Below are 72,089 nucleotides of genomic sequence, written 5' to 3'. Positions count from 1 at the left end.
TCCTGGAAAACGATACAATATAATGACAAGCAACTACGCTGAAAGCTTCAACAACAAGACCAAGGATGCAAGAACCTTTCCAGTTACAATTTTTTTAGAATTCATTCGGTTCACACTACAGTCTTGGTTTTCTGAACGACGTAGTGTGACAGAGAAGACTACCACCAAATTATCCACCCTGATGGAGGCAGATGTATCAAACAATGCTGACAAAGGAAGGTTCATGAATGTATATGCCCTTGGTCAATTCGAGTTTCATGTAACTGGTGCAGACAGCGTTGCTGAGGTGAATTTGATGACGAAATCATGCTCATGTGGGGTATTCCAGCTCATAGGCACACCTTGTCCACATGCAGCTGCAACAGCTATAGAGCGTGGAGTGAACCTTTACTCTTTGTGTTCACCGTTTTACACCATTGAGTCATGGAGGAATTCGTACAAAGAAACCATTTACCCAACTGGGAACGAGGATGACTGGATACTTCCAGATGACATTAAGAATATGGTAGTTGGTGTACCCATAGAGAAACAACAAGTTGGTCGCCCAGAAAAGCCAAAGCTAGGAAGACCAAGGACAAACCGTTGGCCATCTGGTGGGGAAAAACCAGTTACAATGCGTAAGTGCAGTAGATGTGGTGGTCGTGGCCACAACAAATCCTCACGCAAAGCTCGACTTTGAGTTTATTTTTTGTTGTATTTTATTTAAACTTGAAGTTGAAGGTTATTTTTCGTTTTCTTTTTTTTATTGTCGTTAATGAATTTTGGTCGTTAATTGTCGTTAATAAAAAGATACTCGACTCAAAAAAATTTCTTAAAAATCTACATTTTAAGAAAATAAATATAACAAGAGAATGTTCAATGTCTAACATTCTGATACCATAAGTCAACTGTCCATTTGTTTCTGAACAACTCCATGTTGTCATCACAAATCGTGTCAAGTGGTAGCCTACCCAAAAAGTGTTCGATGTGCTTGATGGCATACACACCACAATCTCCACTGTAACCAAAACATAAATTGCATTAGTAACAAAATCAACATAGAATTTAATTTAAAAAACTTGAATAAAAACTAGACTTTTGTTTACCTGACTTTGGTTTGGGGTACTGAATCAACTGGCATGCAGTGCACATTGAACTCTTTGCATCTTTTAGCTCCAGGTGGAATCGTCAACCGAGGATCGTCCTTGAAAAGTTGTGACTGCAATAACAACGATGGGAACAAAGTAGACCATGACTTCATAAAAGATTGCAGTTGTTTATCACTCATCACGGTCATGTCCGAATCATAAACATTCAGAGTCCAAGTAGAAATGGAGGCTTTAACTGCAAACCAATGCGCTTGAAGGTAGTTCTGGCACCAATATACATCGAACCCCCATCGAGCATGCATCTAATTTCTTAGGTTTAAACCTGGAACCCATAATGGGCCTACCCCATCGAACCAACATCGAACCCCTAAGGCCTACCCTATCGAACCAACATCGACAAGCATCGAACCCAACAAATACCAAACCCATCGAGCATGCATCGAACCCCCATCGAGCATCAAACCTAAACTTGGAACCCTTAACGACTTAACCTATCGAACCCCATCGAGCATGAATCAAACCTAAACTTGGAACCCTTAACGGCTTAACCTATCGAACCCCCATCGAGCATGCATCAAACCCCCCCATCGAGCATCGAACCTAAACTTGGAACCCTTAACGGCTTAACCTATCGAACCCCCATCGAGCATGCATCGAACCCCCCCATCGAGCATGCATCAAACCCCCATTGAGCATCGAACCTAAACTTGGAACCCTTAACGGCTTAACCTATCGAACCCCCATCGAGCATGCATCGAACCTCCCATCGAGCAACCTTACAGACCCACAAAAATCCCAGGCTTCACTAAAACATACCCACACTATTCCATACCCAAAACAAACCAGATTAATCCATACACACAAACAATCCCACACTAATCCATACACAAACAATTCCACACTAATCCATACACATACACACAAACACAAACAATAAGCTTACCTTTGTTTTGGGTATGGAGAAACTTGAACTGTGGGTTTTGGATGACAGACGGCGAGAGGCGACAGGCAACACGGACGGACGGCGAGAGGCAAGACGGAGGCGCGGGGTTTCGACGGGGGCTGCGACGCGGGGCAGCGCGGCTTCGACGGGGGCAAGCGCGACTTCGACGGGGGCTGCGATGAGGACTCGAACCGAGAGTTTGAGAGAGAAAGCTTGAACGGAGGGGGGAGATCTGGGTAGTTCAATGGTCGGGGGGGGGGGGGGTGGGAGTTTGTGATCGAGAGTTTGAGAGAGAGAGGGAGAATCAAAATTGGGATTGGGGGGAATTGTGACAGGGGCATTTTGGGTACTAGCAAAAATTTTGACATTATTTTATAATGTTAAAAATGCCTAGCATTATTTTGTATTACACCACACTATTAAGCATAAAAAGTAGAAACAAAAAAAGAATGAAGTAAGTGAAAATGAAAACAATCACTTATCATAAGTGTCAAAAAATATAAATAATAAATTTATTTTGGAAAAATATAAATATTAATTATATAATATAATATGGTTGCCGAAAAAAATCAAATAAAAATTATATCTCAGTATGTGAATAATATAGCAAAATAACTATTGAGATTTTTACAATTAAGATGAAAAGTAATCCAAATACTGGAAGACTATGAGTATGAATCTATTTTTTTTTTAGGAAAAATTACATATAGTATTCTAAATTAAAAAAAAAGTTGAAAAAATACATAATTTTACAAAAATTATAAAAATACGGGTAACAGTTTATAGCAATTATGTAATCGTCTGTTACAATTTTTTATTTAGTTTGTAAATGTTGTTTAGAAAATTGTAACATATAATTACAAACTTATAAACTTTAGTTATAAAAAAAAACTGTATTCTTATAAATTTGTAAATTTTGTTTAAAAAAAAAAACTTCGTATTTACGATTATGCTCTTCCGTATTTATATAATATTTTTTAAATTCCATATTTTTATTATTTTTTTAAATTTTAGGTATTTGAGTAAATTTTATTTTTTTATTATTAATTTTTATATGTTTTTGTTTTGAATACTGTTATAAGGTACCTTAGGACATAATATATTACTATTTTGGTAACACATTTCAATTTAAATTAAAATGTGTGAGATTCAATATTTATTAAGATAAGGATGAAGTACACCTTAACATTCCTTTTAGCATTTCACTTTTGATTTTAGTAACATGGTGAAAACCAATTTACTGGCAAACGTAAACGATTTTCGTTGGTTTCGAGTTGCGACAAAGAAATTGATAATCACTGTTAAGAATGAGGTCCATTTGATTCATAATATCATAATAAGAAAGGAAGCATGATACTATGCTTTGCTCAAAAGTAGTTTGGCCGAGTGGTGTTCATTCAACGTCTTGCTCGTTGAACAGTGTCTGCGTAAAAATAAACCAAGATGACACTAGAATGCAGAAAATAAAAGGCTCTATAGAGATATTATAAGCTTAAGACACTACTCAATATTTTGTTTGCAACATAATGATTTTGAATTACAAACGAGATTGACTTCACTGTAGCCAACAACATTTAATGTTCGACAAATTTTGGTATACTATTACTTACCAACATACTCTCAGATATAGGACTTGAAAGGAAATTAGTGAGTTCTAGCTCTTTGATACTTTGTCAATCTCTAATAAATAAGATTGACTCGTGAACTACGTTAATTTTTTAGCCAAACCACCTAAAATTGAGTTTCTAATTTATTTTATAAGTTTATTTTTTGCTGATTATTTTTTATTTCATAAGTTACTTGTCATTTTATTAAATGTCATTTTGGGTAAATAATTTTATTATTGTTAGAAAATCTTACATGAAAAGTGTGTGAGATCATCATAACATTTATAAGAGCATAAATTACTCAATTCATCACCCAATTGAATTTTTAGATGGACTCTATACTATTTGCCATGCACCTCATTCAACTTTCTAAACCACATTCTAACACAAATAACATGTGGATGAAGGAGTAGGTATAAAAGAAATAATGTAACAATAATCAACGTGATGTCTAGATAAGCTAGTAAATGTACTTTTTGTCATGGATAAGTGCATTATTACTGTAAGCCCTACTAATCCAGGACCGTTACACCGTGTGTTTAAAATAGTGCTTAACTTGTTAAGTGAGTCATATGGACTTAAACGTGTATTTAAAGTTAACCAATGACTTAGGTATTAAAAATTTTTGTCAAGGAAGTAATACTTTTCATTAAAAAGTTTGAGTACATAAACGGGATCCTAAAAAGAGTTTATAAGTTAAATACATATGTGAACAAAATACAAAAGTGGTCATCCGAAGTGGCAAAACAGGGCATGTCCCTAGTTCCTCAAGAGAAATCCTGGTCGTGGCGGTCAAGGAAGCTGCATATGTACACACCACCCCTAGAGCTCTCCAACTCGTGTCTGGTTCAGCTTCTCATTGCCCTTAACTGCACAACATAGCGTCTGTGAGCCTAGGCCCAGCAAGAAAACCCAATTAACAGAACTAGATAATCAACAGAATATAAATCGCCAATAGCATGCTTCACAGTTATAATCAAACTCAAGCAAGCATATAATTCATTTATATGGCCTCTATGCTGAACGAGCGCATATCACACTCCTAGAATGGCCCCTCCATACGGCCAACATTACACATGCTTATTGTCGATTACAGTTTTATAGTCGAACAGTCCAGACAAATACAAACATATATGAACCACAAATACAACACAATCACACATATTCAAAGGACGTTCATATTTAAACAAATATACAAAGCATGGTTATAACCATGTTTGTTAATCGAGGCCAATGCCCTAATCTTGGGGCAAGTGTCAGTTTTCTTACCTCGGGTCCTGTGAGGAAGGTAAAACGACCCTGAGTGTGATTCCTGTCCCAAGCCTCGTGGAAACCCTAGTCACAACGCAAGTATAAACTTATAAGGAACCAAATCTAGATTTCGAGTTCCAATTCAAACCCTAACTCTTGGAACCACTATTCCCAATTAAGGGGGCACTAGAAACATCCCCTGAGCCCCCAAGAGGGCCCCCAAAATATATTCACGAGACTCCAAGCCTTAATCCCAAAATTTAGAAAACTAACATTTCAGGGCACCTGGCGCAGTCCCGCCCACATAAATTTTGGGGTTTTTGGAGCACTGACGTACTCACACCCTGCCCAACGCGTTCAGCACGCTATTACTGTCCTGGACTTATAAGTCGAGCTTTTCATATTGGCCATGCCATTTCGCCATGCGTTCTGCACGCTAATGCTGTAACGTCTTGCGTTTTCGAGTACTTTTAAACAACTCGGGTCGGGATTTTTTCCCCGAGTGAAGAATATTATTTTAAATAATATTATATTTGTTTGGAAATTATTCCATGAGTTATTGCTAGCCAAATTATGAATTTTTTGATTTAAAAGTCAAGAGAAGTGATCTAAATTTTATGTACGCAAGTATACGTAGTCGTGTCAAGTAGTAAATTCCGTAAGAACAGATATCGTCCCACCGAGACTATCTCCCAAGTACCACTAATTGATTTTCGAATACTATTTGGTTAATTATAATTTAAGTGAACAATTAAAAATAAAAGAAATCCTATAAACTATGAACCAAAATTAAAGAACTGGAAACAAAACAATGAATCACTACTTAAGAATCAATAATAAAAAAAACCTATGAATTAATTTCATCAACTGTTCATTCTATTAATTTTAAAAATCAATTCTAAATCTCTTCTTTCTATTCTAATAGTAGGTTAATATAATCAATTCCCATTCTTTTTCAAGATATAAGATCTCAATCTATATGCAGGTTTTCTACATTTCTGTGATAAACTTGAACATATAAAAGGCATTAAACACGGAAACCTAATTACTACACAAGTCATATAGGTACTTTCGTCCAATATGCACCCTATGTCTATACAATGATAGCATATTCAATTCTCATCTTTCAAATTTTGAATCAAAACCATTAAATCAATCAAATAGTGAACAAGTATTTACTAGCATTAAACAAACATCAAATAAATTAGAATAGAGAAGAAGTATCAATAGAATATCATAATAAAATTAAATAGAATCTCAGTGATTACATTAATTCATAGATAAAAGAAATTAGTTCATAAATGCCATGATGAAAATAAACTGCAAATAATTATCCATAAGATTAACCTCAGAATTCAGATGAAAACAAAATAGAGAAAATAATTACAGCAACCTCTTTTTATCTAGGGATTATAAAACTTCCAGTCCTCCTACATTCGCAGCATCATGTTCCTTAAATATCCCTCCAAAGTTCTCGAGTGAATTGACCAGATTACCCTTCAAAAAGTAGTCTAAAATCTGAAAAACGCATCACCAACGCTGTATTCGTAGCGCTATTGTCAGTGACAAAATTCCTCAAAATTTAGTGTACTAGCGTTGTAGCGCTCTTATTGTAGCGGTAAAGTCAGAACCGAAACACCTGGAAATTTTGCTTGCTAGCGGTGTAGCGCTTTTGTTGTAGCGCTGCTTAATTGTTCATGATAGCGTTGTGGCGCTGCATTTATAGCGTTGTGGCGCTAAAGTCAGAAGCATTCGTGCATCGAAGTCCTTTGTAGCGCTACAACGCTCCCTTGATAGCGCTATAGTGCTGTTAACAACACCCAAAATTGTACATATCAATCCCGAAAAACCTGATTTTGTTCCACTTTCCCTCCTTTTCACTCTTTTTACCAATTTAGCATGGAAAACCTGAAACATGAACAAACGAACATAATTCCAAAATAAAATAATCGTAAACTAACGAAAAACACCCTAAAAACTAGACCATAAAAGAGCCTAAAACTCGTTTATCAAACTCCCCCAAACTAACCCTTTACTCGCCCTCGAGTAAATAATCTAACTAGACTCAAACCTAACAAACCATATTCACATAACCAACCAATTCAACACTCAAGACTGTTATGCATATATAATTCGCAGGACAAACCATCATGTTATTTAAACATTAATCTAGATTTTCAGTCTCAATCACTTCACCATTTCACTGCAATTTATCAACACCAAAACTCATTTACTCATAACTCGCAAATAAGATAATTGAACCACTTTATGCACATCAAATTCTCACCAACTAACCACAAACTCAAATAGTCCATATGCCTGCATTACTTACTATTCTCCATTAATATAAACAAATGCACAAATAAGAATCAATAGGACTTTATAAGGGTTGTAATAAAAGGCTTAGGTATAGGTAGATGAAGAGACAATTTTAGGCTTAATCATACCACAAGCATTCCACTAAACAAGCTTTCCCAACAATTTCACACCACTCATCCCTTGTTATCCCTTTTCTGTGCAATGATTGAGAATATATATATATATATATATTTTCTTCAATAAACTCCCCAAAACTTTGATTTTTCAATAAATAATTATTTGGGAGCATAATCACTTTTCACTTTCTTTTCTTAATTTTTTTTTCTTCAATATCTTTCTCAATCAAAAGTAATTTCCTTAATAACACATAATACAAACATCCCTTTACACATTCACTCCCCTCATATAATAATTTTCATGCTCATGGTATGGGTCAAAAACAGTAAATGATATTTCATTTTACAGTTAGGCTCAAAAGAATGTATTAATCAAGAAAATAGTTATAAGGCTCAAAAGGGTTGACTAAGGGTAAAATTTAATAGGGTTAGCTTGAAAGGCACAACCAGTCCAAAAATTGCCTTTATCATTTTCCTAAATGTGCACTGTTTCAAATTTCATCTCAAATAGTAAGTAAGCAGGTTCTAGAATTTTTCAAACTTTTCAATCCACAATCCAAATTTGTCATGCATAAAATAACTCAAGTATAGCATTTACAATGTATGCGAAATAGATCTCTAATGTCAACAAATCACAGTGAAAAAAAAAACAAAGTAATCTAACCAAGCACACAGATTATTTTTAGAAACACATCAATTTTTCCTTTGGATTATACTACAAAACAGTCAATCATATTGAAATGGCAATTATTATCAACTTAATTTATACTCTAAAACATGACTCCAAACGAACAACTGATGAAAATTAAAAACAAACAAACCGTAAAACAAACAAAAACGCATAAGAAATAAATCTCTCCCCCAAACTTAAAACCGAACATTGTCCCCAATGTTAAGTATATAAAGAATGAGAATAGAGATTTACCTGACCAGCCACGTCAGTATGGCGGTGGTGGCGGCTGAGACGAAGGTCCCTCGAAAGGTTGAGACTGCGGAGGCTGTGGCGCTATAACCACCTAAACTTCAAAATTTTCACGGGTTACGAGTTACAACACAATTGTTCCAGAATAAAACTAAAAACAACTAAAACAAAATCTCTAAAAACATTGTTCCAATAAAAAAAACAAAAACAAAAACAAATATCATAAAATTTAAAATAAACATAGGAATGCCTCCTAAGAGTGTTGTCTTTAATGTCTTTTAGCCGGACTCTTGTTTTCATTCATATTCAATCTTGGATCAAGTCCTCCCCTCACGTCCTTGAGAGCCATAGTGTCATGAGTTGGCCCTCGTTTCTTGTGATTAGAAATTGGTACTTTCCCCCGCTCATATAACATTCGAATTCTTTCACCAAAGTACTTTTTTAATTGGTTTCGCCCCTTCCTCATTCTGGTTTTCACTATGGAGCTTGTCTTAGAGCCTTCCAACTTGTTCTCTCCTTGGTTCACCACTTCAACTCTACAACACGTTGGAATTTCTATTGCTGCAAAAACTTTAAATATAACTTCCTCTTTTTGCACTCGCAGCTTTAATTCACCTATTTGTACATCAATTAACGCCCTACCAGTCGTTAAGAATGGTCTTCCAAGTATTATTGGATTATTTTCATCTTCCTCCATATCTAAAATAATAAAGTCCGCAGGAAAGATGAATTTACCCACTTTTACCAATACATTCTCAATAACTCCATGAGGATGATTAACTGTCCTATTTGCCATCTACAAAGACACTGTAGTTGGCCGAGCTTCTCCCAAATTTAGCTTCTGAAAGATTGATAGAGGCATCAAATTCACACTAGCCCCTAAATCACATAATGCCTTTGTTTCTACTAAACTCGCTATAGAACATGGGATATTGAAACTACCAGGTTCTTTAAGCTTTGGAGGTAGTTTCTTCTGTAGTATTGCACTGCACTCTTCAGTTAATGCAACCGTCCCATAATCCTCTAGCTTCTTTTTCTTTGACAAAAATTCCTTCATGAACTTCACATAGATGGGCATTTGCTCTAATGCTTCTGTGAACGGTATATTAATATGTAGCTTCTTGAACACCTATAAAAGCTTTACAAACTGCTTATCCAAATTATGCTTGTGAAGCCTTTGTGGATACGGAATTCTAACATGGTGGTCAATGCTCATTGGTGGTACCACTTCTTTCTTGTTAAGGTCTTCAGTAACCTTTTCTTCATTAGACTTCTCTTTCTTTAGAAAATCTGCAGTAACCTCCTCTTGTGCTGGACTAGTGACATATCGATACTCTAACTTCTTGCCCTTGTTTTCTACTGTAGGCCCCTCATACTTAGTCCCACTCCTCAAGGATATTGCATTACACTGCTCTTTAGGATTAACTTATGTAGTGCTAGGCAAATTTCCTTGAGCTCTATTAGACATTAAAGTAGCCAATTGCCCTATTTGAGTCTCCAAACTCCTTATGGACGCCCTGGTTTCAGTCATGAATTGGTTGAGTACATCAGATTGAGGTTCAGCTGGTTTCATTGCATTTGTTGACGTGGTCTATTTTGTGCAAGTTGATAATAGCCAGGTGGAGGATTTTGTATGCATATTGCTGTGGATATGGTGGCCTGGGCAGGTTGATATTGTGGCTGAGGTGGAGGATAAGGTTGGAGAGTGTTTTGGTTGTTAGACCAGGAAAAATTAGGATGGTTCTTCCAAGCTGGGGTATAGGTCATGGAATTGGAGTTATTAGATTGTCTCGGAAAATTTCCTATAGCTTGTACTTCGCCCATGGGCATATTATTCATATCTATAGCAGGGCATTGGTTTGGTTGATGGTTTGTACTACACACTTCACAAAGGTTTTGAACTTGCATAGCTTGAGATGGGAGTGTAGTCTTTTGTAGTTGCTTTGTCAAGGCTGCAACTTGAGCTGTAAGCATGGATATAGCATCCAATTCCATCATTCCAACCATCTTCTTTGGTTGTCCCCTTTCAGTTGGCCATTGGTAATTATTCATCGCCATCTCCTCTAATAGCTCATATGCCTCATTAGCACTCTTACTCATAAAGGCACATCCCGCTGCAGCATCTATAACTGTTCTCGTTGTTCCATTCAACCCATTATAAAAATTATGCACCAACATCCACTTTTGATAAAAGTTATTAATCTCACCCCTTAACTTTGCAGCCTTTGTTGGAGGAAAGAATTTGGCAAGGAATTTCTAAGCTAACTCCTCCCATGTAGTGATAGAATTCTCCTGTAAAGATATCAGCCAACTCTTCGCCCTATCCCTTAGTGAAAAGGGGAATAACCTTAGTCTTATAGCATCATCACTCACCCCGTTCATTTTGAACGTTGCACATAACTCCAGAAAATTAGCTATGTGTAAATTGGGGTCCTCTGTTGGCATACCTCCAAACTAAACAGTTCTTTGGACCATTTGAAGGATGGCTGACTTAATCTCAAAATTGTTGGCAACAATGGTTGGAGGTCTAATGCATGAATGCACTCCTGTAACAGTAGGAAGTACATAATCTCTTAATGTTCTTGGTCCTTGCTCCCTTGGAATTTCTGCAGCCCCTTGACCATTATTAGCACCGTTTCCCAAATTGTCAGCAATGGTAAACTCCAATCTCCTCTTTATTTTCCGGTTCTGTCTGCACGTTCTTTCAATTTCCCGATCTATTGGTATAATCTCCTTTTGTCTATTGCTTCGCATATACCAACAAGTCCAGAAACACAATAGAACCTTGATCCAAATAAATGTTAACAGAATTTAAATAAAATAAAATAACCAAATTAGAACAAATAACAATAACTGTGATATTGGAATATAAGTCCCCGGCAACGACGCCAAAAACTTTATCTGAATTATCTGTACGCAAGTATACGTAGTCGTGTCAAGTAGTAAATTCCGTAAGAACGGATATCGTCTCACAGAGACTATCTCCCAAGTACCACTAATTGATTTTCGAATTCTATTTGGTTAATTAGAATTTAAGTGAACAATTAAAAATAAAAGAAATCCTATAAACTATGAACCAAAATTAAAGAATTGGAAACAAAACAATGAATCACTACTTAAGAATCAATAATAAAAAAAACCTAGGAATTAATTTCATCAACTGTTCATTCTATTAATTTTAAAAATCAATTCTAAATCTCTTCTTTCTATTCTAATAGCAGGTTAATATAATCGATTCCTATTATTTTTCAAGATATGAGATCTCAATCTATATGCAGATTTTCTACATTTCTGTGATAAACTTGAACTTATAAAAGACATTAAACACGGAAACCTAATTACTTCACAAGTCATATAGGTACTTTCGTCCAATATGCACCCTATGTGTATACAATGATAGCATATTCAATTCTCATCATTCAATTTTTGAATCAAAACCATTAAATCAAGCCAATAGTGAACAAGTATTTACTAGCATTAAACAAACATCAAATAAATTAGAATAGAGAAGAAGTATCAATAGAATATCATAATAAAATTAAATAGAATCTCAGTGATTACATTAATTCATAGATAAAAGAAATTAGTTCATAAATGCCATGATGAAAATAAACTGCAAATAATTATCCATAAGATTAACCTCAGAATTCAGATGAAAACAAAATAGAGAAAATAATTACAGCAACCTCTTTTTATCTAGGGTTTATAAAACTTCCAGTCCTCCTACATTCGCAGCATCATGTTCCTTAAATATCCCTCCAAAGTTCTCGAGTGAATTGACCAGATTACCCTTTCAAAAGTCGTCTAAAATCTAAAAAACGCATCACCAGCGCTGTAGCGCTGTATTCGTAGCATTGCAGCGCTATTGTCAGTGACAAAATTCCTCAAAATTTAGTGTACTAGTGCTGTAGTGCTCTTATTGTAGAGCTAAAGTTAGAACCGAAACACCTAGAAAATTTGCTTGCTAGAGCTGTAGCGCTCTTGTTGTAGCGTTGTAGCGCTGCTTAATTGTTCATGATAGCGTTGTGGCGCTGCATTTATAGCGTTGTGGCGCTAAAGTTAGAAGCATTCGTGCATCGAAGTCCTTTGTAGCGCTACGGCGCTCCCTTGATAGCGCTATAGCGCTGTTAACAGCACCCAAAATTGCACATATCAATCCCAAAAAACCTGATTTTGTTCCACTTTCCCTCCTTTTCACTCTTTTTACCAATTTAGCATGGAAAACCTAAAACATGAACAAACGAACATAATTCCGAAATAAAATAATCCTAAACTAACGAAAAACACCCTAAAAACTAGACCATAAACAAGCCTAAAACTCGTTTATCAATAAGACTTTCGGTCTTGGACCGACACGAAAATCCTGATCGGGTAAAAATCTCGGAAAATAAAATGAAACACTATGGCAAATATATTTTGCACATAAAATACATTCATAAAAATTAAAGTTTGGTCAAAAATAAAAAATCTAAGAGAAAATGGAAATTTTAGGGCATTTTGTGTTAAATGCTTAATTTTACCGAATTGGGGAATTTTATTCCATGAATGGACATTAGGTTAAATTTTATTGTGTGATTAATTAAAATAAATATGAGAGACATTTAATTTAATTATTTAGTGTTAAATTTTGTGTTTAAAACTTAATAAGAGTGAAAAAGGTTATAGGAAGTCAAATTGGATTTTTTTTCTTCTTGAGAAATATTTATTAACCTTTATATATAAAAAAATATATATGATCACATATACAATTAAAGGGGTGGCCGGCCATGTGAGAAATTATTTTGGTGGACCAAATGGTATTAATTTTAATCCCATTTTAACTATAAGGATTAAAGACACCAAGTCGATAGTAAAACACTTGAGTGTTTTTAGAATGATTTTAGAGTTGGGTAAGCTCTTCTAACCCCCAAAACCGACCACTTCCTCTCTCACTTTCACTATCCTCTTTTTGAATACCCTCTCAAGTTTTCTCTCCATCTTTGGTCTAGGAAGGGTTTTCCCTAAGGTAAAGTTTCAATAAACTAGACTTTTGTAAAGTTTTAACCATAGATTTTCAAATAGCTAATTATCTATGTTGTTGGGGGATTTGGTTAAGGTTTTGAAAGGTTTTTGAAGGAGCCAAAGCTAATAGGAAGATCCAAACCTTAAGCAAGAACAACAAAGAGGTAAAATTTTTATTTTTTATGGTTGTTATTGTATGATTTTTAGTTTTAAGCATTATTTTGTATAGTTAATGCTTAAAGTTTCTTGTTGGTGATGTAATATGGTTATGGTAGTTTTTTTATAATTTTTATGATGGTTGTGTGCTGATTTTTGAAAATAGGGACCAAAACCCCCAAGGGTTTTGTTGGAAACCCTAAAACAAAATACATGTTTTGAGCTGTGACTTCCAAGGGTTCAAGCATTCACTGTATATTGATTTTCTAAAATTTAATTGTATTGTGATGTTTTTGAGATTGAGTACATAAAATTGAGCTTTTGAAACACTAAAAAATATTTAAAAATGAGTGAGTTATGCTATTTCAAAATTTAGGTAAAAAACTGTTTTTTTGTATTCTTAATTTCGGGACCAAGTTTTGACAGCCACTACCAATTTTTTTAAAATTTGGTAGACATATTATTGGCATAACCTAGTATTCCACTGTAAAATTTAGTAAGAAAATACTGAACGGTTTGAAAGTTATTAAGTGTAAAAAATTTGGAAAAAATAAGGACTTGAAAATAAGGTCATTTTTACCTCATTGTTGGAAAATAATTTCACCAATAAAAAATGCTCCTTTGACCTAAGATTTTACAAAGACCTAAAAGGCATACCAAAAATGGAATTGGGAAATTTTGGTAACAATTGGGTAAGTAAATTTCAAGTTATGAACTAACAAAGTATGTAGTTAAAAATATGAAAAATAGAGTTTTCACACTTAGTGCAAAAATGAGATTTTGGAACTTAAGGTAAAAAATAAAATTTTGCTTATTACAAGATAAAAATTTGGTGAGTCTTGAAAACATATTTTGACCTAAAATACCACTTTGAGTTTAGTGGGAATTATTTTTATTAAAGAATTTTTATTCTTTCTAAAAATAAAAGAATTTATTTATTAATAAGTTAATAAATTAAAAGAGGTTTTAAAACCTTATATTTTGAGAAAATAATTGAGTGAATTCTTTTTCTAGTAAGTAAACTTGATTAATTGACTTCGAAAAGAGTTTATTTTCTTTAAAAATAATTAAGAAATTTAATTAGTATTTTCGGGATACAATACCGGCTAAAATCTTTTATATATTTTACCGACCGTTGAAAGTATGGGTTAATAGCAATACTTTTAAAGAATAAGATTTTTAGCGGATTGTGGGAAAATACTATTGTGATACCCAAGCCTAGGTATCAAGACCATAGGATAGGTCTCCCCGAGACTTAGGGTTTAGTCTCAAATAGTTTTGTATGAATTTCCTTAATGGGTTTAAAACCAAATAATTAATCCTTACAAATGATTTTTTTTAAATGACCAAACTGCCCAAAATAATAATAATTAATTATGAGTGTCATAGTTAATCTGAGTATACTGTATGGGTAACTACAGTATTGGCTAGCATAACTGGATTGAATGTTGGAGGGTGAAAACCTGTTGAGTGCTAAGGACTCCAAGTAAGTCAACTTATATTGTGTGGCTGCAACATGAAATGACTATTGTATTGTATGTTAGTATATGGACATATGCACATATATACACTGTGGTAGAAAGTTTCTTAGAAACGTTAGTCTAGTGACTGCTGATTTAGAAAATATGAACGGTAGATATCCGTCATATCCTAGATGGTTGATCCTCGTCACACTGCTTGATTTTATTATGTCCGGTTCATTATCGTGACAATTGGCCAAGAGGTGAGGATTTCTGGTTAAAGATAGGGGCACCAAAATGAATGGGACCTAGGGGCCCTCATGCTTACTTAATCAGTGAATGGTTAGAACCCGAGCAAGTGCTCTGATAAGTTATTCTCGGATAGCAGCCGTGAATATTGGTCATTCAATGAGAGTGCCTAGAGATACTAGGGGTTGCCAAGTTTGAGTGAGCTTGAACACCCTAGGGGCAACTGCTCACCAGCACCACTGATTAACATATAAGTCTCTGTAAAACCGTGTAAATTCGATTACACTCTTGGATATGTAGTGATGCCCTAGGTAACTTGATGGTTACCCTTGTGAGGGATTTACTCTTAGATAAGTAGCGATGCCCTAGATAAAATGATGCTTACCCTTGATGGGGATATTTATTTGCTAGATCTTAGTGTTGAGACTAGGTTCTCTCTTACAGATTAGCATTTATGCAGGAGGGCGTGTTATGCCCAAATTGTTGGAAGTTGTCAAGCGTTGGTCTCGAATTATATTGCGATATATTATATCTTCTTGCTCTGGGATTTTCTGAGTGCAAGTATTTAATTGTTGATAAGAAATAGTTGTGATATAATATATTTGCTTGTTCTTGGATTTTCTGAGTGTAGGAATTTATCTGTTTATATGAAGTAATTTGTCATTGGTTATCAGGCCTGAACATAAGTTTGCTCGGACGCTTTTGCGTTCTTGAAATTGATTGTGTAGGGACTGGATGGATCCGAAACCCTAATTCTCTGCATGCTTTTGTTTTAAGGTTGAACTTACTAAGCATTTTCTCTTACCTAGTTGTTTCCTGTTGTAGGTAAGAGCAAGGGCAAGGCAGAGCACTGAGTGTTGGAGTCTACCTTGCAAATGTACATGTGGATCGACCTTTTGGGAAGCCGTTTTATTTTTGGAAATGTTGTGTAATTTTCCTAAACTAGGCTCACTCTACTCTTTATAAAATATGTTGTAATTAAATGTTAAGTATGGCCATACGACTTTTTAAAAAGTTTTTTTTTGATACGGGTTTTGGAGACATTTTGTTAAATGAAAACATTTATATTTCCGCATTATCGAGTCTTGAAAATCCGGGTCGTTACAGTTGGTATCAGAGCTCGAGTTGAGCTGGTTCTGTAGACAACCCACATGTACATTTCGCAAAGATAGACTGGCACTCACTGTAAGTACTGTCTCTTCCTTTAGTGTGTTGTTTCCATTTTTCTTACCTCAATTCTATAAATTGTAGGTTATGGCTGATATACCTTAGATAGGTGACCCTGTGATAGAGAAACTACCTATAATCCCTATGCTAAGGATCAATTAGTATAGACTCTTTAACGATGAGTTTCCTCGACACTTCGAGTACGATCAATGACATCGGCATGTTGTTTGGCAATGTATACAGTACATGATGGAAGTCTTCGGTAGAGCTGAGGAAGATCCCGAGGAGGATCCTGAGGAAGATCTCAAGGAGGATCCTGAGGAAGGTTCTGATATGGCCACCGACAGCGACACCGGCTAGGTGGTAGGAGTTGCATAGGTGTTAGAAATCCACCTACTTTTGAAATATGTACCTACATTTTATATGATTAAGGAAATAAGTAACTGGTCTAGCAGGGATATAAGTCAGTTTTTTTAGGGCTAATTTTGTAAATCCCTTAGATTGGCCGACCCGAACTTAAAACGTTGTTGTATATGGTACATGTTATGAAATGAAGTTGCTAAATTTTGTTAAAAAATGTTGATTGCTTGTTGTGCTTGATATGTTTGGCGTGCTTAATTAGGTAAATTAACTATCTGTGTCGATATTAACTTCTCGTCCTTATGCGCTTAGGAGCTTTTGATTTGAAATCAAAGAAATTGCAAGGACAAGAGTTCAAAGAGGAAGGGGTGTTGCTGGCTGAGGCCAAGCCACGCCTACTGATCAGGCTCAGAATGCACCTACCGCTAGAGCTCCAAACCAAGTTGCTAGAGTTCGCGAGATAGCCGAGCAGATGAATAATCTACAAAGGCTAGTGGAGACACAGTGAGCCTAAATTGAAAGAGGGCAAAAGAGACAGGAGGACATTGATGCCCTCCAAGCTGAAAGGTTTAGCACCCTTTCGGGACGACTCCCCATGCCACCCAATAATGCTCAAAACAATGAAGTACCACATGAAAACAATGAAGAACAGAACCTTGGCCCGCAGGTTATCATTGAGTAACCTGTACTGCTAGTAGAAGCACCAAGAGCTGCCCGAGTAAAACCTATATCAGAAAGGTTCGGCAACCGAAATCCACCTATATTCATGGGGAGCAGTGACTCATCAATGGCAGAGGAATGGATCAGTATTTTGGAAAGAATCTTCGACTTCATTGGAACTACCAAGAGAGAGAAGGTAGTTAGTGTGACTTATATGCTGAGAAAAGATGCCTGCATCTGGCGGGATGCAGCCAAGAAAGGGCATAATATTGCCGAGATGGAATGGCTAGAGTTCTTGACCTTGTTCAATGGCAAGTACTTTAGTAAGGTAGTGATTGAACAAAAAGTGAATGAGTTCACTAATTTAAAGCAGGGAACGTCGAGCGTGGAAGACTACGTTCAAAAATTGGACCAACTATCTAGGTTCGCGAAAACTAAGTGAACACTGAAGAGAATAAGACCTGGAGTTTTATGAAGGGCCTACGCAGAGACATTTCCATGTGTGTAGACACTGGTAGAATTGGCCCGGAGACATATGCCGATGCTGTGGAACGGGCTCTTCGCCAAGAGTCTTGGGCCGTGTCAGACTAGCCAGAACCATAGAAGAACGAAGACAGGAGGTACACTCCCAACAACCCCGGACAATTTCAGGCCAATCAGAATGGCCCAAGGGGAAATTTCAACCTGAGGTTCGGCCAGAACTAGGGGGAAAAAACAATCCAAGAGGCATAAGACCGATTTTTAGGGGAAATAACAAAAGGAAAGGGGGACCTCCCAATCAGGCAATGGCTAGTCCCAATAAAAAACCAAGGCGTGAGTTTGAGCAATGGCCACTGTGCAACAAGTGTAACCGACGCCATCAGGGTGAGTGTGGGGTATGTTTTAACTGTGGAAAGCCAGGGAACTTTGCTAAAGATTTCCAAATGCCAGCCAAGGGCAATGGAAATGACAAGCATAAACAAATTGGAGCTCTGCCTTGAGTTTATGCGCTTACGTAAAGCGACAAAGGAGCTGGACCATATGATATGGTGTCAGGTCAGATCTCTATCGCCCAAACCTTGGCATATGTATTAATGGATACTGGTGCATCACATTCTTTAGTATATACATCCTTTGTGGAAAAACTAAATAGAAGTCCCGAGCCAATGCCTATTATTTGTGGGGTATCCTTGCCTTTGGGAGAGGATATGTTGGTGTGGACATGGGTTAGAGCCGTACCAGTTTGGGTTGAAGGTCGTGAGCTGACGGTGGATCTGTTAGTCTTGGACCTACATGAATACGACGTCATCTTTGGGATGGATTGGTTAACCAGATATGGACCTGTTATCAATTGCAAGCGCAAAAAAGTGGTCTTCACCCCAGAATGATAAGAACCATTCGAGTTCAAGGGTATGCCAAGAGAAAAGAAGTGTCCCCTGATTTTTGTGATGAAGGCGAGAAAAATGTTGAGTGATGCATGCATCGATTTTCTGGCAAACATAGTGGATAAGGATAAAGAGACGAGTCAACAACCTTCGATGTACCGGTTGTGTTCAAGTTTCCTGACGTATTTCCTGAAGATCTCCCAGGGATTCCACCAGACCGAGCGATCGTGTTTGAGATTGAGTTAATTATGGGAACTGTGCCGATCTCAAACACTCCTTACAGAATGGCGCCAGCTGAACTCAAGGAGTTGCGGTTGCAACTGCAAGATTTACTGGACAAGAAGTTCATAAGGCCAAGCCAATCTCCGTGAAGAGCCTCGATCTTATTCGTGAAGAAGAAAGACGGCTCGATGAGAATGTGCATTAACTATCGGGTGCTGAACAAAGTGACGATCAAGAACCGATATCCATTACCGAGGATTGACGATCTTTTCAATTAACTACAAGGAGCGTCAGTATTTTCCAAAATAGACCTGCGATCAGGCTATCATCAGCTCAAGGTTAAGGAGATAGATATACCAAAGATGACCTTCAGAACGCGCTACGGTCACTACGAGTTCTTAGTGATGTCCTTTGGACTAACCAATGCGCATGCGACATTCATGGATCTCATGAATCAGGAATTTTTTGAGTATTTGGATAAGTTCATCGTCGTGTTCATTGGCGATATTCTAATATACTCAAAAAGCCAGGAAGAGCATGCAACGCATCTGGAACTTGTTCTTCAACGTCTGCGAGATGAAAAGATTTATGCGAAGTTTTCTAAGTGCAAATTCTGGCTACAGAAAGTTTGTTTTTTGGGGCACGTAGTGTCGGGAGATGGAATTTCAATAGATCCCACCAAAATAGAAGATGTTAAGCAGTGGAAACCTCCAAAAAATGCTCACGAGGTTAGAAGTTTTCTTGGGTTAACGGGATATTACCAACAATTTGTGGAAGAATTTTCCAAAATAGTCGCACCAATGATTGCTCTCATCCGAAAAAACATCATATATGAATGGACTGACAAGTGTGAGAATAGTTTTCAAGAGCTAAAAACAAGATTGACGACTGCCTCAGTGCTGACAATCCCTAATGGCACAGAGGGATATACTATTTATAGCGATGCCTCAGGCCGAGGGTTGGGAATAGTGCTGATGTAGCATGGCAAAGTAATTTCTTATGCTTCTCAGCAGCTAAAAAAATTACGAGAAGAACTATCCAACTCATGACCTGGAGCTGGCAGCAATGGTTTTTGCATTGAAAATATGGAGGCACTACCTGTACGGGATACACTGATCACAAAAGCCTGAAGTATTTCTTCACTCAGAAGGAATTGAATATGAGATAGCGTCGATGGTTGGAACTATTCAATGACTATAACTACGACATTCTGTACCACTCGGGAAAAGAAAACAAGGTGGCAGATGCATTGAGTCGACAACCAAGTGCTTACGTGATGACAATGAAAGAGATTTTGCAGCAGTTACAAGCCAACCTTGCTACCTTGGATTTAGAGATAGTAGTTGGTCAATTGGCTAGCCTCTCTATCGAGCCTACCATTATGGACGCTATAAAAGGCGGGCAGTTAGTCGATCCTTGGGTTCAAGGATTGATGTACGAAGTGAGGAACGAGGGGCAACTAGGATTCCATATCTTCGAAGATGGAGTATTGGGGTTCAAGGGCAGAATATGTGTTATGGACAATGATGAGATCAAGCAGCAGATCTTTTTCGAGGGATATAATGCTCCTTATGCCATGCATTCGGGTACCAGAAAAATGTACCAAGACTTGAAGAAGTACTTTTGGTGGTCAGGGATGAAAAAAGAGACGACAGAATATGTGGCACATTGCTTGACTTATCAGCAGACAAAGGTCGAGCATCAACGGCCAGCCGGATTGTTGCAGCCCTTAGAAATTCCAGAATGGAAGTGTGAGATGGTCACTATGGACTTTGTCATAGGTCTACCAACCACTCCCAAGGGGCACGATGCCATTTGGGTTATCGTAGATAGGCTGACTAAGTCTGCTCATTTCTTGCTGATCAAGGAAACTTATGGGGCACATAAGTTAGCAGATATTTACATTGCAGAAATAATGAGACTACGTGGTGTACCCACCTCCATCGTATTAGATCGCGATGGACGTTTTACCTCGACATTCTGGAATAGAATCCAAATGTGGTTGGGTACTAAACTGAAGTTCAGCGCTTCTTTCCACCCACAAGCAGACGGTCAAAGTGAATGAACAATTCAGACCCTGAAAGATATGCTAAGAGCCTACGTGCTCAACTTTCAAGGGTCATGGAATGAGAAACTTCCACTGATAGAGTTCGCTTACAATAATAGATATCATGATTCCATCAAGATGGCTCCGTATGAGGCTTTGTACGGAAGGAAAGTTTCTCTGATCGGATGAGGTTGATCAGATTATTGAGGACATCTGACAGATAAGGCAATGCTTGCAAACTTCGGTTGATCAACAACTCAAATATGGTGACCAAAGCAGGAGACCCCTGGTTTTTGAGGTTGGAAATAATGTGCATCTTAAGGTAGCTCCGCTATAAGGGGCTATGGGGTTCGAGAATAAAGGAAAGCTTAGTCCAAGGTTCGTTGGACCTTTTAAAATCATAGAAATGATCGGGGAAGTAGCTTATCGTTTAGCTCTTCCGCCCGCCTTGTCTAAGGTGCATGACGTGTTCCATGTTTCCTTGTTGAGAAAATACATGCGCGATTCCTCGCATGTACTCAACTATGAGCAACTGAGTATTGATCCTCAACTCGTCTATGAGGAGAAGCCGGTGATGATTCTAGACCGAAAGGAAAAAGTTTTGAGGAACAAGATGGTGCCGTTGGTAAAGGTGTAGTGGTGTGACCATGGCATTGAAGAGCCAACCTGGGAAACAAAAGACAAGATGAGGGAGCTGTATCCTCATTTGTTTTAAGTTTCGAGGACGAAACCTCTATAAATTGTAGGTATTGTAACGTCCTCCGTTTTCGGGTACCTTTAAACGACTCGGGTCAGGATTTTTTCCTCGAGTTAAGAATATTATTTTAAATAATATTATATTTGTTTGGAAATTATTCCATGAGTTATTGCTAGCCAAATTATTAATTTTGTGATTTAAAAGTCAAGACAAGACTTTCGGTCTTGGAACGACACGAAAATCCTGATGGGTAAAACTCTCGGAAAATAAAATGAAAAACTATGGAAAATATATTTTGGGCATAAAATACATTCATAAAAATTAAAGTTTGGTAAAAAATAATAAATGCTTATGCTTAATTTTAGGGCATTTTGTGTTAAATGCTTAATTTTACCGAATTGGGGAATTTTATTCCATGAATGGACCTTAGGTTAAATTTTATTGTGTGATTAATTAAATTAAATATGAGAGACATTTAATTTAATTATTTAGTGTTAAGTTTTGTGTTTAAAACTTAATAAGAGTGAAATAAGTTATAGGAAGTCAAATCGGAATTTTCTTCTTGGGAAATATTTATTAACCTTTATATAATATGTATATGATCACATATATAATTAAAGGGGTGGCCGGCCATCTGGGAAATTATTTGGGTAGACCAAATAGTTTTAAGTTTATTCCCGTTTTAACTATAAGGGTTAAAGACACCAAGTGGATAGTAAAACACTTGAGTGTTTTTAGGATATTTTTTAGAGTTGTGTAAGCTCTTTTAACCCCCAAAACCGACCACACCCTCTCTCACTTTCACTATCCTCTTTTTGAATACTCTCTCAAGTTTTCTCTCCATCTTCAACCTCAAGAACACTAAGGAGGCTTGGAAGCATTTAAGCTTTGGTCTAGAAAGAGTTTTCTCTAAGGTAAAGTTTCAATAAACTAGACTTTTGTAAAGTTTTAACCATAGATTTTCAAATAGCTAATTATCTATGTTGTTGGAGGGAGTTTGTTAAGATTTTGAAAGGTTTTTGAAGGAGCCAAAGCTAATAGGAAGATCCAAACCTTAAGCAAGAACAACAAAGAGGTAAAAAGTTTACATTTTATGGTTGTTATTGTATGATTTTTAGTTTTAAGCATTATTTTATATAGTTAATGCTTAAAGTTTCTTATTGGTGATGTAATAAGGTTATGGTAGTTTTTTTATAATTTTTATGATGCTTGTGTACTGATTTTTGAAAATAGGGACCAAAACCCCCAAGGGTTTTGTTGGAAACCCTAAAACAAAATACATGTTTTGAGTTGTGAGTTCCAAGGGTTCAAGAATCCACTGTATATTGATTTTCTAAATTTTAATTGTTCTGTGATGTTTTTGAGATTGAGTACATAAAATTGAGCTTTCGAAACACTAAAAAATGTTTAAAAATGAGTGCGTTATGCTATTTCAAAGTTTAGGTAAAAAAACTGTTTTTTCGTATTCTTAATTTCGGGACCAAGTTTGGACAGCCATTGTATATGGAAAAATGAACCCCGTTTTTTTAAAAATTTGGTGGACATATTATTGGCATAACCTAGTATTCTACTGTAAAATTTGGTAACAAAACACTGAACGATTTGAAAGTTATTAAGTGTCAAAAATTTGGAAAAAATAAGGACTTGAAAATAAGGTCATTTTTACCTCATTGTTGGAAAATAATTTCACCAATAAAAAATGCTCCTTTTGATCTAAAATTTTACAAAGACTTAAAAGGCATACCAAAAATGGAATAGGGAAATTTTGGTAACAATTGGGTAAGTAAATTTCAAGTTATGAACTAGGAAAATATGTAGTTAAAAATGTGAAAAATAGGGTTTTCACATTTAGTGCAAAAATGAGATTTTGGAACTTAAGGTAAAAAATAAAATTTTGCTTATTGCAAGATAACAACTTGGCAAGTCTTGAAAACATATTTTGACCTGAAATACCACTTTGAGTTTATTGGGAATTATTTTTATTCTTTCTATAAATAAAAGAATTTATTTATTAATAAGTTAATAAATTAAAAGAGGGTTTCAAACCCTATATTTTGAGAAAATAATTGAGTGAATTATTTTTCTAGTAAATAAACTTGATTAATTGACTTCAGAAAAATTAACTAGTCAAGATGGAAAAATTTTAACGATTTTTCTAATTAAGACAAATTAGGCAATTTTCTTAAAACATTTTTTAGAGATTAAAACCTTAAGAAAAATAAAAAGAAAATTAAGAGTTTATTTTCTTTAAAAATAATTAATGAATTTTATTAGTATTTTCAGGATATAATACTGGCTAAAATGTTTTATATATTTTACCGACTGTTGAAAGTATGGGTTAATAACAATACTTTTAAATAATAAGATTTTTAGCAGATTATGGGAAAATACTATTGTGATACCCGAGCCTAGGTATCAAGACCATAGAATAGGTCTCCCCGAGACTTAGGGTTAAGTCTCAAATAGTTTTGTATGAATTTCCTTAATGGGTTTAAAACTAAATAAGGATCATTAATCCTTACAAATGACCAAACTGCCCAAAATAATAATAATGAATTATGAGTGCCATAGTTAATCTGAGTGCAGGAATATATCTGTTTATATGAAATAATTTGTCTTTGGTTATCAGGCATTACCATAAGTTTGCGAAGTTGCTTTTGCGTTCTTGAAATTGATTGTGTAGGGTCTGGATGAATCCGGAACCCTAATTCTCTGCATGCTTTTGTTTTAAGATTGAACTTACTAAGCGTTTTCGGTTACCTAGTTGTTTCCTGTTGTAGGTAAGATCAAGGGCAAGGTAGAGCAGTGAGCGCTGCAGTTTACCTTGAAAATGTACATGTGGACAAACCTTTTAGGAAGCAGTTTTATTTTTGGAAATGTTGTGTAATTTTCCTAAACTAGGCTCACTCTACTCTTTATAAAATATGTTGTAATTGAATGTTAAGTATGACCATACGACTTTTTAAAAAGTTTTTTTTTATACGGGTTTTTGAGACATTTTGTTAAATGAAAACATTTATATTTCCACATTATCAAGTCTTGAAAATATGGGTCGTTACAAATGCCGCTCACGACTTATAAGTCGACCTTCTTATTCCACATAAGCGACTATAATGTCACACTGGGGTCCATTGCCCTAGGATATGGGACTGTAGAGTCAACCCAGGGCCCATTGTCCTATCCACTGTGTAACCAGCTTTAGAGTTGGCCCAACGTACTTGGCGCTTTAATTTCCAAATGACCATACGGTCAATCAAGAGTATACCACGCTCTTGATTAAGCGAAACCATATCTGCCTACGCTCAGCATGCTATTGCCTCCCTTGACTTATAAGTCAATCCTTTCGACCAGCCCTCAGTGCACTAATGCCGTCCTTGACTTATAAGTCAAGCCTTTTGACCTGTGCTGAGAGGCTATTTCTGTCCTTGACTTATAAGTCAAGCCTTTAGACCAGCGCTTAGCGCGCTATTGCCGTCCTTGACTTATAATTCAAGCATTTTCAATCATATAATACATACAAGCATACATCATTTAGCAATTATCCAGATACAGAGCATTCAAGCATGCTTAATCATACAATCATATGCATAGCCATAATCATGCTCATTCGCAGGATCCCGAGTCCTAATCATAACCATGTTTAACAACCAGGCAAATCCCTAATCACATATAACACGTATTGAGTGCAATTTTCTTACCTTAGGTCATAAGTGAATAGCATATGACGACCCCGAGTACGGTACTTTCCTCCCGAGCCTAACGATTCATCCTAGTCACAACCATAACAATGAATAACTACCAGGAACGAGCTAATAAAGGCTTCCAGATCAAGTCCTAGCCTTCGGGACCTTGAATTCTACTAACCCAGGTAGTAAAACCATTCATGAGCCCTTAGGTTAGGGTTTCCAGCTCCCAAAACATATATTTTTTTTCATTTCCCCAATTTGAGTCACAGTGCAACAACTCTGAGATCACCGAGCCCAACCCACCTAGCGTCACGACGCCAAGGCGGTTTGAGGCACCTACTTGTCCTTTTGAGTTCATAAGGGTAGCGGTGTGACCCTGTGAACTCAGAAAATCAATGATTTTCAGAAATCGCAGCTGACCCCAAATCCATCCCAAAACACAGTTTTTACCATTTCAATAATCCCAGCAGATCAGAAGCATTATAACACAACCTCTAAAACTCACAAAAACCTAGATGAAACCCAAAATTAAATAACTTCCTTAAAAACTTTCAAAACCAAAAAAACCAACACTTAAAATAAAACTGAATTACCTCTTGATTCCTTGCAAAAATTCAAATCCCCTAGCTGCTAGAACTCTTATTAGTTTCCAATGCCCCAAACAAGATTGCTTCCAAGCTTTAGAATCCTGATTCTCTTAAAAAATTTAAAACTTAGATAGAGAGGGAGAGAGAGATGAGAGAAAGAGAGAGAATATGACTTTTGTTTTTTTTCTTCTTAGTTTATCAACTCAGCCACTAGCCTATACATTCAAATGGTCCAAAAGACCGAAATGCCCCCACTTACTTACTTTCCTCTCAAAGCCCACTATGGGCAAAATTGTCATTTTACTCTCTTGTAACGCCCTACTACCCAGGGACTGTTATGTTGTGCATTTTAAATAGTGATAAACTCGCTAACCGAGCCATTTGTCCATAATCGTGTAACAAGTATGATTAACGATTTAGGGTTAAAATTTTTGGTCAAAGGTACATTGTTTCACTAAAACATTTACTGTATACATTGGGATCCTAAAAATATATTTTAAAGGTTAATTACAATAAAATATTTATAACCAACCGACCTAAGCGAAAAATTAGGGTTTAACCCTAGTTCCTCTTTAAACCCTCGGCCGTGGTGCTCAAGCAGCCGCATATGTACACATCGTCACCTAAGCTCTCCAACTCAGGGATAGTCCAGCTTTCTTTTGCCTTTACCTGCACCACATAGCACCTGTGAGCCGAAGCTCAGCAAAAAAGCTCAATATGCTCATGAACAGGTAATAACATGTTACTAAATCATAATAGGCATGCCTAGCAGTAATAACCCTACTCATGCATGCAAGCAGGTACAAATAACCGTTTATGAAATCCTGCGCTCTGAGTAGATGACTAATAAATCTTTCGCTTTGAGGTAGATGACTAATAAGTCTGCCCTTATATAGATGACTGATAAGTCTATCTCTTTATAGATGACTAATAAGTCTATCTCTATATGGATGACGCATAAGTCTATCTTTGTTAGATGATTGGTAAGTCTATCTTTGAGGTAGATGACTAATAAGTCTCTCTCTATAGATGACTAATAAGTCTATCCTTATGTAGATGGCTGATAAGTCTATCTCTATAGTAGATGACTAATAAGTCTCTCTGTATAGATGACTAATAAGTCTATCTCTGTATAGTTGACTAATAAGTCACTCTCTCAGATAGGTGACTAATGAGTCACACTCTGATTAGGTGACTAATGAGTCACACTCTGGATAGGTGACTAATGAGTCAAACTTTGTATAGATGACTAATGAGTCACACTCTGGATAGGTGACTAATGAGCCACACTCTATGTAGGAGACTAATGAGTCACACTTTGGACTATGCACCCTAATCAGATAAGTGACTAATGAACGAGTCATGAACTTCATGTGACGTTGCAGTCACTTGAGCCTTTTGGCACTGACTCTAAGTAATTATCCTTTAGAATAGACAAGCGCTTTTGTTTTCATCGAACTTAAGGTTGGTCAAGCATTTCATGCTTATGATGATAATACTTATGTCGATTAGATCTAATCTCTTCGGCTTGCGTTAAACACGCTAATACCGTTCTTGACTCATAAGCCAATACCATACGACCAGTGCTCAGTACTACTGCCGAACTTGACTAATGAGTCACAACTTCACAATCAATCCTGACACCATTGCTGTTCCATGACTAATAAGTCAGTGCTTCTTCAATGGGGTAATGCAAACAGACATGTATCATATGTCAAATATTCAGATATAAGGCATTTAGCATGCTTAATCAATAGTCAGAAGCATAATTATAATCATGCACAATTACAGAGACTCAAGCTCTGATCAATCTCATATTCAACATTCATGTTGTTGACGTAGTTTTTAGCCAACGGTGGATTATGAAAATAGCTTGGATGGATTAGTGCTTAATGGTAAACTGCAATAAGAAAATAATACTTAAGAATACCATAAAAGATCTCTCAAGAACACTTGTCTTTTTTACGTGGTTCGGGGGTTAAATCCACCTAGTCCACGAGTTTATATTATTACTGTTTTCTTCTCTAAATTTTGACAGAGTTTTTGTATTACAGAAAACAACCTCTCTTTTCTATACAATATCCTAGTATTTATAGAGTAAACCCTGGATAGGCCATGAGCTCATCACGTGACTTAACCCCCAGTGTGACCTGTACCACATAAATTATAAATATTACAATTTACCCTAAGGTATGGTCATATCATGAGGTAGAAATAATCATGGATCCTCACTGATAATCGGACATGCGATGCCTGATCATGCATGATTATATTACGTGTCCGGGATTTCAGGGATTTCTGGACATGCTATGTCTTACCATGGACGTCTATATAACGTATCCGGGTTTATAAAGATCCAAGGATACATCAAGTCTCTAGCGTACCTCAAGCTGAGTGCATTGTCAGCTCGTGTCTCGGATGCTATGCCTTATAAACGTTACAAGCTTGTGCTTATCACTTTGCCTTCTCCAGCTCGTGCTATTGACCTGGGGAACTGTGTTGCCTTTACAGAGGGAATACAAACTTATGGATCATCTATTACAGTTCTTTACTTTCTAGTTGTACACGAGCTGACTAAAAGACTCGTGCTGAATCGTAGGATGCACACTTGCCCCCCAAGTCCTTGCTCGTGCTTTATGACGTCATCTCCTGACTTACACGGTGGGGACTTTTAAACTTCTGCCGCGGTTACCCAGGCTTGCCCATTATTCAAGTACTGGACATGTGGAACGCTACGATTGGCGTCTGTTTGGGTTTCAAGGACTGCAATAATGGTCTGGCCAACTTTTTGGCACCGTTTCATCTTTTGAAACACTACCCTTGGATCTTGGACTGGTTTGATCGGATGGTCCACGTTGTTTTATGCCTTTTACGTATAAAAAGGGATAGGTCAATTCCACAGTTTACCACCTTTCATTCGAAAATTTTCCTTGTCTTCTATCTTCTTTGTTCTCAAACCTTCTTCCTTTTCAGAGAAAAGAAAAGTCTTCAAGAACCCTCTGTGCCCAAAATCTTTCGAAGACCCAGCCGTTCAGCTGCCTAGGAGTGAGTTTTCCAAACTGTACGAAGCACGCCTCTTACATCGACAATCTTTCTATAAGTCATATCACTTCTTATGGGCTCTTTCCTTATAGATTTCTGCATTTTATTTGTCATGTTCTTTCATGCTTCGCCGTAGTCAATATTAGGGGGTCTTCTTAATTTTTGGCACATAGGTTTCCATTTTAGGTTTACACAGAAGGTTTTGAACCTTTCCTAAGATTATGATATAAATGACATAGGATATTTTCTGGGTGGATTTGGGTAACCTTTGACAACTTTAGAAAATACCCACTCGGTGTATAGAAGATGAAAGGTTAGGGTTCAAAGAAAATCAGATTGCTTAGGGAACACGTTTTTTTTTCTCTCTGGGTGGTTTTTCTCTAAACCGCCCCCCAAGGACAATAGTGGCTGGATTTTTTGACACACGGATCCCTAAACACCAGGGGTCTGTTGGGAAACCTAGGCGCGTAGCGTAGGTAGTGCGTGGCATCACGCAACGGGCTGAGATGAACTCAGCTCGAGCATCAAAAGCACCACTCTTCCTTCGTGATTTCTTGCCTTTATCTTTATAAAATATTAGGTCACCTATTAAGTGACTCGTCATTCTTGTTCGCTAGGTGATCTAATGGCACCCAAGAAGAGTGCATTCGACTCATCGTCTCAACAAGCCAACAAGGGAAATGAGGTCGCTTCTAAATCCCCTATTCCTCATTTCGACCTCGTGGTGGAGAAGAAGGTCGTGGTTGGACCTAACGCATTCTTCGAGGCAGAGACAATTGTCTCCAAGATCACGACCCAAGGAAGGGTCAACAAGATAATGTTGTCCCATAACAATGAGGTCGGGACCGGCGTCCTTATAGCCCGACCTCCGTATGAAAGGGAAAGGAGCTGGGCTCCTCTCCAAGATGACTTTGCGGCCTGGAGCGACGAGCATCTAAAGGTGGGGGCTTTCCTTCCTCTGGCCCAGTAATTGGCCGACTTTCTCAACTACGTGAAGTTGGCGCCATTTCAGCTTCCCCTGAACTTATACCGACTGTTGGCGGGGTTGAAATATCTCTTCCTGAAGCATGAGTGAGAAGTCCCCACTCCAGCAGATATTCTTTATTTTTTCTGCCTCAAGGCCAGCCTGGAACAATGAAGGCGAGGTGATGGGTTTTATTATTTGACTCGATTTCTGAACTCGCCCTCAGTCATCGAGCTCCCCAGTCATCCCAACGACTATAAAGATCAATTTTTTATGTCGAATGGGTTTCGCAATTGCAAGCATCGATACTTCAACCGTCCTTGTAAGTCTCTTTTCCTTTCTTAGTTCGTGAAATCATTCTCTTTGTTCCTGGATATGATTATCGTGTATATACTAATTAAGTATTATTTTTGTGCAGCCATATTCGCAAGGACGGATAAATCTGTGACCCTCGGGGGTCAATATGACACTCTATCTAGGCTTTCGCCTAGTTTGAAGGATTGTCGCCAGCTCGTGACCGATGACACGATGTTGTCGTGTAAGTTAATTGCTGAAGGCTAGACTCTGGCCTTGAGGAGGACATGAGCTAATCTCCCGGTGGTCCGCGAACTCCCGCCTATCCCTGAAGGGGATGTCGAGGCCGCTGAAGCCGAGGAGAAAGAAGAAGTGGAAGTACCTCTTGTGCAGAGAGGTGGGCTCCCGAGACTGCTCAGGACCCTATGCTAGAGCGAGCTTCTTCGGGGGCAGCAGCTGGCCCCTCTAGCCAGGGTAACCCATACTCCTTTAGGGATTTAGACAGGGCTGTCGCAGACCTTAGGTTAGTTAGGGTTAATCCAAACTAGCTCGTGCATCGCCATCTTAACGACCCAGACCATAATATAACCCTGCTCCAATGCGTAGACCACTTAGTTTTACGCTATGACATGGGCTATCCTAGAGGCACCATAGTTGTAGATAACACCCTATCCTTTAGGTCAGTCTTTTTTGAAGAGTATGGGACCAATCTCAGGTCGTGGCCCTCTCTGCTCCAGGGTATCCTTGCCCCTGGACTTAGGAAATATGTAGAGGAGTCCAGCCCCGAGATAGAACCTGAGCCTGAACCTCCCCTAATTCAAGAAGTTGTAGACTTAGGCTCCCCCTCTCCTCTAGTGGTTCCAAGGCTGGAGGTCGTGGCAATAGACTCGTCCTCTAGCCCGGAGGGTAGGACTTTTTATTGTACTGTATACGTATACATATTTCATGTAAACTGATGACCTTATATGTATATTAACGTCCTTCTCATTATTTTTAGGCAAGGAGATGGCATAACCAGGGGTTCCCGATATCCGCTCGATTTTCCAGGAGGGAAAATCCAGCTCGGGGCCAGTCATAAAGAAGCCCTGGTATACAACAAAGTAGGCACCTCTTGCGATAGGGACTACCTCCAAATCCCTGGCTAAGGGGAAAAGCCAGAGCTCGGCAGCTCCAGCTGCTGTTGCTCAAGATAAAAGGGGTCTGCCTCCGCCTCCTCCTTGATTTCCATCCGCCTCTGCTCATGATCAGGCAGCACCAATTGATCCCACATCGTCTATTGTCCTCGCCACAACCGTACGCATCCCAGTCAATGCCCAAGACTTGGAGAAGATCCCTGATACCTTTCGGGGGACTCTCTATGAGATGGAGAACCATGTGGTGGAACATATCTACAAGGCCAATCCGAAGGTCATGAGGGTAATCGAGGAGAGGAGCCCAGAGAACGTCCTGGAATACGCGCTGGGGATGAATCTCACAGTAAGCTAACTTTCCTTAGCTGAACATAAACTCTTTTGATTTTACCCCAGTATGCGCCTAACTTGTTTCCTTACTTTTTGCAGTTGGTCTTGGCTTAGGACCACAGCATAGCTCGAGCCAGGGCTAGGAAGGAAGAGCTTCGGGCTGAGCTCTAAGTTTCTCAGACCGCCTTGACTGCTGCCCAAGCTTCCCTCGCAGTGGCTCAACAAGGCGAGCTCAATGCCAAGTCTGCCCTTGCATCGTCTCAAGAGAGCGAGTAGGCTACAAAGGCTGCCTTGGCCGCTCTTCAAGTTGAGGTCACGGAGGCCAAAGTCAAGCAACTGGAGGCCGACATTGCTACTAAGGAGGAGAAGGCTGCCTTGCTATCCTCCATGGAAATCATGCTATATCACTGCTGGGCCTTCAACCAGGATGGCAACTTCTCCTTCCTAGCTTCTGAAGTGTGGGATCCATACATCGAGAAGTTCAAAGCTCAGATTCTACAAGAGTAGTCTGAGACCGGGGATGCTTCCACTGCGGGCGAGTAGGAGATCGAAGAGGTTACATCCTCAGAGCGCCCTGGAGGGGCTTGATTTTTTTTTTTTTGTAAACATTTGCTATTTGGCTTGGTGCGAGGTTATTTTTCCTCGAGACAAACTTGTATTCGGTTTTTATTTCTATCTTTTTTATCTATTTATCTTTTCCTTAACTGTCTTATGTTTATGCCTTCTCCGACTCGTACGTTTGAGATTTTAGAAATTGATTTTTAGATCTGGATAGATATTTTTAAGCTCGGTTATATCCAAACTTATTTTGTTTGATTTATATCATACCTGTTAGGAATCAGGCCTTGGGCCCGGTTGTGTCTGGGATTTTAAAATTTTCAAAACTTAGTTCGTGTTAGATTTATTGATATCTTGAGCTTCTAGGGAAGCTATCGAATTTTCAATTTTGCTAACTTCTAAGTTTTGGACCTGGTTATATCCAGGGCTTTAAACTTAGTCCATGCTAGGTCTATTGACATCTTAAGCTCTTTAAAAAAGCCATCAAATATCAATTTTCCAAACTTCTAAGTTTTTGACCTGGTTGTATCCAGGATTTTAAGTAATTTAAACTTAGTTCGTGCTAGGTCTATTGACATCTCAAGCTCTTTTAAAAAAAACTGTCAAATATCAATTTTCCAAACTTCTAAGTTTTTGACCTGGTTGTATCCAGGATAGTTTTGTACCTAGTTATGTCCAGGATTTTTATTGATTTATATGTTCTGATCCATCATGGGTTATATGCCCCCCAAGTAACCAGAAAGTGAACTTTCTCGGGTGCTTGGACAAATGCTATCACACGAACTAATATCTAAACGAACTACATAAAAGACAAGAAATACATAACGATCCCTTCATTTCTTAATCAAATGGATTTTATAACTAAGCCTCACATGGATGGATGGTATCATCATTGATAATATTTATTCAAGTGCATGGCGTTCTAGGTCCGTGGGACTGTTTCTCCACTAAGTCGGGCTAATTTGAACTTCCTTCACACACGACCTCTACTATCTGATAGGGCCCTTCCCAGTTCAGACCTAAAGCACCGTCTTTGGGGTCCTTGTTTTCCAAAAAGACCCTTCGGAGGACTAGGTCGCCCAAACCAAAACTACGCCTTTTGACCTTGGAATTAAAATAATGAGTGATTTTTTGCTGGTAATGCACGAGTTGTAGCTGCGAATCCTCTCGTTTCTCATCAATTAGGTCGAGAGACGCATTGAGCAACTCATCATTTGGCTCCTGGTTGAACGTCTGGAGCCTGTGCATGGTTATTTTTGTCTCGACAGGAAGGACGACCTCACTCCCGAAAGTCAGGGAAAAAGGGGTGTGTTCCGTGGAGGTCCGGTATGCCTATAGTACCTGCGAGAGATGCTCAGGCCAAACTCCCTTGGCCTCGTCTAACCTTTGCTTAAGGCTTGCTTTGAGGGTCTTATTCACGGCCTCGACTTGCCCATTGGCATGTGGGTATGCAACCAAAGAGAAATGTTTAATTATGTCGTGCCTCTCACAGAACTCGGTGAAGAGATCACTGTCAAACTGAGTTCCATTATCTGACACAATCTTCTTGGGAGTCCAAATTAGCACAGAATACTCTTGAATACAAAGTCGAGGACTCTTTTTGAGGTGATTGTTGCCAGAGGCTCGGCCTCTGCCCACTTTGTGAAATAATCAATGGCCACCACCGCATAGCGAACTCCTCCTTTTCCCATAGGTAAAGCTCCTATTAAATCAATTCCCCATACTGCGAATGGCCATGGGGATGAGATCATTTTTAGCTCGACTAGTGAAGCTCGTGTGACTGTGGCAAATCGCTGGCATTTGTCGCACTTTTGGACATGGGCGATGGAATCCTTTGTTAAGGTGAGCCAATAATAACCCTGCCTTAATATTTTTAAGGCCAGGTTTTACCCCCCAGCGTGATCCCCAAGAAGCCTTCATGCACCTCCTGTAAAATAGTTTTGGCCTCCTCTGGTCGAATACATCGTAGAAGAGGCAGGGAATGGCCACGTTGGTACAACGCTCCATCCACGATTACATTCCTTAGATCTTGATAGAGTATCCTTCTCGTGTCTTTTCTTTCATCAAGCAACTTCCTTGTTGTAAGATATTCTATTATGGGGGTCATCCAGGTTGGCCTGGTGTCGATCATCTCGACCTCCATCGTGCTTCCTGCCACACTTGGACTCTCCAAGAATTCCACTGGTATTATGCTCAAAGTCTCAACTTCCTTGGAGGTGGCGAGCCTCACCAAAGTGTGTGCATTAGCGTTCTGCTCGCGAAGGATCTGTTCGACGGTGCCATATTCAAATTCTGATAGCTCTTTTCCATTAAGGGATACCACGATTCAGCTCCAAGAAGTCTTTTGCTTATATAATATACAGGTTTTTGAACCGGTCTTTTTCCCGGACTAACACGACGCTGGCTGCATTTTCCGTAACTGCCAAATAAAGGAAAAGTGGCTCCCCCGCCATTGGTTTAGACAATACTGGGGGTTCGGCCAAATGCGTCATTAGATCGAGATATGCTTGTTCGCACTCTTCAGTCCATTCAAACTTCTTATTTCCTCGGATCAAGTTATAGAATGGCAGACACTTGTTAGTGGACTTTGAAATGAACCGATTAGGGGCTGCCACTCTCCCAGTCAAGCTCTGGACATCTTTACGCAACCTGGGCGAAGGCATTTCTAATAATGACATGATTTTGTCTAGATTCGCCTCATCCCCCTTGTGTTGACTATGAATCCCAGAAACTTTCCTGATGCCACTCCGAAAGTACACTTTTGGGGATTCAACCTCATGTTATATTTCCTTAGGATCTCAAAACATTCCTTCATATCGAGAACATGGTTATCAGCAGTCTGAGATTTGACTAGCATATCATCGACATACATTTCCATGTTTTTCCCTATCTAATCAACGAACATTCTGTTGACCAATCACTGGTAGGTAGCGCTTGCGTTCTTTAGCCCAAAGGGCATAACTTTATAACAGTATACATTCATTGGAGTCATAAAGCTAGTATGCTCCTGGTCCACAGGGTTCATTGCGATATGGTTATATCCAGAATATGCATCCATGAAGGACATGAGCTCATGCCCCGCAGTGGCATCTACCAACTGATCAATTCTTGGCAATGGAAAGAAATCCTTGGGACAAGCTTTGTTAGGTCGGAGAAATCAATGCAGGTCCCCCATTTTCCACTCGGCTTCGGGACCAGGATAGGATTTGTGACCCAGATCAAATATTTAGCCTCACGAATAAACCCGCATTTTAATAGACGAGCGACCTCTTCTTCCAGGGCGTCAGCGCGGGTTGTACCCAAACGTCTCTGTTTTTGGGATTTCACAGGCACATTTTTATCCAAGTTCAGGGTGTGCATGATCCCACTCGGGCTTATCCCCATCATGTCTTCATGAGACTAGGCGAAAATATCTAGATCCCCTTGTAAAAAATTTATCAGCTCCACTTTCCTCTCATCGCCAAGATTTTTCCCAAGCTTAACGACTCTCGAAACATCTCTGGGATCGATATTTACCTCTTTGAGATCTTCAATAGCTCGGAGCTCAGATCTATTTTTGCCCACTCATAGATCAATATCATCGCTTGGGGTGATACCCCTGCCATTGTCTTGCTGAGGTTCTTCCATTCCAGAAGCAGTCCCTACTTCCTGGGACTCCTTGCCTTCGTCCTGTATGGCATCGTTTGCTGCCCGGGTAGTGATTTTCCCTTCATGGAAATGCTGTAGCATTCCCTGGCAGCAAGCTGATCACCTTGGACAGTGCATATTCCCACAGATGAGGGGAACTTGATCGCCCGGTGGTAGATATATGTTATGGCTTCGAATGCCATCAATGTAGGTCGGCCCAAAATTACAATGTACGCGGCCGGACAATCAACGACCACAAACTCGAGAAGCTTGGAGACAGTCTGTGGTCCTTCACCCAATGTTATCACTAACTCGATTGTTCTGATAGTTGCCGACCCTTCATCAAAAAATCCATACAGAATCATGGAGGTTGCCTTCAGCTCAGTTATAGACAATCCCATTTTTTCTCATGTGGACCGGAATAGTAGGTTCACGGAACTTCCATTATCCACTAGTGTCCTCCTAACTCTCTAGTTGGCAAGTTGGACGGTTATGACTAGAGGATCATTATGCGAGAATTAGACATTGCTGGCATCTTCCTCAGTGAAACTGATTGGTTGTTTCTCCAATCGCTGTTGCTTAGACAAACGCTGCTCCATGACCAACTCAACTTCGTTGTGAGGTTTAATCTCATTGATATACCTCTTCTGGGCACCTCTGCTCGTGCCTACCAGATGAGGGCCTCTGGAGATGGTTGTTATATCTCCTCTTGTTATCGGAGGAGGGGTATCCTGATTCACCTGAGCTCTGGTCTGATTCACTGGGGCCTTCGGAGGTGATGGAATGTTTTGTCCAGCAGTCTGACTGGGATTTATTCGATTTCGGGCATACTGAGTTAAAGGTCCTGCCCTGATGAGTTTCTCGATATCATCCTTCAAGTGCCTACAATCATCAGTGTTGTGACCGATATCATTGTGGAATCGACAAAATTTCAAGGGATCTCTCTTGACCCTTTGATTCTTTAACGACTCTGGCTTTTTCCACGGAAGGCGGGCATAATTCGCCAAGAAGATGCGCTCTTTAGTATCCATGAGGTTGGCATAAGTCGTATAGATCGGCTTAAACTTCTCCATGGGTTTGTTTTTCTTTAAACCGCTATGGCCGCCCTCACCATTTCCCTTCCTCTTGTTATTTCCCCCTTGGTTATTTCGGGCAACGGTTTGAGCCGTAGCTGCAACATCTGTTACCGCTCCAATGGGGTGGATAGGGATTTGGCCGGTTCCTATGACTGAAGCTCGTGCTTCTTCCAAGTTGATCCACATTTGAGCCTTGTTTAGGAACTCATCCACGGTGTTGACCCCCTTTCTTTGGCGTTCTTACCATAGGTCGCCCCCAACAAGAACTCCTGTTCTCATCGTCATGAGCCTAGAACTTTCATCCGAATCTTTAGCTCGCGCACCAACATTGGGAAACCTACTCAGATATGCTTTTAGAGGCTCTCTGAGCTACTGCGTTACATTTGCGAGGGACTCCACCTTGGCGCAAGTCGCCTGAGAAGCCCGTAATGCTGTCTTGAAATCAGCGGAGAAACTCTTCCACGAGCTGATAGAATGCTTTTTTTATTACTTGAATCATTGTCTAGTCGGCCTGACCAGATTCGAGGGGAATACCAGGCACCTCAGCTCGGGTCCAATATTGTGGGCCATCATCAGGGTGTTGAACATTCCCAAGTGATCGGACATATCTCTATCTCCATCAAATTTTGACAAATGGGGCATCCTGATACCCGATGAGTATGTCGTTGCTGCGATGCTTGGGGCGAAAAGTTCGAGCTCATCCCTTGAGTCATATTTGTCTTTTTGCTTCTCTGATAGGAGTCTTTTCATTGGCTCCTCCATCTGGGCTAACCTTTCGAGGGTTTGGTCCTTCGTTCCTTGGTTGTTATGGGGCTGTTCAACAGCTCCCATCCGGTCGTATGCGTTCGGCGGGTTATTGTCCCTCCAAGCTCGAGCTTGGTTTGGCGGGACATTCCCGTTGTCACGCACTTCAGAAGGACCTTCCTCATGGTGATTGTAACTGACTCCACCACGGGTTGAGTTTCTCCTTTGTGAGTTTAGGCGATCTCGCAGATCGGTCTGTGGATCGACTTGAGGGCTCTGAGTCGAACTCAGATGATTTCTCAAATCTGTGCCGGTCCTACCACTTCGATGGCTCTCAGTCCAGTAAGTCCCGTTAGCGAAACTCGGTGCTCGTGGCTGAGGATCTGGGACATTGCCGCGTGCTCGGGGGACATGGGTAGTGGCAGCTAGAGGATGATTTCTCTTGTTGTCCCCATACGCAGGGACATTTCGTGTAGAATGGGGTGGCGTTGGATGTCTTATAGGCAACAAAGGATGTCTGATTGGCGAGGCTATTCTCGTCCCATTAGGGCGGATTAAATTAGCCCATGGTCATTCTGTTCATCCATCTCTAGCTCTCTACGTCTGGTGATCTGATCGTGACGCCAGAGGGTTAGATGGAAAAGTCTGCCTTCGCGGGTTTTCTCCAGCCTTTTCCTGTGAATTGCTGTGAACATTCCCAGGCACCTACGATGATGGTATTGAACTTGGGGTTGAGGTTCTAACCGATCGGCTGTCTTGCCGACGATCCCTGGGAGGATTTTCAGGTTGAGCACTTCTTGATGTGGGCACAGAACTTGGGGTGGCAACCCTATTTGACCGATTTGGTTTGGACTGGTCAATCCTGTGGATTTTACGAGACCCACTTTGCCTCTTCCCGACATTAACGTCGGTTGCCAGAGGGGGTAACCGAGCCAAAACCTCCTCGATTTGTTTGTTTTCCCTGGCCATATGGCTCTGTAACTGTATCTTTTCCATTTCTACGGCGGTTAGGTATTCGGGGTTTGGATTCGGAGGCTGTGACGCCTAACTTCCAGTACTGCCATGGCCCACTGGTTGTTTTCCCGATCGTTGTTGAACTTCTGGGACATGCTCATCGGAGACAACGGTATGGTGGGCCTCCTGCCCATCAGGCTGTTCAATTTCATTCTCATGTCTCGAGCGTGTAACCACCATGATGAACTTTGATCTGAATCTTTTACAAAAGCACTAATCCTTTTTTTCTCTCAACAAAAACACCAAACTATTGACGTGGTTTTTAGCCAACAATGGATTGTGAAAATAAATGGGATGGATTAGTGCTTAATGGTAAATCGCAACAACAAAATAATACTTAAGAGTACCAGAAAAGATCTCTCATGAACACTTTTCTTTTTTACATGGTTCATAGGTTAAATTCACCTAGTCCACGAGTCTATATTATTACTGTTTTCCTCTCTAAATTTTGACAGAGTTTTTGTATTACAGAAAACAACCTCTCTTTTCTATCCAAGATCCTAGTATTTATAGAGAAAACCCTAGATAGCCATAAGGTCATCACGTGACTTAACCCCATTGTTTCCTGTACCACATAAATTATAAATATTAAAATTTATTCTAAGGTATGGTCATATCATTAGGTAGAACTAATCATGGATCCTCAGAGATAATCAGACATACAATGCCTGATTATGCATGATTATATTACTTGTCCGGGATTTCAGGGATTCGTGGACATGCTATGTCTGACCATGCACGTCTATATAATATTTCCGGGTTTATAAAGATCCAAGGATATGTCAAGTCTCTAGCGTACCTCGAGCTGAGTGTATCGTCAGCTCGTGTCTCAGATGTTATGCCTTATAAACGTTACAAGCTCATGCTTATCACTTTGCATTATCCAGCTCGTGCTATTGATCTGGGGAACCGTGCTGCCTTTACGGAGGGAATACAGACTTATGGATCATCTATTACAGTTCTTTACTTGCTAGCTGTAGACGAGCTGACTACAAGACTCGTGCTTAATCTTAGGATGCACACATGCCATGCCCTAATCTCATGTATCTTATGCATCACATGCATCACGTACTCGGTATAGTTTTCTTACCTCTGGTTCGACCAAGAAATAAGTTAAAAACGACCCTTGAGAACGATTAATCCTTTGATTCCTTAGTGGTCACCTAGTAATAACCAAATATGGAATTACATCAATAAAAAAAAAAGGTTCATGATCTAAACCTTGCTCCTGGGACCTCGAATCCTACTAACACGGTTAATAAATTTGATCCCGAGCCTTAAGAATTGAAAACCTGAGCCAAAAACCCTCAAAAGTTCTCAAAAGAGTACCTTGGAAAAATAGGGTAATGCTTTAGCACTGCCCCCCAGGCGCTATGGCACTACAACCAGAGCTACCATGCCCTGGATAGCGCTGTAGCGCCAGAACCAGGGTGATCTAGCTCTGGTTGTTTGCCCTTCGATTTCTCCAATTTCCAAACTTCAAAAGCTGCTTCCAAACCTCAACCAAACCCACAAATGAACCCAAAAACCAAACCTACAAGTCTTAGGCATCAAAACCCAATCAAACTTTCCCAAAATCCTCATTGAATTCCCAACTATCCAATCCAAAATTTTAACTAAAAACAGAGCAAGAAACCAGAGATTTCATGGCTGAATTCTTACCTCAAACTCAGGATTAGACCCTCTTCAATGGCTGAACATAATCCTAAACCCGCATGCCTTGATTCCCTAGCTTGAATCCTCAATTAGAGCCTCAAAATTTCAAAGGGAAAAGAAGAAGAAAAATGATCGTGAGGAAGAAGAGAGAAGTTATATTTTTGGTATAGTTTTCTATAGCCTTATATAGTTAAATATATCCTTTGATCAAAGGACCAAAATGCCCCTAGGTTAAGTAAAACCCTTTCAAGGCTAGCAAGGGTAAAATCATCCTTTCCCGTCTATCTCGTTAATTATAATTAACATTCTCCAATTCCCGTTATTCCCAATATTCTCAAATGCTAATAAATCATATCCCATTACCCTATAATTCCCGGTAATGTACTAATCATCAAATTACCTCGAGACTCACCTCGAGCCCCGAAATTAACCCTGTTATGACAAAACCGCTAACTTGCATTCAAAGATTGTCTCATGCCGAATAGCTCAAAAAAATCCACATTATAATGTGGCCTTATTTATAATTCACCAACATGCACAAAAATATACAAATATGCTCTCAATGGGCCAAATTACCAAAATGCCCTTATAATGAAAAGTGGACCCATATGCATTTATTTGTCATCATATAATAATATAACTCACATAATCATGCATATAATCATTTAATGGCATAGTAAATTAATTATGGCCCTCCCGAATTACTAATCAAGGTCATAAGCCTTATTAGGAAATTTGGGTCATTACAACTATCCCCTCCTTACAGAAATTTCATCCTCAAAATTTATCTGAACATCCCAGATTATTAATTTCGCATATCTGATTCCAGTTCCCAGGTCGCTCCCTCGACCTTACTGTTTTTGTATCATACCTCAACTAAAGGTATAGCTTTGCTTCTTAGAACCTTGTTCTTTCCGTTAAAATCTGAACTGGCTATTCCTCATAGGATAACTTAGCCTCAATCTCCAGATTCTCATAACTCAACACATGAGTGTCATCTAACACATGTTTCCTCAACATGAAAATACAAAATACACTGTATACTGCTGATAGTGCCAAAGATAAGGCCAATCCAAAGGCAAACTAATCAATCCTATCCAGGATTCAAACGGTCCTTACTAATCTAGAGCTCAGCGTGCCCTTATTTCCTCACCCCTTTCCATGGTGATATTCTATGGAAGATACAGTCTTCCACTTGGAACTCCATATTCCTACATTTAAAATCAATGTAATTTTCCCATTTACTCTGAGAAGTGAGCATCCAAGCTCTAACCTTTTCAATAACCTCAATGATCCCCTGAACTACCTCAGGATCCAGATATAACATCTCACCCATCTCATATGATGCCCTTCCAATAACTGGATAACTCTCTCTCTGATTTACCAATAGTCTGAGGATAATAAATTGTATTAAATTCCAATTGTATACCCTTCGCCTTCTCCAACCTTTCCCAAAACTTGGAAGTAATAATAGAGTCCTCGAATTCTATGAAGGTGTACTACCTCTCTCACACAAAGATTTGAATACTGATCAACTGTGTCACTTGTCCTTACTAATAGGAGTGAACTCACTTTAAATATTGGTTCATAATGACTCAAACCAACTCATGCTGACCCACTTTCCTGGGCAGCCCCACCGCGAAACCTATCGCGATGTTTCCTTATTTCCACTATGGAATACTCAAAGGCTACAATAACCTTACCGGTTTATGATACTCTGTCTTGACCTGCTAACAGGTTAAGAACTTTGTCATTTATTCCATTATGTCCCTCTCCATCCCAGACCACCACTAAAAAGCTTTCATATTCTGGTACATCTTCATGATGCCTGGATGAAGATAATAAGAGGTAGTATAAGATTCATCCAGGATCTCCTGTATAATCTCAGTGTCCATCAGATCCCAAGTCCGATCCTTATACAACAATAAACTCATACCTGACACTGCATAATCCTTAGTTAATCATGTTAAGACATTCCCTTCAATTCTCCCATCTGTGGTTCACTTAATTGTTTTCCTTTAATCCTTTCTACAAGAGTAACTCAAATATAATGTTGGCCACCTGGCCCACCAGTAACTCTACTCTAGTTCAGGTCATATCCTTCAAATAACATGATGCATATGCAATCACCTTTTTCCTATCATTGAGGTGCCATAACAACCTACAAATGCATCTGATCTGTAAGAAGACTCAGAACTCTTTCCCAAAGCACATATAATATCATACTTGTCCAAGGAAGCTCCTTTCCCTAAGGCATTCATTGACCTTGGAAAATATCCAACTATATACCACAATACTATCGATCAAGACGATCACAAATCCAATTCAGATAATCCTTGAATATTCTGTTCATCTAATCCATCAGAACATAACTTAGCACTCCCAGTGCCCATATCTAATATAAAAATAGTCGTCTGCATATCCTTCTCCCTGATCTCTAGCTGGTAATAACCAGGTCAAAGATCCACCTTGGAGAATACCATCTTACTCAATAACTGAGCCTTCAGTTCTTTTTATAGTTTTGCTGAAGCCATAGAATATAGTACCCTAGACCTGATTCCGTCTCTAGCACCAATCTAATCACCATTCTATCTCTTTGCATAAAGGTAATCCTGACAAATCTCCTGGAAGCACATCTAGAAACTCACAGACTAATCCAGTCTGTCCTGGTCCCACTGGCATAACCTAAGTGGTATCTACCACACTAGCTCAGAGTTCCATGCATCCTCCTGCAATAGATCTTTATCTCTAAATACAAATGTCATATGTACAGTGCCAACTACCACTCTCAAGCTCAAGAGTCACTATTATTTCCTTGCAATCTAGCATTGCCCCACACTTGGTTAACCAATTCATATCTAGGATCATACTGAAGTCAGTCATAACCAACCCTATCAAAAAAATTGATGAGTCATTTCCACAATAATCTAACTCATCACAACATAACCATGTAATCTGCATATCAAGATTATGCTTCTCTAGATGCAATAAGCAAAGAACAACTTGGCACCAAAACCAATTAGCGTAATACAAAAATCAAAACTAAAAAGCTGACCTGCCACCCCTGAGGAACCAGCCTCAGTCTCAGTCTCCGAGTCTGAGTGCATCAGAGTGAACACTCGAGCTAGAGTCGAGCTGTCCACCCCCTTTTGCTCATCAGTCCCTCGCCTTGGGCAATCCTTCATGAAATGCCCAACCATTCCACATAAGATACATGCCTTTGCTCGACATTCTCCTAGATGACGTCTCTTACATTGAGCGCATTTTGGATAATTCCTCCAGTTCTTATTCTTGCTCGCTGCAATAAATGAAGGTACTTGAGTACTACTCTCTCCAGCACCCTCCTTCTCAATTTGATTTCCTATGCTCTCAATAGCAAGAGGCTTCCCTACCACCTGAGCAACCTCTCCTTTCGAGCTACATCCATGGGAACCATATCAAAAGAAAACTTGGCCAACCCATCAAATCTGTTAACATACTCAGTTACTGTTACATTTCCCTGAACCAGGTTTAAAAACTCATTCATCTTAGCAGTCTTGGCTGCATCACAGTAATATCTTTCATTAAACAGCTGCAAAAATTCTTTCCAGTCCATCACAGCTGTATCTTGTGTCCGGGATACTACTTCCCACCACATCCGAGCATCATCCCATAATACATATGTAGCACAGATCACCCTATCGTGACCTATCACCCCCATACTATCGAGAATGGAACTGAACATGTCTATCCATTGCTCAACTCTGAGTGGCTATAGGCCTCCCTCAAAGACTAGAGGGGAATACTCCTGGAATCTTCCACAAAGAAATTCCCATCTGTTCTCAACCCTAGGATGAGCCAAAATTGGTGCCACTCCTGGCATAACAACGGAAGAGGTGTTCCCTAACAGATTCTGTTGTTTCTTCAAACACCTAATCTCTTCCTCTTGCCTCTACAATCTTAATTGCATATCTGTAAACACCTGCTAAAAATTATGAGGGGCAGGTGAAGAACTCAAACCCTGGCTGTAATTCCTAGCCCCGGTATAACCACCACCAGGTCTCATTATCTTCCTTGGATACATACTTGCTGATTGAATCTACAGTCAATAACTTGACCCATTAAACATGATGAGCATATTCAAATGCCTTCCCCATAGGAACAATCATACCAAACTACAATCACAAACCACTGCAGTGCTAAAAACATGCTCATAGCATTTGTTCATCAATTCATAATCCCTACTCTTCCAACATACACACCATGCTTCTAACTCTAGCATGCAAATAACGCATTCATATATATATATATATATTCACGGAGCATGTAATCATATAATATTATTAATAGGCAAGAGCCAGGCTCTATCAGAATCTCATGCTCCCTAATACAATATGCAGGTAAAGCATTTACATTCTATTTAAACAGTTAAGAGCATAACCACATAAATAGTTACCATACCTTGAGTAAAGCTATCTTTAGAGACGAGTGTACATGCCCAGCTTGTCTTCAGGAACCCTTAACCTTGGTTCACTCTGATACCAAGTTGTAATCCCCTACTACCCAGGTGTCGTTATGTTGTGCATTTTAAATAATGATAAACTCGCTAACCGAGCCATTTGGCTATAATCGTGTAACTAAGTATGATTAATGATTTAGGGTTAAAATTTTCGGTCAAAGGTACAACGTTTTACTAAAACATTTACTGTATACATTGGGATCCCAAAAATATATTTTAAAGGTAAATTACAATAAAATATTTAAAACCAGCCGACCTAAGTGGCACATTAGGGTTTAATCCTAGTTCCTCTTTAAACCATCGGTCGTGGTGGTCGAGCAGTCGCATATGTACACATCATCACCTAAGCTCTCCAACTCAAGGATACTCCAACTTTCTTTTGCCTTTACCTGCACCACATAGCACCCGTGAGCTGAAGCTCAGCAAGAAAACTCAATATGCTCATGAACAGGTAATAACATGTTACTAAATCATAATAGGCATGCCTAGCAGTAATAACCCTACTCATGCATGCAAGCAGGTACAAATAAACGTTTGTGGAATCCTGCGCTCTGAGTAGATGACTAATAAGTCTCTTGCTCTGAGGTAGATGACTAATAAGTCTCTCTGTATAGATGACTAATAAGTCTATCCTTATGTAGATGACTGATAAGTCTATCTCTTTATAGATGACTAATAAGTCTATCTCTGTATGGATGACTGATAAGTCTATCTCTTTATAGATGACTAATAAGTCTATCTCTGAGGTAGATGGCTAATTAGTCTCTCTGTGTAGATGACTAATAAGTCTATTCTTATGTAGATGACTGATAAGTCTATCTCTGAGGAAAATGACTAATAAGTCTCTCTATATAGAGGACAAATAATTCTATCTCTATATAGTTGACTAATAAGTCACTCTCTGAGATAGGTGACTAATGAGTCACACTCTAATTAGGTGACTAATAAGTCACACTTTGTATAGGTGACTAATGAGTCATACTCTGGACAGGCGACTAATGAGTCACACTCTGTATAGGTGACTAATGAGTAACATTCTGGATAGGTGACTAATAAGCCACACTCTGTATAGGTGACTAATGAGTCACACTTTGGGCAATACACCCTAATTAGATAATTGACTACGAATGAGTCACGAAGTCGGGCTAAGCACCCACAACCATGTGACGTTGCAGTCATCTGAGCCTTTTGGCCTTGGCTCTAAGTAACTAGCCTTTAGACTAGACAAGCGCTTTTGTTTTCATCGAACATAAGGTCGGACAAGCATTTCATGCTTATGATGATAATGCTTATGTCGATTAGATCTAATATTTTCGGCTTGCATTAAAAATTCTAATATCGTTCTTGACTCATAAGCCAATACCATACGACCAGTGCTCAATACTATTGCTGAACTTGACTAATGAGTCACAACTTCACAATCAATAATGACACCATTGTCGTTCCATGACTAATAAGTCAGTGCTTCTTCAATGGGGTAATGCAAACAGACATGTATCATATGTCAAATATTCAAATATAAGGCATTTAGCATGCTTAATCAATAATCAGAAGCATAATTATAATCATGCACAATTACAGAGACTCAAGCTCTGATCAATCTCATATTAAACATTCATGCCATGCCATAATCTCATGTATCTTATGCATCAGATGCATCACGTACTGGGTGTAGCTTTCTTACCTCTGGTTCGAGCGAGAAATAAGTTAAAAATGACCCTTGAGAACGATCAATCCTTTGATTCCTTAGCGGTCACCTAGTCATAACTAAATATTGAATTCCATCAATAAAATAAAAAAAGGATCATGATCTAAACCTCTCTCCCGGGACCTCGAATCCTACTAACAAAGTTAATAAATTCGATCCCGAGCCTTAAGAATTGAAACCCCGAGCCAAAAACCCTCAAAAGTGCTCAAAAGAGTACCCTTGAAAAACAGGGTAGCGCTACAGCGCGTGGGGGCCCCCCAGGCGCTACACCCAGAGCTGCCATGCCCTGGCCAATGTTGTAGCGCCCATCCCTAGGCGTTGTAGCGCCAGAACCAGTGTGATCTAGCTCTGTTTTCCCCCTTTGATTTCGCCAATTTTCAACCTTCAAAAGCTGCTTCCATACCTCAACCAAACCCACAAATGAACCCAAAAACAAAACCTACAAGTGTTAGGCATCAAAACCCAATCAAACTTTCCCAAAAACCTCATTGAATTCCCAACTATCCAATCCAAAATTTCAACTGAAAACCAACTGAAAACAAAGCAAGAAACCCGAGATTTCATGGCTGAATTCTTACCTCAAACTCAGGATTAGACCTTCTTCAATGGCTGAACATAATCCTAAATCTCATGCCTTGATTCCCTAGCTTGAATCCTCAATTGGAGCCTCAAAATTTCAAAGGATAAAGAAAAAGAAAAAGAAAAAGAAAAATGATCGAGAGGAAGGAGAGAGAAGCTTTGTTTTTGGTTTAGTTTTCTACAACTTTCTATAGTTGAATATATCCTTTCGTAAAAAGACATAATTTCCCCTAGGTTAAGTAAAACCCTTTCAAGGCTAGCAAGGGTAAAATCATCCTTTCCCGTCTATCTCGTTAATTATAATTAACATCCTCCAATTCCCGTTATTCCCAATATTCTCAAATGCTAATAAATCATATCCCATTACCCTATAATTCCCAGTAATGTACTAATCTTCAAATTACCCCGAGACTCACCCCGAGCCCCGAAATTAACCCCGTTATGACCAAACCACTAACTTGCATTCAAAGATCGTCTCATGTCGAATAGCTCGAAAAAATCCACATTATAATGTGGCCTCCTTCATAATTCACCAACATGCATGAAAATATACAAATATGCCCTCAATGGGCCAAATTACCAAAATGCCCTTATAATGAAAAGTGGACTCATATGCATGCATTTATCGTCATATAATAATATAACTCACATAATCATGCATATAGTCATTTAATGTCATAATAAATCAATTATGTCCCTCCCGACCTCCTAATCAAGGTCCTAAGCCTTATTAGGAAATTTGGGTCATTACATCTCCCGTCTCACATTACTCTTATAATTCCCAAATAATTCTGTCGAACCTGGAATAACACTTATTTTTTCCCAAAATACGACTCATACTCCAATGAGTCCATATAACTCACCGAATTAACGAACTACCCTTTGGCTCACCCCGAGCCTGGTATAATTCCTCGTTTAGACTAAACCGCTATCTTTCTCAAAAGGACCGACTCTTGCCAAATATCTCAAATATACCCACATAACCATGTGGGCTCAACATATAACACATGTAATTACAAATATGTCCACTGTGGGTTAAAATTATGAAAATGCCATTCTTAACAAAAACGGGCCTATAAGCACATTTGAAACACGTAAACATGCATAATCAATCATATGATAATATAACCCATGTAGTTTACATAATCACATAATTATTCAATTAAATTAACATAATAGTCCAATATTGCCCTTGTGGCCCCCTAATCAAGACACTAAGCCTTATTAGGAATTTTGGGACATTACACTGGTTTTGTCTCTAGTGCCAACTCCATAACGAACTCAATTTCCCAATGCGGCAGTAACCTAAATTAATCTTCCGGGAATACATCCAAGAACTCACAGACCAACCTAGTCTCTTCAGGTCCAACTAGTATGACCTTAGTGGTATCTGCCACACTAGCTGGGAATCCTATTCAACCTCCTTGCAATAGGTCCCTAGCCCTCAATGCTGAAATCATAGGAATGCGAGTCCCACTCATAGTACCAACAAATACAAATGGATCCTCTCCCTCAGGTTCAAAGGTCACCATCCTACTTTTGCAATCTATGGTCGCCCCATACTTCGCCAACCAATCCATGCCTAAGATCATATCAAAATCTTCCACTGCCCACTCAATTAGATCTACAAATAGTTCCCTACAATCAACCTTTACTGGTAATGACCTAACCCATCTCCTAGAGACTACCAATTCCTCGGTAGGCAACAATGTCCAAAACCCCATAGCATAAACATTACAAGGTCTACACAACCTATCAATCACTCTACTAGATACAAAGGAATGCATTGCACCAGAGTCAATCAACAATGTATATGGATAACCAGCACTAGAAATCTGACTTGTTGCTACTGAGGGACTAGCCTCATCATCTGACTTCTTCAAGGTGAATACTCGAGCTGGAGTCAAGCTATCCGCCTTCTTTGCTTCTTCCTTCTTCGATCTCGAGCAATCCTTCTTGAGATGCCCAACCACCCCACATAAAAAGCATGCCTTCTCTCGACATTCTCCTAAATGGTGCCTCCTACACATAAAAAACTCAGGATAGCTCCTCCAAACCTCATTGTCATCTTAGTAGCCACCCTATCACCCTGAAAGCTCATATATGGACCAGAAACAGTAGAAGTGTCTGGGGTCATCCTTTTCATGTCACTAGGGCCTCCGCCCCTTCCAGATCCCGCGAATGGAGATACTATCCTCCTGGCATCATGCCTAGCGGCGCTCTCGTGCCAAATCTTGTTCGCTGCGCCTTCAGCAATAAGGGCCTTCTCGACTACCTGAGCATATGTAGTAATCCCAGGCACCAAGGTAATCCTAACATCCTGTGCTATCATGGCGTTCAATCCCTGAACAAATCTCCCTCTCCTAGCAGTGTCGGTTGGCACCTAGTCAGATGCAAACTTGGCAAATATATCAAAGTTCAGAGCATATTCAACCACAATCATGTTTCCTTGAACTAGTCTGGTAAACTCATCTTCCTTTGAAGCTCTAATAGCACCGTTGTAGTACTTCTCATTAAATAATCTCCTAATTTCCTTCTAATTAATTGTAGCTACATCCCAAGTCTGAGATACCACCTCCCACCAGATCCGGGCATTGTAACATGTACGTGGCGCAGGCCACTCTATCATTGCTTACTATCCTCATGAAGTCTAGGACAGAGGTGATCATACCCATCCACTGCTCAGTTCGAAGTGGGTTTGGCCCTCCCTAAAAAGTTGGAGGGTGTTGTTTTCTAAATCGTTCGTAAAGAGCCTCCATATATTCTCAATTTCATGTTGTCCTAGAACTGGTACTACCACTAGTGGTGGAGGTGGGCAGTGCTCTTGGTGGACCCTGCTACCTAAGAGGTCTAATCTCTTCTTCCTGTCTCTATAACCTTACTTGCATTTCAACAAACATCTCTTGCCAGTTCTCAGGGACTAACAAAGGGTTTTGACCCTGGTTATCATCTCTAGCCTCGATCTCAGTGCTGACTAGTCTGTTTAATCACCTTGAAGGCATAACTCTCCATGTATATTTGCAATCAAAGACTTAGCTCATCATGCAATGATAATAGTATCAAGGTACCACCCCACGGTCCAAAACCGAACAAATAAGCATACACACGCAATAACAATGCTAATAAGCATTTCAATAACTTTCACATTCAACACGAATGCTAATAAGCATGTCTTTTCACATTCACATAGCAGTCAAGGGCTAGGCTGTAACATCCCAAAATTACTGAATAAGGCTTATGGCCTTGATTAGGGGGCCAGGATGGCAATATATAGAATTATATGTTTATTTGATATATTCAATTATGATTGTGTGAGTTATATGATAATATAACTAGTGATGCATGTTTAGGAGTATTAAATATGCATGTGGGACCATTTCTTATTAGAAGGGCAACTTTCTTAATTTTTCCCATTATGGGCATAATTGTATATGTGTGTGTATATGTGATATATGTAAAAGACCACATTTTTATGTGGGTTTATTTGGGTTACTCGACACTAGACGATCCTAGGGAGCAAGTTAGCTGGAAAGTCACAACGGGACCCAATACCTGACTCGGGGCGAGTCAAGGGGTATTTTAGGTATTTAGCATTAAATCGGGTTATCGAGTAATGGGAATGAATAATTGAGGGTATATTTGGAGTTAGTGAGTATAGGAGGGACATTTTTGGTACCCCGAGCCTCGAGATTACCTTAAGTCATTTAAGCCCCAAGTAAATAAAACACTCAAACACTTCTAGCAGCTCACCAACCAACTCTCTCTCTCTCTCTCTCTCTCTCTGATTTTTCTCTCAACTCATCTAAGTGAATTCTTTGATAATTAAGGGGGAATTGTTGGCTGAAGCTTGAGAGGTTGAAGGCTTAAGCTTAGTATTGGATTAGCTACAGCTAGGTAGACTTTAGCCACAGTTGAAGTAAGCTTTGAACCTTGATTTATATTGACTTTTCTATTTAGTTTGGCTGTTTTTGAGGCATTCTTGAGCCTTAAAGCTCAAGAGTTGTATTGGGTGTTTTGATGAGTTTTGCATCTAGGTTCTAGTTGGGTTTTATTGCTGGGAGGATATTAAAATTTTTATATGGATTGAATTATTGTTTTAGGATGAAATTGGGATAGTTTTAGTTGAATTTTTCTGGTGAAAGATGGAGGAAAGCTGGATTCGGAGGGCCAAGTCGCGATCCTATTCTTGAGGGGCCGCGACCCAACTTAACCAAGGGCCCTGGGAGACTTCGATTTGGGAGGCGCGCTGCGACCCTCAAGGGGCAGGTCGCGGCCTGTGTCTATTACCAAGGGAGGGGGGCTTCTGACTTTAGGGGTGCGCCACGACTCTCAAGGGCAGGTCGCGGCCCGCCTAGGTTGTTTTGTCCATGGTGAGTTTTTAGTGACAGGAATCTTTTCCTTAGGGCTCGGGATCGAATCTACTGCCCATTTTAGTAAAGTTTGAGGTCCCGGAGGCTAGGGCTTGATCTGGAAGCCTTTATTTGCTTGTTTTTTTTATTTATGGAATCCTATATTATGGTTGTGACTAGGTTATCGCTAGGGGCTCGAAACTAGGATCGTGCTCGAGAGTCGTTCTTATTTTACGCTATACTCAAACCTGAGGTAAGAAATCTGCACCCAATACGTGTTATATGTGATCAGGGCTTGGCCCGACTGTTAATAATAATTATGATTAGGGCTTGCACCTCTAAGAACATTTATGTTTGAGTTATCATTTCACTTATTGGTTAAACATACTTGAATATTCTTACTTGTTTAATTTTTGCTTGAATGTTCGCATGGTTTGCGTGGCTAGGGCGTGATCCCGTTAAATAAGCATGATTATTACTATGATTACAGTTACCTGATCATATTATGTGATTAACATGTATGCATTTTTATCTTGTTGGGGTATGCATATCCTTATCTGCTTCTGTATTGATATTCGAATACCTGGTTTAGGGCTTGACGTATTAGTCAAGGACGGCAATAGTGTGTTGCGTGCTGGTTGAAAGGCTTAGGCCTAAATGTGCAACGTACTATTACGTTGGCCGAGCCTATGGTTGTTGGTAAACCAGAGGTGTTTGGCTCGCTCTATGGCTAGTTACTCAGAGTTGAGGTCGAGGGCCCTAGGTGACTCTATGGTCACATAGCTTGGGCATAGGGCCCCGGGGTTGACTCTATGGTCAACTGTTCAGAGCAGCGGCCCTAAATTGGTCAAATGACCATTTATTTGTAATTGAATGACTATATGAGTAGGTTATTACTGCTGGACAAGCTAGATAAGTATTTGGGAATTTGTATTTTCTATTTATGCACATGTTTAAGTTTTCTTACTGAGCCTTGGCTCACGGGTGCTTTGTGGTGTAGGTAAGAGTAAAGGAAAGCTTGACCAGCCATGAGTTGGAGAGCGTCGGTGGCGGCATGTACGTATGCGGCTACTCGTCCATCACGATCGAGGATTTCTTAGAGGAACTAGGGTTGTAGCCCTGATTTTGCCACTTAGGTCGACCAGTTTTAATTTTGATGTATATACACCTTTGTAAAAGTTTGGTTGTGATATTCTAGGATCCCATGTATGTTTAAACTTTTTAAATAAAAGTCAACAGTTCCTTTGACCAAAGCTTTTAACCATAACCCTTGACATTAACCTTAGTTACATGTTTATAACCAAATGACTTGATTAGTGAGTCTGACACAATTTAAAATACGCAGTGTAATAGTCCTTGATTAAGAGGACGTTACAACTTGGTATCAGAATTGCCAAGGTTTAAATGTTCCTGAAGACTGGCCAGGCATGTACACTCGCCACTAAAGACAAGCTCGACTCAGGTTTTGGTAACTATTTATGTGGTTATGTGTTTAACTGCTTAAATATTATATAAATGCCTAATCTGCTGTTTAGGGAATATGAGATATCTGATAGGGCCTAGCCCTTGTCTGTTGCATGAATGATAAAGAACATGGTCATTAGCATTTTTATTGCTTATGAATGCAAAGGAATCGCTTGTTAGTGTTATTATATGGATATGTAGGTCAGAACGCAGTCATTAGTTTCGTTATTTGCATATAGGCCAGGAAATGCTTATTAGCACTGTTAATACTGGCATGAATTAAAGAACATGCTTATTAGCACTGTTATGCATATATAAATGTTTGAACATGCTTATTTACATCGCTAATTACTTATGAATGCCAGAAATGCTTATTAGTATTGTTAATTGCTGATGAATATCAGGAAGTGCTTATTAGCATTATGATTGAGTATATTATGTGTTGTCATGCTTATTAGCATTGCATCTATTTGTTTGTTTGGTCTTGGACTGTAATGCCCTACTACCCTAGAGTCGTTACCATGTGATTTTAAAAATGTGTCATTAGCTCACTATTTGAGATATTTGACCAAAAAGTGTGGTTAATTAAAATGACGAATCATTTAAATAAGATTATTGTATAAAAAGTTTGGACATTCGTTTGAATTATAAAGGTATTACACTGGGATCCCAAAATACTGTTTAGAACAGTATTTACAACTCAAAAGGGTGAATATTGTCGACCTAGGAAACAAAACTAACTTTTACAACATATTCCTCAGAATAACCCTGGCTGTGGTAGCTAGGTAGGTCGAACATTTAGGCACCGCTCCATGCCCTCGAACACATGGTTGATCGACCTTTTCCTTGCCCTTACTTGCACCATAGAGCACTTGTGAGCCAAAGCCTAGCAAGAGAACTTCAAAGCACAACATACAATAATTTGTTTCAACAAATATATACTTAATCCCAAACAACCAACAATTTACAAACTTCTATTGGAATACACAACTACACAACAAAATAACAACACGATAACATGACATCATAACAACGCGACAGTACTATAGCACAACAGCATAGTAATACAATAACGGCCTTCGTCGATTGGGATGCGCTATTAGGCACCAAGTCTGCGGTCTTAACTGAGTGGGTGCATACAACACCCTTAGAGGGTCTTACCCTGGTGGCCTGCATTCAGCATGCTTAATGCCAATCCTAGTCCTTTGCCACTCCCGGCTCTTGCCGCTTCTGGCTTTTTCCACTTCCGACTCTTGTTGATCAATCACAATCAAATATATGACATAAGAGCTATAAACAATACATACAATACTATACACCCCATAGCTCTCCTGACACAAACAGTTCTCTTACCTTGTGTCCATGGCTGATAACTCAAAGTGATCCTGAGCACGATTCCTAATCCTGAGCCTGAGCGATGAAACCTAGTCACAATGCCATAATCAGTAGACATTCATCAATTCCTAACCAATTAAGAACACTGGATTAAAATACTAGCCTTCGGGACCTCGAATCCTACTAAACCAGGTAGTAGAATCCTTCCCGAGCCTTAACATTTGGGTTCCCGAGCTTTAAACCCCAATTTGGTCATTTTCCCTAATTTGAGTCGTGGCCCGCCCACTAGGGCCGCGACCCGTTGCAATTCAGAGAGCTCATCTATCTTATTTGGGGGACATGGGTCGCGATGCTCCTCAGCATGTGCTGCGGCGCCTGGATAAAAATAAAGGCTCCTAAGCCTTTTTGTTCATACGGGCCGCGACGCCTGAAGAACAGGGCCGCAACTCAAGCCTGCGAACCCAGAAATCCACTGCATTTTCAGAATCCCAAACCTCCTGAAATTCAATCTAAACATATTCAAAAGCCAGAATCAAGTCCCTCATTAACTCTAGTACACTTTAGACAGTGCTAGCACCTTACAATGCTAACTACATCACCCAATTCAGACCAAATTTAACTTAAGCCTAGGACATAGCTAAGCTTTATTCTTACCTGAATTTACCAAAAGAAACAACGAAATAATCTTACCTCTATGATGATTTCAATTTGAGCTGATTCCCTAACACTTTTAGTTTGTTTTCCCAAGGTTCCCTACTTCAATTCCCAACCAATTTCACAAGGAGTTCCCAAAAGCTTCAAGCACACCAAAAGAGGGAGAGAGAGAGCCATGAGAGAGAGAAGGATAGGTTGAGGGTTTTTATTTTGTTTTTCCATAGTTCTAGCACCCTGCTCAACTGAAGTCTATCCTCAACTACATAATGTCGAAAGTACCCATAAAACTATCCTTAATCCCTTAATGCCACCAAGGGCAATCCTGTCATTTTCCATATCCCACTAATTCCTCGAGTGTTCTTATAATTCCATGACATACTCAAATGATCGCTAAATCGCTACTCGTTACTCGGTAATCTCGAACACACCCTATGTACCCATAATACCCCTAGGCTGACCCTGAGCTGGGTACTTGACCCCGTTGTGACTATTTCGCTATTCTGCTCCCTAGGACCTTATCAGATCGCACATCACAAATATATCACCACAATTTTAACGCCCTGGTTACCCCAGAACAGTTACGGTGAATGGTGAACCATAAATTTGACTCGCTACCCGAGTCCTTTGGTTAAAAACGTGCATCTAAGTGTTGTTAATATGCTAAGGTGGAAAACCAATCAAAAGGAAAGGATATATTTTATTTAATACATAAAACTGTTCATGGGCCTATAAATTTTTTTACAAGTTATTTACAATTCAAAATGGTCACTACTGTTTCAAATTTACTAACCCACCGACCTAAGCGGAAAAAATAGGGTAAACCCCCTAGTTCCTCTGAGAACTCCTTAGCCGTGGTGGTCAAGCGGCCGCATATGTACACATTACCACCTAAGCTCTCCACTCAAGGCTGGGTGAGATTTTCTTTCACTTTACCTGCACCACATAGCACACATGAGCCAAAGCCCAGCAAGAAAACAAAATATTGCATATAAACATTATCAAATGATTATTATTATAATCACACAGAGCATATAGCTCTTAAACAGATGAGTGATTCAACACTTGAGGCTCTGGTAAACCATAGTGAGTGACTGACAAGCAAGTCACTAACTTAAACAGATGAGTGACTGCTGGGTAAGTCACTAGCTTAAACAGATGAGTGAATGCTGGGTAAGTCACTAGCTTAAACAGATGAGTGACCGCTGGGTAAGTTACTAGCTTAAACAGATGAGTGACTGCTGGGTAAGTCACTAGCTTAAATAGATGAGAGACTGATGGGTAAGTCTCTAACTTAACAGATGAGTGACTGATGGGTAAGTCACACAAGCGCTTTTAGTTTTCATCGAACTTGAGGTCAGCCTGGCATTAACGCTCTTCTGAGTCATTTAATGCAGATGTCAATTAGATCTAATCTTTGTTGGCTTACATTGAACACGCTAAGGCCATTCCTGACTTATAAGTCAGAACTGTGTGACCAGTGCCCAGTATCACTGCCGAACTTGACTAATAAGTTCTAGCTTCACAGTAGATACTGACACCTTTGCCAATTTAGATTAATTAGTCAGTACCATGCACAAGTGAGCAAGATTTGCTAAGCATTCGATAATCAATCCATGTCCACATTTACACAATCAACATGCCTCATGAATAACCATGCATGTCACATGTGGGATGCATTTTCTTACCTCTGATTCGAGCGATAAATAGAACAAGATCGACCCTTGAGAACGATCTGACTCTTAGTTCCTTAGCGGTCACCTAGTCATAACCAATTGGAATCCATTAATAAAGTAAATCAATAAATGGTTCAAAATCTGAAACCACACTTCCGGGATCAATCCCGCACTCTCGGGAATCTTAATATACTCAAACGGGGCAAAGGAACCAAACCCCGAGCCTTAAAAGTCATTCCAAGCCCTAAAATAGGCTTCTTGGAAAATGGACTAGCGCTGAAGCCCTATTAAATGGTGCTGAGGCGCTATTTCCAAGTCAGAGAGGCCTATCTTTCTGCTCTGCCTAACGCTGTTGTGCCTGGAATGGCATTATTGCGCCAATTACAGACCAGAATCATTATGGTTTTCCCTCTTTGCGATTTCCCTTGAAACCAACCCTCCAAACCAATCCCAAACATCACCCAAACATCCAATTCAACCCCTAAACTTCATCTACATCACACCCTCATCAATACCCAATCAATTTTACACAAAAACATCCCTTAATTCCCAACAATCCACATCAAAACTATAAAGAAAAACAGAGCAATACTTGAAATTCATGGACAAAATCTTACCTCAAGTTGGATTTGAGTCCTTTCCAATGGATGAACTAAGTCTATAACCTCCAAGCTTTGATTTCCTAGCTTGTATCTTCAAATTGGGGTTCAAAACTTCAAAGGAGGAAGCAGGAGGAATGATGATCGGTTGAAGGAGAAGAGTGCTCTGTTTCAGGTAAGCTTTTACAGCCCAAATCCTGATATATATCTTAGGCGTGAAATGACTATTTTGCCCCTAGGTCATTTAAAAGTTTCTAAAAGCTCCCAAGGGTAAAATTGTCCTTTCCAACCTATTTCGTTAATCATAATTAACACCCTCCAATTCCCGCTATTCTCAATATTCTCAAATCCCAATAATTCATATCCCGTTACCCTTTTATTTCCGGCAACACTCTAATCATTAAAACATCCCGAGACTCACCCCGAGCCTCGAACTTAATCCCGTTATGACTAAACCGCTACTTGACATTCAAAGATCGTCTCATGCTGAATAGCTCGAAAAAATCCACATTATAATGTGGCATCAACAATATATCACCAACATGCATACAAATATACAATTATGCCCTCAACGGGCCAAATTACCAAAATACCCCTGTCATGAAACGTGGACCCACATGCGTGCATTTAACATCATATTATAATATAATTCACATAAACATGCATATAATAGTTTAATGGCATAATAAATCAATTATGGCCCTCCCGGCCCACTAATCCAACCATTAAACCACATTAGGGATTTTGGGGCATTACAACAATCTTGTGGTTTCAAGCATAACATACATATAATTCACATTTATGCCCTCAACGGGCCAAAATTACAATTATGCCCCTATTAATCAAAATGGGCCCCCATGCATATTTAATTAACCTAAATATGAATTTCTAATTACTTAATCATTTAATCCACATAATAGCATAATTAAATCAATTATTTCCCTCTCGGCACACTAATCAAGGCACTAAGCCTTATTAGAAAATTTGGGACGTTACATGGACCGTCAGGTGGCAAGAGGTATAGTTATTACTTACATAACAGTCGAATTGATCATTGCAGAGTAAGTTAGATATCAGTATGTTTCCTCGAAGGTCAGAGAGGTTGGCTAGCTAGGAGATACAGGCCAGGGAAGAGAATGATCAGAGCCAGGGCCCACTACCAACTGGTAGTAGTTGCTTGCTGACATGTAAGCCAGGTTAGAGAGGCAGGAAGATGAGATTCGCCTCTTGAGACAGCAACAGGTTCCAGCAGGGAACCCATAACCCACAGTACCGGCAGTGTCACAACCAAGGGTACCAGTGGTAGTACAACCCCAGGCAGGGGGAGATAGATGGGAACCCTTGTATTAGAGGTTCAGGAAACAACACCCTCCAGTTTTTTAGGGCAGCTCAGATCCACTGAAGGCTGAACAATGGATGACTATGATTACCACCATCTTGGATTTCATGAGGGTATGTTGTAATGAGTGAGTGGCTTGCACCACTTTTTTATTTTGGGATGATGCCCGAATATGGTGGGAGGTGGTATCCCAGAAAAGAGCAGTAAACATTATTGAATGGGAAGAGTTCAGAACTCTATTCAACGAGAAGTTCTATAATGACACAGTTAAAGTTGTGAAGGCTAAAGAGTTCAACAAGTTACTTCAGGGTAACATGACAGTGACTTATTATGCCCTGAAGTTTGATAGATTGGCAAAGTTTTTTGGGGATTTGGTGCCCACTGATGGGAATAGAAGAGAGAGGTTTTCCAAGGGGCTACAACCTATGATAGCCCGGGATGTTCATATTACCACTGTGTCAGGATTGACCACCTATGCACAGACTGTGGAGAGGGCGCTTACAGCTGAGATCGCAGAGAACAAGATATGGCATGAGAATATAGCCAGAATAGATTATAGGAGGTACGGACCTCCATTTACAGGCTTTGGTAGGGTCGGAGGCCCTAGTAACCAAAAGAGAAAGACTCCAGATACAATTTCAGTAATAAGGCATAAAGATGGGCCTCTCGGGTGGCAGTGACACCTGCAAAGCATTCCCAGAGTGTACTCAGTTCACGAGGCGCCATATTGCGGAATTTCAGGCAAAGGAATGATTTGTCTTTCGTAGTGTGGGGCATTTGAAGAAGGATTGCCCGAGAGCCAGAAAGGAAGAGTCCAAGAAGGTGGACAGCTTGACGCCAGCTCGAGTGTTCATTTTAACCCAGGCAGAGGCCGAGGCTAGTCCCTCGGTGGTTACATGTCAACTTTCTAGTGTTGGAACCCTCTATACTGTTATATATTGATTCGGGTGCTATCCTGAGTATGCATCCATGAAGGAGAGGATCTCATGTCCTGCAGTTGCATCGACCAGCTAGTCGATCCTTGGGAGTTGGAAACAATCCTTTGGGCAGGCTTTATTGAGGTCTGTGAAATCCACACAGGTTCTCCATTTGTCGTTAGGCTTGGGAACCAATACGGGATTAGAGACCCATGATGGATAAAACACCACCCAGATGAATCCATTCTCCTTTAGTCTTTCGACTTCCCCTTTTAAGGATTTTGATCTATCCTTATCGAGCAGCCTTCTATTTTGTTGCACGGTGGAAAACTCTTGTCTACGTTCAGGACATGGATGATAACAGCAGGATCTATCCAACCACGTCTTTGTGTGACCAGGCAAAGACTTCCTGGTTCTTTCACAAAAATTCCACCAGTGCATGCTTCGTGGTTGCTTCAAAAATTTTCCCGACCTTTACGACTCTGGTCGGGTCTTTTTCGTCAAGTTGGACCACTTCCATGTCCTCGACGGGTCCAACACTTTCCTTGAAATCCCCAAAGCGAGGATCTAAATCCCTATCCTCACATTGGGCAACACCCTATTTGGTGACTCCATCACTGGATTGGGCTTATGTACCAATAACAATTTGCAACCTATCTGGGGGAGTGCTCTTCGACGTTCCCTTCTTCGCCTTTGTGACTAAGGCATTATTGCACTCCCTTGCTTCTCTCTGATTTCCCAACACGCATCCTACCCCTGCGTCTGTCGAGAATTTCTTGGGCAAGTGCCATATGGAGGTGACGGCCCGTAGGTCAACCAGTATGGGCCTTCCAATGACAGCATTGTATGCCGAAGGACAATCGACTACTATAAAAGTAGCGAGTAATGTCCTGGTAGCAGGCGCTGTGATTGGGAGTCTGATTGACCCTGCCAGGGCGAGTCCCTCACCAGAGAAGCTGTAAATTGTTTGGTTGTAGGGCTCCAAGTCCTTAACAGACAACTTCATGCGTTCCAGCGAAGATTTGTACAGGATGTTCACTGAACTTCCTGTATCAACTAGTACTCTTTTCACCATCATGTTGGTGATTTGAACGTCCACGGCCAACGGATCGGAATGTGGGAACCGGACATGCTGGGCGTCACTATCAGAGAAGGATATCTCACCCTCCTTTGATCGAGCCTTCTTTGATGCCCTGTCCTCCACAGTCATCATCTCGATGTCTTGGTCGTGGCGTAGGGTCCGAGAATATCGTTCCCTCGCCTTTCCATTACTTCCCGCAAGGTGCAGGCCTCCACAGATGGTGAGTAAAGTGCCAGCTACGGGGTCAGGCTGCAAAGGTGGCGAGCGTTGGCGTGTGGGTGCATGCTCGTTGCCACCTGAAGCTTCTCGTTGGGAATTTTCCGAGGCCCGTACATATCTTCTCAAGTGTTCTTGTCTAATAAGGAACTCGATTTCATCCTTTAGCTGGTTGCATTCATTGGTATCATGTCTGTTGTCATTATGATAACGACAAAACTTGGTAGTGTCTCTTCTCGAAATATCCTTTCGAATGGGGGAAGGTTTCTTATAAGGCACACTGGAACTCGTGTCCTGATACACCTCTCCCCAAGACTCAATAAGGGCAATGTAGTTAGTGAACTGAGGTTCATAACGATGACCCTTGGCTCATTTAATGTCAGAGGTGGAAGGCGCATTATGCGGCCATTTCCCCCCATTCTTGTCATTGCCATTGCCATTGCCGTTCCCGTTGCCTTTGCCGTTGCCATTGGGTTTCGACCCATTGGTGGCTTTGGAGGGCTCGGCTGTGCCCTTATCTTTGCCTGGGGTCTTTCCTTCACTGGCTATGCCATCTTCGAGCTTGATGTATCGATCAGCTCGATCTAAATATTCCTGGGTAGTCCTGACCCCATGCTTTCTGAGGCTGGTCCAGACAGGCGTGCGGCGCTTAACCCCTGCAGTTATGGCCATCATCTTGCCTTCGTCCCCCACTGTTTTCGCTCCAGCAGCTGCTCGCATAAAACGCTGGTCGTAATCTTTCAATGATTCTCCGTGTTGCTGGCGTATTTCGACCAGCTGATTTGCCTCAGTTGGGTGCACACGACCCGGATAGAATTGTCCATAAAATTCCTTCACGAACATCTCCCAGGAAACTATACTTGCAGGAGGGAATTTGAAAAACCACTCCTGTGCAGCATCAGAAAGTGTTGCAGGGAAGATCCTGCACCGAGCGTCTTCGGACACTTTCTGAATGTCCATTTGTATCTCAAACTTGTTGACATGAGATACTGGGTCACCATACCCGTCAAAATTCGGAAGCGTTGGCATTTTAAACTCACTAGGAGTCTCCGCCACAGCTATCCTTTGAATGAAAGAAGTGCCCTTTCTCCTATCGTGATCGATATAAGATGTTCTTCCCCCGACCAGCTGTTGCACTGCCTGGTTGAGGGCATCTATCTGGGCCTGTACGGCGCCAGGAATCGCGGGGGCCTCTGGTTCTGCTGGGGGAATGTACTCATCGTGCCATTCCCTGCGATCCTTGAGTACATCTCTTAAATCTTCGTCCCTTCGCCGCTATAGGCTAGCTCCAAGATGGACAAAGACGTTGTTTTGTCTGGGCTGCCCCCCAGCGTCATGTCTCTCGGGTTAGTCCCCTCTAGGTGGCAGGCTTCTGCCCCCACCTCTATCTTAATTTCTCCGACCGGCATTTCCTCTGCCTGAGTCGCCTCATTATAATCGTGGCCATCCCAGAATCTTGATTGGCTACGATGGGATCAACTGTTCCCTTAGTTGCCTTCCCGGGCTGGAACCTCCCGAGCGTTAGAGGGTGGCCTGCGTTGGTCGGTAGGTCCCCGTGCATTATCATGTCGTGGGGGGCCCCGGACCGCAGAGCCTGTCTCTGAGTTCCTTCTTTTTCCAGAAGGACAATGTCCTCTGCTCGGAGGGTTTGGCTCTTCGCCCCTATGGTGTCTAGGACTACGGGGCGGCTGCCCGACCCTATTCTGCCTTGGTTGCGGGGGAATGCCGCGACCAGTCTGGGATGGAGGCTGGACCTCAGGATCCCTCGGCGGGACGTCGTCCTGAGGCATCGGTGGCTTTTCGGGCCTTTGGGGGCTCGAGGGCTGGATCAGCGGGCTAGGATTAGGACCCCTTTGGGGTGGCCCATTTATAGGTTGATCAGGCTGCGAAGTAGGTGCAGCCTAATTCCTAGCAAGCTGTAGGGCTGCTTCGAGGGCTGCCATGGCCTCCCTCTGGCGACAGTCCATCTCCACCTGCCTTTCACTCAGTTTCAGGCGCTGTCGTTCAATCTCTTGTTGTTGCCGTGCCATAATCTTGGCAGCACTTTCCTGGCTGGCCCTCAGATTGGCCAGTTTGTCCTGCAATACCCCCAGGGTATTCCTCAGCGTCTCAGAATCCAGTTCTTCCTCATCGAATTCCGAACGTGGCTCATCTTCAGTCACGTTTGGAGGAGGAGGCAGCTGAGATGGTGCAGCGCTGGCCGCCTGTTCATTCTTCTTGGTTGTTTTTGCCATCACTATATCAACGATTTCGTATCAAGCTCTCCATGAAAGCACCAGAGTGTTGACCCTGATTTTGGTCAGCTGACACGGAGTAAAAAATGCTTGATGTGGACAGATACGTTAAAATGAGAATGCTGACAAAAACAATAAAAAACACAGGGATTTATAGTGGTTCGGCCCCAGAATCTGGTAATAACCTACGTCCACTTGAGCTGTTATTGATATAATATTTCAAAGGAGTGATCAAAGAACTAGGGTTCAATGAGTTTCACCAACCTCTGAAGAACAAAACAATATATCCAATATGATAGCTCTAATACACTCGTAAAACTCTAATCTCAGATAATTAGAAAGCCCAAAGTCCCTTCCTTGAGCTATCTTTCTCTATTTATAGGCTCAAGGAAGATTACATTAATTTGTTACAGATATTATTTCCTAATTAATCGGATAATCAGGAATTATTGGAGACAATCTCGGGATTGACTAAGATCTTTATAAAATTATCTTGAAATATGCGAAGTGTACGACCATGCTGGTCGTAGGAAAAGCTCAACTACCTATGCTTGCATTATTTTACTGGTCGATACTCTAACAGAATTCTGCCAGGTGTCAGCCATGTGTCCAGAAATCACTTGCCACGTCATCCGTGCCTGTCTTTTGGATAACATTTGCCCCCCAAGTTTATTTATTACGAGCAATAAATAAACTTTTAAGGAAATAACCCTTCGGTTACCTCACCAGATCTGTCAGAATAATTCGTGCAATCTTGGGAAAAGTAACCTACCATTTTCTAATCACGGCTATTCGGCTCCCAAGTAACTTTTTGACGGCTATCACCCTTCCCAATGCTTCGAAAAAGAGGAAACTGATGATTACTCCCTTTTAATGCCACGGACAAAAATATATATATTCTCTCCAACGCTTTCTTTTTCTTTTTACGCAAGCTATTACTCTTTCAAGAAACCCTAAAATCAGAGCTTTCATTTTCTTCTGGAGACCGTCTTTCAGCGTTTCAATATTCAGTTCGTGAGTTCTCCGACCCTCGAAAACTCTTTGAAATCTCCACGATCTTTTTTCTGGTAAGTCTCAGAACTTTTATGCTCTATATTTTTGCCGTGCATGCTTCTGTGGGTTGAGATGCATGACAGTAGGGAGTTTTGTGGGTGATACTGTATAGGATGATATTTCTTCTGCCATTAAGGAGTCACGAGTTAGTTTGATAGATGAGATCACGACTTTAGGACGTAAAATCGAAGTAAAAATTCGATTTTTATGCCAGTTGAAAAACCAAGTTTTTCCCGCCCTAAAAGGAGTTGAAAAAGCTTTTTCAAAAAACTTTTTGCTTTCACTTTTTGATTTGTTTCTCAAATTGTTCGTTCGAAAAATTTAGTTTTTTGTTAGAATACTGTTGTATAAAAGCTTAACTTTTATACTCGACCAGCGTTATTCTAAAAAACTTTCAAAATTCTTCTTCCTCACCTCCCCATTCTTCTGTTCGCAGATTTTAATGCCAGATTTGTGGGGAGGTGAGCGGCCCATCGACGACGATCTTCTTGTACAACTGTTTGAAGGCGAAGAACAACCGACCGACCGAGTTCACGAGATTCCATTTTCCAGAGTTTCTTCTAGACCTCAACCATCACCACCTCAAATGGCTCGTTCTAAGTCTCCCGGCTAGAAAAAACCAACCCCTAAAAACAATCCAAATTCTCCTGCCCAGCCTGATTCGCAGGCTAGGGTTCCCTCAACCAGTGGTCGAGAAAATGCTACCCTAGACCCTCGTATTCAAGTGAGGGCTCGTCCTCAGCATCAAAACCTTCCTGATGTTGAGTGGTATCTCTCTCCTACTAGCCAGGTGACTCCCCGGATGCTTGCCAATTATCGTAGGAAGTATCCTCTTACCGGGGTTAATCTCACAATCCCTGCTGCTGACCAAAGAGCTAACCTGCCTAGAGGCGTCTATAGCGCTTGGTCCAGATATCACATAGAGGCGGGGGCTATCCTCCCTCTACATCCTTTCTATCAGAGGGTGGCCAACTACTTTGGTGTTGCCCCCTTTCAAATTACCCCAAACAGATATAGAATGCTGGCCGAATTCTGTATCCTTTATAAACTCAAAAAATGGCCAGAACCCACTCCTCATGAGGTCAACTTCCTCTTTGACCTTAAGTCCAACCCTCAGAAATACGGGACGGGCTTTTTTCATTTCTGTCACCAGGAAACGTGCCGAACGTTCCTGAGTGACACCACTCATATTTCCAACGTGGGGCAGTACAATAGAGAGTACTTCCTCACGCCAAACATGACTACGAACAACCTGGCCTTCGCTCGAGGAGGTAAATGCACTTTCACTGGTCGATACTTTTCCTTAGCAAACTCTTCTGCACTTCTCTAAAGTATATTGTGCCTTTAAGGACCATTGTTACGTCCAAACCCAACTCCAGACATGGTGTTGAGGTCCAACGCACTGGCCAGGATGGCAGACGCTGAAAAAAGTGTTAAGTCCCTGGTCACTGATGAAAATCTGAGGTTATTTGGCCTCCTGGCTCCTCGCCATGAAACAAGAGGACCCGTGGCGGCAGATGCCACGGCCGAGGAGGATCCCGAGCAGCAACCTCCGGCGTCTCCTCCCTGAAGGAGGCCAACGGGGATTAAGATCAGGGAACCCACTGGCGTCCTTTCAGCAGAGAGGCCTTCTGCGCCCCAAGGCAAGGGGAAACAAGAGGCAACAGAGTCTGTCACAGACCTAGATGAATCCTTAGATGAAAACGATATTGTTATCTTGCTTTTAAATAACTTGCCAATTCCCTGTCACTTGTTTGACGGGGATGGAAATTTTACGTATACTCCAAATCTAGGGCCATACTTCTTCATGCCAGATAATGAGTGTATGACTAATAGAGTCAATAGTATAGCGACCAGTAGTTGTAGCTCAGGTATTAAACTTTGTGACCTCTTTTCTGATTTTCCATGATTTTTTATCCGCCTTTATCTTACTGTCTGCATGTTTTTCTTTATCTGCAGAGATGGCTTCCCCCAATGTTTTCGATCTGTATCAGACGCAGGAGGAAGAGGAAGTCCCCTTGGTTCGATGAAAATCAGCCAGGAGGCATAATGGCGAATCAAGCCAAGCACCCCTGGCCAAGAAGGGTCGAACAGATGATCCTTCCAAGGATGGACCTACTGGCCAACCTTCTGCCCAGCCTTCTGTTCCTGCTGAGAAGGAGACCGCCCCTGTTGCTAACCCTCCGCCTGCGGCCCAAAGGGAATAGACCCCGCAAGCTGAGCTTCCTGGGACCAAACTCTCGAACTGCTCCCTACGATTAGCTAAAGATCGCCTTGCTCATATCTTGAAGCATGATCATTGCAGGGAGGCAATGGCTGAAGCTGAGAGCATGGGGGTCGATTAGATCCTTAATAGGGCTCTTAATGAAGTGGCCAGTGTAAGTATCCTTCCTCCTGGTCTTTACCTCTCCTTCTTGTAATATAGTCTAAGTTTTATTCCTTGACTGCAGGCCATGCTGACAATAACTGACGCTCGTACCCATGCCACTGCTACTATCTAGCAGTCTCGGGCAAAGGCCGTCGAGGAGTTTCAGGCGAAAGCCCTCGAGGAGCTTCAGGCTGCAGAAGCCAGGCATGCTGGGGAGTTGGAGGTGGTCACCTAGCAGAAGGATGCTTTGGTGGCGAAGCTGGCAGAGAATGAAGCTTCTCAGGCAGCTTTGAAGAAGCAGAAGGACGATTTCTAGGAGTCCAGTCGAATCCAATATCGTGAAGTCAAGAGACATAAGGAGGAGCACCTTGCTAAGGAAAAAACCATAGCTGTTCTTAAGAGCCAGGTGGAGCAGCTGAAGCTCACCAATGCTAAAGATCTGGAGAGGTACAAGAATGCGACACTTCGGTGTTTCTACGACTTTTGGAAACACAACCGGAGTGCCAAATTCAACTACCTTCCAGAGGATGCCAAGAACGCTGAGTTATCCTACTGCACTACTCGGCTGGCTGTAGAAGAAGAAAGAGCAAAGGTCCCTGCTTCCCCAAGTATCCAGCCAGTTGCTGGTGCGGAGGAAGGAGGAATTTTCGAGGATGCGGCCAACCAGAATGCTGAGCAAGTCCCTCCTGCTCCTAATGCTCCTTAAACTTTTTTATTCTTTTTCTCTTCTTTAATTACACGACCCACGGGTCATGATGTAAAGACTAAATTTTTATTTTTAGATTTGCTTCATGGTCAGCAAACTTTCCTTTTAGTTTAAACAATTACATCCAAGCAGTACTGCTCGCGGTGTAAAAGAATCCCTTTTGACATTATAATATTTTTGTCTATTATAACATCTGTTCGCATGACCGAACTTATCATAGTACTTTGGCTTGATTTAACAAAATATAAATTTTGAAAAATACTCTAAGTACCGTAGCATGCTTTCACTCATTTTGTTCATGTGTTTACATACCTATTGGTATGCTTTGCTATCGATGTACCTTATATGCCCCCAAGTGATCGAGGAGCTTTAGGTCCTTGGTCACTTACCTTGACCATGACCTGTGCGAACATTACTGCTCGGTAGGAATCGTAACACTTATAATACAGCAAAACAACACACGTAATGAACAAATACTTGTAAAACTAAATTTACAAAGGTTGGCAAGAATGACTGGCTGCGCACAATCCCTTATAATTCTCGTATTAAAATGGACTAAACATGTATTTACGAGTGATCTTAAAAAGATCTTACACTTATAAGCGATTAGCCATACAACGTGGCTAGCCCTTTTTCGAAACTTGTAAAAAGTAAAAATTAATAGAAGCTAGTCCTTTAAAAAGGATTGTTTATTGATAATACTTGCGCAGGTGTTCTCCGTTCCAATAGCGTGGAACGAGATCTCCATTTAAGCGTGCAAGCTTGTAGGTGCCTGGATGAAGGGCTTCCTCAATCTGGTAAGGTCCTTCCCAGTTTGGTCCGAGCACTCCAGTAGTGGGGTCGCGGGTGTTTAAGAAAACTCATCGTAGTACTAGGTCTCCGACGTTGAATTTCCTTTCTTTCACTTTCGAGTTAAAATGCCAGGCGACCTTTTGCTGGTACGCAGCTACTCGGAGTTGTGCTCTTTCCCATTTCTCTTCAATTGAGTCTAGGGACTCCATCATCAGTTGGCTATTTTGGTCCTAGTCGTATGTAATTCGCCAGTGTGAGGGGGGATCTAACTCGACAGGCAACATAGCTTCATACCCGTATGCTAAGGAAAACGGGGTATGACCTGTCGCTGTTCGATGAGCAGTTCTATACGACCAAAGGACTTCGGGCAACTGTTTTGGCCATGCTTCTTTAGCATCTTCGAGCCTTTTCTTCAGGGTGTCCTTAAGCGTTTTATTCACTGCTTCAACTTGCCCATTTTCTTGTGGATGCGCGACTGAAGAAAAGCTTTTGACGATTCCATGTCTTTCGCAGAAGTCTGTGAATAAGTCACTGTCAAACTGGGTGCCGTTGTCTGAGACAATTTTTTGAGGCAAACCATATCGGCAAAAAATGTTCTTGATAACAAAGTCAAGAACTTTCTTGGTCGTTATGGTAGCGAGGGGCTCAGCTTCGGCTCATTTGGTGAAGTAGTCAACTGCTATGACTGCGTACTTCACTTCGCCCTTTCTCGTTGGAAGGGATCCAATCAAGTCTATACCCCATACTGCGAAAGGCCAAGGACTCTGCATCTGCTTTAATTCGTTGGGAGCTGCGCGTGGGATCTTGGAAAATCTCTGATATTTATCGCATTTTCGCACAAACTCCATTGAGTCTTCGTTCATAGTCGACCAGAAATAGCCCTGCCTTAGAATCTTTTTTGCCAAACTTTGCCCCCCAACGTGATCCCCGCAAAAGCCTTCATGTACATCCCTCATTAGCTCTTTAGCTTTCTCTGGTGTAATACATCTGAGCAGTGGCATGGAATATCCCCTTTGGTAAAGAACACCATCGACTAGTATATACCTCGCAGCCTGCCTTTGAAGAGTTCTGGCTTTGTATCTATCTGTCGGTAATACACCATTCGTGAGATACTCCAAGTAAGGTGTCATCCATGTATCCTCCATACGAATTTCCATATTAGTATCATCTGCTCGTATGCTTGGCTCGCACAATCTTTCTACTGGCACAATATTCAAAGTGTCAGCGTCTTTCGCGCTTGCGAGTTTGGCTTAGGCATCTGCGTTCGAATTCTGATCCCGAGGTATTTGTTGGAGGGTATACTTCTCAAACTGAGCCAACAGATCTTTAGTTTTGTTTAAGTAGGCCACCATTTTGAGGCCTCGTGCTTGATACTCCCCCAAGACTTGATTCACTACCAGCTGCGAATCACTATAGACATCGAGCACTTTTATACTCATGTCTTTTGCCAATCATAACCTAGCGAGGAGTGCTTCATATTCAGGTTCATTATTTGACGCAGTGAAGTCAAAACTAATAGCGCAGTGAAATCGATGCCCTTTTGGCATTATCAATATCACTCCCGCTCCTGCGTGAGATTCGTTGGACGATCCATCAGTGAACAACTTCCATGAACGAGCTTCACCTTAGGGCTCAGGTGCACTAGACTCTTCGCACTGCTCGTTGTCTGGAAGCTCAGTGAACTCAGCGCACTTGTCCTTTTACTGCTGCTCGCAGTGAATATGTAATATCGAACTGCCCGAGTTCGATTGCCCATTTTAATAAGCGTCTAGCCGCCTCAGGATTTTGCAGAACTTGCCGAAGGGGTTGGTCAGTTAAGACTATGATGGGATGGGCTTGGAAGTAAGGACGTAGTTTCCTTGAGGCCAAGATTAAATAATAGGCTAACCTCTCGATGGGAGGATATCTCAACTCTGCTCCGATTAGCCTCTTGCTTACATAGTAAACCGCCTTTTGTACACCTTCTTCTTCCCGTACTAGTACCGCACTAGCAGCAACTTCGGTGATCGCCAGGTAGATGAACAAAGTTTCATCTTCGATAGGCTTTGATAAAATACGAGGTTGTGCCATTTGGGCTTTTAAGGCCTGGAAAGCTTGCTCGCAGTCTCCCGTCCATTCAAACTTCTTGTTGCCTCTAAGTAGATTAAAGAAAGGGACGCATTTGTCCGTCGACTTGGAAATGAATCTACTTAGTGCGACAATTCTTCTAGTTAAACTTTGCACATCCTTGATCTTTTCTGGCGATTTCATGTCGATCAGGGCTCTTATCTTGTTGGGGTTGGCCTCGATTCCTCTTGAATTGACAATGAACCCCAAGAATTTCCCTGATCCGACTCCGAAGGAACATTTGAGAGGATTTAATTTCATTCGGTACTTGTTCAACACATCGAAACATTCTTGTAAATCCTTCACATGTCCTTCTGCTTTTTTCGACTTTACCAGCATGTCGTCCACATACACCTCCATGTTTACTCTTATCAATTCCTTAAACATGTGGTTAACCAATCGCTGGTAAGTCGCACCTGCGTTTTTCAGTCCGAAGGGCATCACTTTATAACAGTACAACCCCGTATTGGTCCGAAAGCTGGTGTGATCCTCATCAGGGGGATGCATACTAATCTGATTGTATCCTAAATATGCATCAATGAAGGAGAGGATCTCATGTCCTGCAGTTGCATCGACCAGCTGGTCGATCCTTGGGAGTGGGAGACAATCCTTTGGGCAGGCTTTATTGAGGTCTGTGAAATCCACACAGGTTCTCCATTTGCCGTTAGCGTTGGGAACCAGTACGCGATTAGAGACCCATGATGGATAAAACACCACCCAGATGAATCCATTCTCCTTCAGTCTTTCAACTTCCTCTTTTAAGGCTTTCGATCAATCCTTATCGAGCAGCCTTCTATTTTGTTGCACGGGTGGAAAACTCTTGTCTACGTTCAGGACATGGTTGATAACTGCAGGATCTATCCCAGCCAAGTCTTTGTGTGACCAGGAAAAGACTACCTGGTTCTTTCGCAAAAATTCCACCAATGCATGCTTCGTGGTTGCTTCTAAATTTTTCCCGACCTTTACGACTCTGGTCGGGTATTTTTTGTCAAGTTGGACCACTTACAGGTCCTCGATGGGTCCAACACTTTCCTTGAAATCCCCAAAGCGAGGATCTAAATCCCTATCCTCACTTTGGGCAACACCCTATCTGGTGACTCCATCACCGGATTGGGCTTGTGTACCAATAGCCATTTGCAACCTATCTGAGGGAGTGCTCTTCGACGTTCCCTTCTTCGCCTTTGTAATTCAGGCGTTGTAGCACTCCCTTGCTTCTCTCTGATTTCCCAACACGCGTCCTACCTCTGCGTCTATCGGGAATTTCATGGCCAAGTGCCATATGGAGGTGACGGCCCGTAGGTCAACCAGTATGGGCCTTCCAATGACAGCATTGTATGTCGAAGGACAATCGACTACTATAAAAGTAGCGAGTAATGTCCTGGTAGCAGGCGCTGTACCTGCTTTGATTGGGAGTCTGATTGACCCTGCCAGGGCGAGTCCCTCACCAGAGAAGTCGTAAATTGTTGGGTTGCAGGGCTCTAAGTTCTTAACGGACAACTTCATGCGTTCCAGCGAAGATTTGTACAGGATGTTCACTGAACTTCCTGTATCAACTAGTACTCTTTTCACCATCATGTTGGCGATTTGAATGCCCACGACCAGCGGATCAGAATGTGGGAATCGGACATGCTGGGCGTCGCTATCAGAGAAGGATATCTCACCCTCCTCTGACCGAGCCTTCTTTGATGCCCTGTCCTCCACAGTCATCATCTCGATGTCCTGGTTTTGGCGTAGGGTCCAAACATATCGTTCCCTCGCCTTTCCACTACTTCCCGTTAGGTGCGGGCCTCCACAGATGGTGAGTAAAGTGCCAGCTACGGGGTCAGGCTGCAAAGGTGGCGAGCGTTGGCGTGTGGGTGCATGCTCGTTGCCACCTAGAGCTTCTCGTTGGGAATTTCCTGAGGCCCGTACATATCTTCTCAAGTGTTCTTGTCTAATAAGGAACTCGATTTCATCCTTCAACTGGTTGCATTCATTGGTATCATGTCCGTAGTCGTTATGATAACAACAAAACTTGGTAGTGTCTCTCCTTGAAATATCCTTTCGAATGGGGGCAGGTTTCTTATAAGGCACAATGGAAC

This window comes from Humulus lupulus, chromosome 1 (genome assembly GCF_963169125.1).
Source record: "Humulus lupulus chromosome 1, drHumLupu1.1, whole genome shotgun sequence".
NCBI lineage: Eukaryota > Viridiplantae > Streptophyta > Magnoliopsida > Rosales > Cannabaceae > Humulus > Humulus lupulus.
Note: the sequence above shows the minus strand (reverse complement) of the source record.